General features: G+C 46.5%; 1 pseudogene; it reads right to left on the reverse strand.

The window, feature by feature from the left end:
* Nucleotides 1-24,550: 24,550 nt before the first annotated feature.
* LOC147104286 (uncharacterized) lies at nt 24,551-45,539 on the reverse strand (annotated as a pseudogene).
* Between the last annotated feature and the right edge of the window lie 26,550 nt (nt 45,540-72,089).

The raw sequence follows: 72,089 nt of genomic DNA on the forward strand, positions 1-72,089 counted from the left end.
TTTCTAAAGGCAGCTAGCTGCGTTCAGGGCAACCCAATTTTGACAGGCGGCCTCAAAAAGGCGTTGGGCCCTTTATTTGCATAGGCAAAGGGAGTGTTTCAGGCTTGGGTCTTGGACGCCTATTTGTTTGCCTATACAATATGGGGGGTGGTAATTCTGCTTCCTGCACACCATATTGGAGGCTTAGGCGCCCGTTTAGTGCCTGAAAGACGGGTGCAGCATCATCGAGTTTCTAGGCTTTAAAGTTTATAATACAGGATGACATTAGTGAAAAAATGATGCCCACTTCATGCAAGGGTCACCAGGTAGCAATCAGAAACAGGAACCCTGATCAATATTCCTCTGCCTAGTTCATGGGGCTGAGGCCAACTTTAGCACCTCGATTGCCAAGTCTGAGTGAGATCAGCTAACTCAACACTAACTGGGATCAAGCCTAAGTCCTACCCTCATCTATATGGCTCATTCACTCACTGGATAATCTCACTGAGCCACCAGGGGTCGCCAAGAAAGTAGACTTACAATACAGTGGGGGTTTATGACCTGACCAAACTGGTGACACAGCAGTGGAATTTCCTAATGTGGCAGCATCCCTGCGTAGCTTGACCCTAGTGGAATGATGACAATGTGCATTCTATCAGAGAATGAAGATGCCTTTGTGAGGTAATATAACATTACCAATACAAAGGTTCCTCAGCACAATTCTATCTCTTTCTCTTTTTACAATTTTACAATTATATTTGGAAAAAGAGGGTAGTCAAGAGCAATTTTGGACTCTTAAAAACTGAAAGCGGCAATATTGTCAATGATAATAAGGAAATGGTGGACATATTGAATAATTACTTTGCGCCACTATTTACAGAAGAGGAAAAGAATAGCATGCCAGAAATCCCAAGGAAACTAATATTAAATCAGGGACAGTGACTCAATAAAATTAACGTAAGTAAAATAACAGTAATGAAGAAAATAATGGCACTAAAGAGTGACAAATCCCCAGGACCAGATGGTTTCCATCCCAGGGTTTTAAAGGAACTAGGTGAGCACATTGCAGATGCCCTAACTATAATCTTCCAAAGTTCTCTCAATTCAGGAACTGCTCCTTTAGATTGGAAAATTGCGCATGTCACTCCACTATTTAAGAGTGGCGAGAGAGGGAAACCAGGGAACTATAGACCAGTTAGCCTAATATCTGTTGTCAAGAAATTGCTAGAGTCTATAATTAAAGATAGGGTGACTGAAATCCTCAAAAATTTTAAGTTAATCAGAGAGAGCCAGCATGGAATTGTAAAAGGTAGATCATGCTTGACAAACCTGATTGAATTTTTTGAGGAGGTGACTAAAGTAGTGGACAGGGGAATGCCTATGGATGTTATTTATATGGACTTCCAGAAGGCATTTGATAAAGTCCCACATAAGAAACTGTTAACTAAGGTAGAAGCCCACAGAATTGAGGGCAAATTATTGACCTGGTTAGGAAATTGGCTGAGCAGCAGGAGACAGGCAGTAGGGATAATAGGCAGGTACTCAAATTGGCAGGATGTGACTAGTGGTGTCCTGCAGGGATCTGTGTTGGAGCCTCAACTATTCACAGTATTTATTAACGACTTAGATGGAGGCACAGAAAGTCATATATCCTAATTTGCCAATGACACAGAGATAGGCAGCATTGTAGGCAGTGTAGATAGAAGCATAAAATTACAAAGGGATATCGACAGATTAAGTGAATGGGCAAAACTGTGACAAATGGATTTCAATGTAGGTAAATGTTAGGGCATCCACTTTGGACATAAAAAGGATAGAACAGGGTACTTTCTAAATGGTGAAAAGCTAAAAACAGTGGAGGTCCAAAGAGACTTTGGGGTCCAGGTACATAGATCATTAAAATGTAATGAACAGGTACAGAAAATAGTCAAAAAGGCTAATGGAATTCTGGCCTTTATATCTAGAGGACTAGAATACAAGGTAGGTAGAAGTTATGCTACAGCTATACAAAACCCTGGTTAGACCACACCTGGAGTACTGTGAGCAGTTCTGGGTACCAAACCTTAGGAAGGATATATTGGTCGTACACAAATTAGGGTTGTATTCCCTAGAACTTTGAAGGTTAAGGGGTGATCTGGTCGAATTTTTCAAGATATTAAGGGGAATAGATAGGGTAGAGGGAAACTATTTCCTCTGGTTGGGGATTTTAGGACTAGGGGACATAGTCTAAAAATTAGAGCCAGATCTTTCAGGAGTGAAATTAGGAAACACTTCTAAACACAAAGGGTGGTAGAAGTTTGAAACTCTCTTCTGCAAACGGCAATTGATGCGAGATCAATTTTTAATTTTAAATCGGAGATTGATAGCTTTTTGTTAACTAAAGGGATATGGTCCAGAGGCGGGTATACGGAGTTAGGTCGCAGATCAACCATGATCTCATTGAATGGCAGAACAGGCTCGAGGTGCTAAATGGCCGACTCCTTGTTCCTGCATATTAATGAGTAGGAGTGAATTAGAAAATAAATGGATTGTTTACATATGTAGATATTCAACATGTTGGGCCGTCATGTCGCAAAGGTAGTTCAGTGACACTCACATACTGCCGGGAACTCCATACCAGGCGCAGAAGTTCAACTTCCACATTAAAAACTCGTGTCCAGCAAACTCGACAGTTTTGTTTCTGGCCTGTGGATCACATTGTGTGAATTACATTGCTCTCCTTGTTATATTTGAGGTCTGAACACAACTTCCTCTGCCCAAAGAATTAAGGCTCTGAAATTATGCTGTAAGAACAATAGTGTATGAACATTTAACACCCTCAGGCACTAATATTCCCACGGCATAATTTCACCAAGTAACTTCACTATGTTTAAAATAATTAGATTAATGGCTCTATTAAAATAGAAGAGACAGGAATTTTATACAAATAGTCAAGCAGTTGTCGTCCAATATTCACGTAGTGTAATTTCAAGGTTTAAGGGTGCGGTGCAGAACAAGGCCTCATACACAATGCCTGGTTGACGACAGACATTGCTGATGTACACTTTGTGAAATTGCTCCAAAATTAGAGATTCCAGACACACAAATTTCAGCCTTCAAAAACAGTGAGCTCCTTTTTTCATAACCTGTTGTTGCTGTTCTTGGACTGTGTTCAGAACCTGTTCTTTAAAAAAAGAGATATAAACTGAGTTAAACTCCAAAACACAAAGTTATTTAGAGGAGCGATTTTCTTTAAACACAGCGGAAATAAATGTAAGTCCCATTATCTCCCGTTATCCCAGCATCATCCAAGGCGGCACGTTTATTATTTTGGGAGTAAGAAGCTTTGGATTGATTCCCAGCTGTACTTGTACAGGATTTCAAGGTTATGTTGCTGCAGATAATTCTGAGTCTCCAGAAGCATTCAGCATGCGTTATGAGGCTTGTATTGCTAAGAGCTCTTCTTCAGGGGACACGAGGGACTCTTTTAGCTCATCATAAATGTGCTTCCACTTATTTTCCACTTACAAGTGTTTGGTGCACAGCCAAGGCTCTGCTAATCCTTTCTTGCCTTTTTTGTGGAGCGGTGCCTGTTCGGTCAGGCTGCAGGTCCAGGGCTGCGGGCAGATGTTCAGAGCTGAGCTCACTGTGATGCACACCTATTGCAAGATGCTGATGCCACCAAGGGATGGCGCTGGTCAAAGTCCCGCCACAGCAAAGAGATAGCTTCAAGAGGGAGTAAAGCCCTTCAACACTGCACTTACAGTGTCAGCGCAAGAGGAGCAGGAGGAGAAGCAAAGAATTGTCACTCGGATCAGTGGGCTATAGGGAGCAGAATCCAGAGTCTCGAGCACAAAATCTTGGCTGATAATCCAGTACAGTACTGAGAGAGTGCTGCACTGTCGGAGGTTCAGGTGAGACACCTGCCCTCTCAGGTGGACATAAAATATCCCATGGCACTATTTTGAAGACGAGAAGGGGAGTTCTCCCCGGTGTCCTGGCCAATATTTATCCATCAACCAACATCACAAAAACAGATTATCTGGTCACTATCACATTGCTGTTGGTGGGATCTTGCCGTGCCCAAATTGGCTGCTGCATTTGTTATATTATAACAGTACTTCTTTGGTTGTAAAGCGCTTTTGGACATCCTGAGATCGTGAAAGGCTCTATATAAATGCAAATCTTTCTTTCTTAGTTTCCTTTCTTTGAAGCCTTTTCAACTAGTACAATCAATTTCTATTCCACTGTGTTGCAGTGTGCACCAATAACAACAACTTCCTTTATATAGCACCTTTAACGTAATAAAACATCCCAAGGCACTTCACAGGAGCGTTATCAAATAAAATTTGATACCGAGGAGATATCAGGGCAGATTGGTCAAAGTGATAGGTTTTAAGGAGCGTCTAAAGGAGGAAAGAGAGGTAGAATCGGATAAATAGAACATAGAGATTTACAGCAGGAGAAGACACCCATTCAGCCCACCGTGTCTGTGCTAGCTCTTCACTAGAGCAATCCGCAACTCATCCCTCTGCCTGTAACTCACAGAGCTCCTGGTTCTGAACAGCCATTTGACAAACAGTTTCTGTAGGGTTGAAAATGAAACACAGCCTGTAAAAGTATAGTTCCTACTACTCCTGTGTTATGGTTCTCTTGTGAACAGAATGAACAATTTTATAGACATAAGCTCTGAAATTCCTCTACTTTTTTGCCATGTAATTCCACAATCTGAGTGGGGGAAAGAATTTGAGGGGAACCCAGTTCCATGAGCTATCTAGCCCTTTCCAGCCTGATGCAGATTTCCGAGCGGGGGAGGGGGTGGGGGGGGGAGGGGGGAGCTCAGGAAGGGAGGGGACACAAGAGCTTAATCCACCTGCCAACCCCCATCCTGACATCACTTCAAGAGGTGGGTCTGGCAGAATGGCATTCTCTGCTAGAACTCCGACTTCCGCCTATCATATGGCCAATGTACAGCATGTCTGCATGATGCAGACATATTTGCCGAACAGGAGGCGTAAGTGCTGTTTCCCCACATCAATTGATCTGAGAGCAACCAGTTGCCATTAGGAAAGCAGTAGCTCAACAAAGGATCAGTTGAGGCAAAACTAATTTGTTCTTCGCCCAGATTGGCCAGAGTCGCCCGCACCGATGGAGCAACACGATGTCACCCGTTCTGAGCTCCCCATGGAGCTTTGAAACCAGGGAGCACCGTATGTGGTGCTGGTGCCCGCATGTTTTGTGCTAATAACCCCGGCCCCAGGATTTAGGACAGGGTCAATGCTGGGACAGACTGGCAGGTGGAAGTCCTGCCTCCGCCCACACTTCCGGTAGCGAAGTGGCTGGCCAGGAATTTTGGGCCGTAGTTTCTAAAAGCTGCATTAAAGTGTAAACCTGTGTAAGACAGTGAGAGAGAATTGCTTTTACCTTGTGATTTCAATATTGCCTCAGTGCTGCAACATTAATTGTTAAAAAAAATTAATTCATTGTAATAATGGGATTTGGGTACTGGATGCTTTTATGTAAATCACAAGTTATGAGGCCCTTCATCGTAATTGGTTTCATCCTTACACAATATCAACTCCATTATGGCTTTTTAATTTGCATCAGAGCAGATAACACAACCTCAGTTTAATGTCTGATACAAGAAAGGCACCTCCGACAATACAGTACTGACTCTCCCCCTCCAACTTTCTGTGTCCTTTCCTGTCTACCTCTTTCCATTGCGAGGTAAAGTACTGTAAGATGTCTTTCTGTACATGAATAGTGATACAGAAATTGTTGTTGTTTGGTACCTGGATTATGACCCAAAGGCAAGAGTGCTACCAACTGATCGAAAGTGACACTGCAATTTATTTCTGCCCATATCACAATTGGGATCTTGTTACTTTCAGGAAAAGGGATATTTTTATAAATATAAAGTGAATCCTGCCTCCTCCCCCATCCTGTTAATACATGAAATTTGCATTCACTGAGTGTCCAGGATTTACGATAGGCTATAGTTCGGCTAAGGATCAAAACAACAGAACTACACGGCTGAATGATTGCGGTTCATTCGCTGGAAGCATGAGGAGGAGGTTGACGAATAGGGAGCAGGGGAGCGACTTTCCTGAGGGTGATAGTATATTGCTCCGGAATGTCTCTGTTAATCCAATCGGGCACACAAGGCCTGATAATTATACACTACAGAAGCCATAAGCTAAACAATATGTTCAAGATTAACCTGTGCAGTGAACGTGGACACATTCATAAAGAAATGGACAGGTTTCTGATTCACTGTGGGGTAGAGGCACATGGGCTAGGTTCAGGGATAGCAGAGAAATGAAAAATAGTCTGCATAGCGTGAACGAGAACCTAATCAATGCAAAGTGGGCTACATGTCTTTTTCTCTTCTGATCTTCTATTTTTGCTATCCTGAAACTTGAGCAGGTATTTTGGTACGGAAGGAGCTGCCCTATTCTTTGATTACCCTCACCCTGACCTACCATGTGGGAAAAATTCTGTTGTACCGCTGCGTACAGTTTTGTCTCAATGAGGATATATTCATTATGACAAGAAATGTTACACCTGAGACTCGATTTTAACCAGGAGTGGGCATTTCTCAGGCTACTTTCCATCTCTTCCCCCATTGGCAGCTCCTTCTATTACCAGTTCTACTTACATACTTGCCCAATGGCACCTGTAGTCTATATGGAGCCCTTCTGGGAAGGTGGGGAAGAGGGGAGGTCAGCATTCGGAGGGCTTCTTTAGGCAGCTTTGATTGGGATGACCCTGTTATAAGGTTTCATCCAGACTTCCAGTCAGCATTGCTACATTTGCCCCCACAAAATAATCAGGCAGTGCCGTAACAACAAGTTCAAATCTGGCGCTGTGCAAGGAGAGATCAAATTGTCCCCAATTTGTGCATTTAGCTTGGGTAGGTGCTGTTCCTCGCTGTGTTATTCAGCACAATATCAACAGTTGAACCATTTCTTTTCTCCCCAGTAAATGTCGTATTATATTGGGCAGGTCATCAAAGGCTGTTTTCATTTTCTCTTAAATTTCTCAACTGCCTGTGTCTAATCTCGGCAGCTGACCCATAGAACTTCATTCATATCCTTAATCGATAGGGAGAGCAGTCCTCTGCTCCTGACACTCAGAAATCCATTCGCTGGGCTCCTTTAAAAAACGGGCCGACTCATTCTGTCTGACAGCCATTCCCCTTTCACCCTTGTGGAGCTGTGTTTGCTCAGCAGAGGTGGCCCTTTTGCTAGAACGCCTGGTAGCAGCGCCGCTGTTGTCATTAAAGCTGAAATTCAGACAGCTGAAATAACATCTGTCTCCGTAGGTCCTCGATGTGTACACAGTGTGTTTCAGAGACTGGCACCAGAGGGGCTGCTCGTCCCAGTTTGTCAGTCTTCACCAAGCACATCTCAGAATTGAAATCGCTACAACTTGTACCTTGGAATAACCGACCAGAGCTTCAGCTGCAATGCCCGTGATTGTCTGAAAGTTCGGCTTAAAAGAAACGCCTCCCTTACATTCCAATTTTAAATGGAGAGGAATCAGGAAAAATACTTGCCAGGATCACCCTATGTGCAGTTATGTTAGTGAATACAGGGACGAACTGCTGCGATCACTACGTGTAGCAAATTCATCAATATTTCTGGTCAGGTGCTGGGGGAGGGGTGGGGAGGGGGGTCCGCACAGGGACCAGCAGTGGGTCGGACTTTTTTTGTGAGGCCATTAGGAGCATTCTTGCTGGTTCAGCCGCTCACGCCAAGGAACAATAGGCTTTTTATATACTTGTTCTTGGGATGTGCATGACTTTGGTGCGTCCGCATATATTGCCCTCTCTAGTTGACCGGAGAAGGTGGTGGTGGACCATCTCCTTGAACTGCTGCCGTCCTTGTGGAGATGGTGCTTCCACAATGGTTTTAGGTAGGGAATTCCAGGATGATGACCCACAAGTATATGGTGCTACATGTCCAAGTCAGACTGGTATGTGAGTTGGAGATGAACTTGGGGGTGATGGGTTGCCATGACATTGTTGCTCCTGTCCTCTTTGGTGGTAGAGATTTTTTGATTTCTTATTTTGAAATGCTCAATATATTTTAGTCAACAAGAAGGACCTGGATACAGGAGTGATGGAAATGAATGGTTTATTTTATAAGATAAAATATTTCATCCAAAAAAATTACACCTTCGCTAGTGCAATACGGCACTAAAGTATCAGCCTAGATTATGTGCTCAAGTCTCGAGTAGGGCTTGAATCCAAATCCTCAGAGTTACAAACAAGAGTGCTGCCACTGAGCCAAGGAAACTACAGAGCAAGGAAGTTCCAATCCCACTTTCAGATAACATTCACAGTCATGCTTCCCCAGGGAGCCAATTTTTGGGTTACGAAGGGTAAGGAAGGGGAGAGCAGATAAATCAAGTTGGGGAGGCAGAAATAATTCCCTTTGGTCAATATGCCAGGGCAGGAGGCCCGAAGAACAATTACAGAGTCGACAGAGGTACCTGAATGGGAGGCTACCCCAACCTTCCAACCATACAGGGTTGCTTAGATACCTGGTTGGATTGAGAAAGAATAAAACAGAAAGAAAATGCTAAATTAAAGTAAAAATAACTAATGGTTAAGGCCCACCACCTCGTGTGTCAGTGTCTCCTGGTCCATGCTACTCCTTGCCCTGTACTGACAGGGGTTACTTCTTCTGAGCTACATTATATAACAGAAAACATTTTGATCGCAGGAAACACAGGGCGAAACGGGCTTAAAACGCTGGCTTCTCTCCGTCTGCTACTGAAATGAAAATGTAAATGAGCAGGTAACGTTGGCCTCTGCAGTATACTCTGAATGTCAAATGTCAGTTTGACATTTTTTTGATGCCAAAGTGCCCTCTGTCTCTGTGCCTGGTACCCTGGTGCACCCTCGGAATATTTAAATGAAGAATAGATGAGAATGGGGGACTATGAGGGCAAGGGCCCAACGGGAAGGAAAACAACATAAACAAATCCACATTGAATCTGAGCGTGGATGGATATACAGTAGTCTGATGCTGAGTGAAATGTTACTTGATGTGTAATTAAGGGTATGTTTACACTGCAGCTTTTGCATTGCTATAACACAGTTAGCATCAGTTTTCAGTGTAACTCCAGAGTCAAGGAGAGAAGTAGTGTATGGACTCCCTGTCGTGGCATGGAATGTCACTCCAGTGAGGTGTCAAACTTAGTTTTAAAAGTACCCAGGGGCTCCTCGGCGTTCTTGGGAACTTTTAAAACACAACTGGAGTAAAGGTAAAATTTCCTAAAATGCAGATGTTCCTGTCGCACTCTCCCAACATTTAATGGTTGAAGCTCTGTGCATGTGTGTAATCTTGCATTCTCCTGGACAGGAGAACTGGAGTTCCAGCAGAAGTGTAAGCAGGGTACTACCTGGCTGGAACTGATACTACAGCTACCAGGCTAGGCCCGGTAGCTGCAAAATAAACGCAGCATAACATTCACAATATTGCAATAGGCATTCCTTCCATTTGTCGTTTTCATCCATTGCCTTCCCTCTTAAGGTTCATTCTGCCTCACTGAACATCTTCCTCCCAGCCAGCTGCAGTTGACTCAATTCTAGTCACGTGTTAGTTCCTCTAATGCCTGCCAAGAGGGTTACACGAGTAGAGTTGCTTTGACACTAGAGTTGCAGTGTGGGAGGAACAGCAAGCGGGGACCACTAGCTTGTTGCTCTGAAGCACATATGTGCCACCAAGCCATCTCATGAAAACTTTTAGCTACAATATTCAAACAACAGAGGCACAGGGATTAATTCCTATGGTGCTCCACTAGTCAAACTCTCTGGTCAGAACCATTAACCATTGATCACTTGCCTGTTGTTGCGTATTATTTAAGCAGCTTATTATCCGATTTTGCAGCACTCTTCATTTTCTGATGAATTTTCACGTTAGTCACAAGTCTTGGAGAGGAACCTTATCAAATACTTTCTGGAAGTAAAGATAGCCACAATTTCCTGTATTGTCAGCGCCCATCAATTCTGTTACACCCTCAAAGGATTGACTAAATGTGATCGGTGTATAAGATCACAATGTTAACTTGGGGTGTGTGAGAACACAGGTTCAGATTTGGGCATTGTATGAGGTGACAAAGAGCAATCTAATCTGCTGTAACTGTGGTGCTAATGATTTAATGGCGAGTTGCCTCAATCTTTGAAATGGTCTGATTGTGAAATGTACCATAGATTTAATTTTCTCAGCCGAATTGATTTGCCCCTGAACCAAGGTGGCTCCGTGTTTACATCTGTAGAATGAATTGCTGCTGACAGTACCCCTTTAATGATATCCCGACTCAGTTTTTGGGTGTAATATTTAAAAAAAAATTCCTTTGCATCTCTTTCAATATGATCTTCGAGATTAGCTTCAGATCTTGAATGTCACCTCTTTGACTCTGCCTGAATGAATCAGTTCAAAACAACAGCTCCTGCAGCTCGATCACAGGCTCTCTGCAGAGAATTCTACCAGTCCAATCAATACATTCATGTATGCACAACCCTTTCCTGTCTTTCTGACTGATTTTTTCTTTTTCTTGCTTTTTATTAGGTTTCATTATTTTCCCCTCAGTGCCTGGAAAAGATCTGCAGGTGTTGAAGTCTCAGAATGCCAGATTTTGAGATGATGATCTGGAATTTGCTGAAAACGTACGCCGAAACAACAGCGCAGGCGCAGCATATTGCTGATTTTCGGCATAATAGATAGAGGAAATTCAGACATAGCGTAAAAAGGCAAGATGAGGAGAATTTTTTTTTTACGCCATGAGTTGTTATGATCTGGAATGCATTGCCTAAAAGGCTGGTGGAAGCAGATTCAATAGTAACTTTTAAAAGGGAGTTGGAGAAATACTTGAGGGGGAGAAAATTGCAGGGCTATGGGGAAAGAACAGGGGAGTGGGACTAATTGGATCGCTCCTTCAAAGAGCCGGCACAGGCACGATGGGCCGAATGGACTCCTTCTGTGCTGTAAGATTATGTGATTCTATGATTCAATAATTTACCAAACTTTAACTTTCATGTGTAAAGAGGTGCTTTCCTCGGGCTCTGATTGTTTACACTGATATTGTTTTTACGTTCTGACTAATCATAGAATCACAGAATCATAGAATGATTACAGAATGGAAGGAGGCCATTCGGCCCGTCGAGCCTGTGCCGGCTCTCTGCAAGAGCACGTCAGCTAGTCCCACTCCCCCGCCCTTTCCCCGTAGCCCTGCTAATTTTTTTCCTTCAGGTACTTATCCAACTCCCTTTTGAAAGCTGTGATTGAGTCTGCCTCCACCACCCTTTCAGGCAGTGCATTCCAGATCCTAACCACTCGCTGAGTAAAAAGGTTTTTCCTCATGTCGCCTTTGGTTCTTCTGTCAATCACTTTAAATCTGTATCCTCTGCCAAAGGGAACAGTTTCTCTCTATCTACTCTGACCAGACCCCTCATGATTTTGAATACCTCTATAAAATCTCCTCTCAATCTTCTCTGCTCTAAGGAGAACAACTCCAGCTTCTCCAGTCTATCCACATAACTGAAGTCCCTCATCCTTGAAACCATTCTCGTAAATCTTTTCTGCATTTTCTCTAAGGCCTTCACATCCTTCCTAAAGTGTGGTGCCCAGAATTGGACACAATACTCCAGTTGAGGCCGAACCAGTGTTTTATACAGGTTCCTCATAATTTCCACGCTTTTGTACTCTATGGGCTGGATTTTGATACTGGAGGTGTGTAGGAGGCGGGTCTACAACTTTCGGGGTTGTAGTCCCGCCTCCATTGAGTTGTGGCCAACCCACTCGATTTTCACTTGATTTAACTTGTTGAGCCCGCCCAGCAGGCTCAGCAGGCCAATTAAGGGCCACCTGGCAACAGGTGACATCACAGATTGACATTTCATCTGTCAAGAGCTTTTGACAGATGAAATATCAGTGTTCGACAACTCTTTGAAGCTGTCAAACACTGACAATCTGTACTCCAAGTTAATTCCTTCCTCTCAGGCTGATTTAGAGATCACTCCAGAACAGAAAGCTGAATGCTGCAACTTTTGACAGCTCGCGGCCATTCTGCTTTCTGTGCTGGTGAGATGAGGGACTCCCGAGGCCTGAAGGAAGGAAGGCTGTAAAGGTAAGTAAAGGTAATTAAACTTCTTTAAACACTTTACACACACCAAGCACACTTACCTCTGCACTCATGCACCCATCACTCACCTGAACACTGGACATCTCGAACTCTCCAAGCCCTTCAGCCCAACGGTCCGCCTCACTAACTTGGCGTGGTTTGGAGCCGTCGGGAATCCCACACTTCAGCAATAAAAATAGGGATTAGGCTAAAAACTGCCTGTTAACTACCTATTAACAGGCAGTTAATTGGCACTAATCCCCTTCCTGCCTCGGGGAGGCAGCTCCCAGCACAGGTCGGGTATCCGCCTCCTTTGAAACTGGCATGGAGGCGGGTTGGGGGCGGGATGGGTTCGTGCCCTCTGATTTCGAGATTTTAACCCCCCACACACCTCCAATCCCACCTCCACGGCCCAATGAAAATCCTGCCCTATGCCTCTATTCATGAAGCCCAGGATCCCATAAGCTTTTTTAACTGCTTTCTCAACCTGCCCTGCCACCTTCAACGATTTGTGCACATATACCCCCAGGTCTCTCTGTTCATGCACCCTCTTTAGGATTGTACCCTTTAGTTTATATCCTCTCCTCATTCTTTCTACCAAAATGTATCACTTCACACTTTTCTGCGTTAAATTTCATCTGCCACACGTCTGCCCATTCCACCAGTCTGTCTATGTCCTCTTGAAGTTTATCACTATCCTCTTCACTGTTCACTATACTTCCATGTTTTGTGTCATCTGCAAATTTTGAAATTGTGTCCTGTACACCCACTTCCAAGTCAATAATATATATCAAGAAAAGCAGTGGTCCTATCAATTCAATTCAATTCAATTTTATTTGTCATATATGCAGCAGACATGTGTACTGCACAATGAAATGTTGATTTTTACGAGTCCTCCCAACATTGGAATAAATATGGCATAACAATGATAAAACACTAATAGAAATACAGTAATAATAAATAAAACAACAGTAATAAATAATAATAAATTATACGTTCATGAGTCTTATGGTCTGGGGGTAGAAGCTGTTTTGAAACCTGCTGGTACGAGACTGTATGCTTTGGTATCTCTTACCGGACGGGAGCAGGGCGAAGAGGTTGTGGCTGGGGTGGCTCGCGTCTTTAATGATTCTCAGGGCCTTCCCCCAGCACCTCTCGGGGTAGATATCCTGGACAGCAGGTAGTTTAATTCCTATAGTATGTTGTGCAGCTTTCACCACCATCTGTAGAGCCTTGCGGTCTGTGGCGGTGCAGTTGCCATACCAGGTAGTGATGCAGCTGGACAGGATACTCTCGATGGTGCACCGGTAGAAGTTGGTGAGAATCTGGGGGGCCATTGCAAATTTCTTCAGTCTCCTGAGGAAGAACAGGCGTTGGCATGCCTTCTTCGTTACGACGTCGATGTGATGTGACCACATTAAGTCCTCCGTAATGAATACACCCAGGAATTTGAAGCTGCTGACCCTCTCCACCTCAGCCCCTTCGATGTAGATTGGGGTGTGTCCCTTCCCCTGCCACTTCCTGTAGTCCACGATCATCTCCTTTGTTTTGCTGATGTTGAGGGAGAGGTTGTTGTACTTGCACCATTCTGCTAGAGCTCTTACCTCCTCCCTGTAGCCTGTCTCGTCGCCATCTGTGATCAGGCCTACAACGGTAGTGTCATCAGCAAACTTGATGATGGAGTTGGAGTTGTGCATGGCCACGCAATCGTGAGTAAACTGGGAGTACAGAAGGGGGCTGAGCACACAACCCTGGGGAGCTCCCGTGTTCAGGATCAGTGTTGAGGAGGTGTTACTGCCTATTTTCACCACCTGGGGCCTGCCCGACAGGAAGTCCAGGATCCAGTTGCATAGGGAGGTGTTAAGTCCTAGCTCACTGAGCTTGTTGACAAGCTTGGAGGGGATAATGGTATTGAATGCTGAACTATAATCAATGAACAACATTCTCACATAGGTGTTCCTCTTATCCAGGTGTGATAAGGCAGTGTGCAGTACAGTGGCGATGGCATTATCCCTAGATCTTTTTGGGCGGTAAGCAAATTGGAGTGGGTCCAATGTGTCAGTTAGTAAGGAGTTGATGTGGGTTTTGACCAGCCTCTCAAAGCACTTCATGATGACAGAAGTGAGTGCTATGGGGCGGTAGTCGTTTAAACAGGTTACTTTTGTTTTTTTGGGGACTGGAATAACCGATGTCATCTTGAAGCAGGTGGGGACTACAGACTGGTACAGTGAACGGTTGAATATATCTGTAAACACGGCTGCCAGCTGGTCAGCGCATGCTCTAAGGACACGCCCAGGGATTCCATCTGGACCGGGTGCTTTGTGGGTGTTCACTCTCTTAAAAGTCTTACTCATGTCAGCCACGGAGATTGAGAAGACCCGGTCGTCCTGAGCCGCGGGCGCCCTTGTAACAGGCCAGTTGTTGTTGACCTTAAACCGGGCGTAAAAAGTGTTAAGCTCGTCCGGGAGAGAGGCATTGCTGGGCATGACACAACTGGGTTTCCCTTTGTAGTCCGTAATAGATTGTAGTCCACTCCACATCCTTCGCGAATCTGAGCTATGATAGTGTGACTCCACTTTATCCGTGTATTGTTTTTTTGCATTTTTGATGGTTTTTCTTAGCTCGTACTTTGATTTCTTGTACTCATCTATGTCCCCAGAGTTGAATGCGATGGACCGTGCTTTTAGCATAGCACGGATATCGCCATTTACCCATGGTTTCTGGTTGGGAAATGTTCGTAGAACAATCCTTGGAACAACGTCATCTATGCACTTGTTTATGAAACTAATGACTGAACCTGTATATGTGTTGATGTCATTGTCCGAGGCATTCTAGAACCGACCCCTGGGGAACACCACTGTATACCTTCCTTCAGTCCGAAAAACAACCGTTCACCACTACTCTCTGTTTCCTGTCACTTAGCCAATTTCGTATCTATGCTGCCACTGTCCCTTTTATTCCAAGGGCTTCAACATTGCGGACAAGCCTATTATGTGGCACTTTGTCGAACGCCTTTTGGAAATCCATGTACACCACATCAACCACATTACCCCATCAAAAAACTCGATCAAGTTGATTAAACACGATTTGCCTTTAACAAATCTGTGCTGGCTTTCCTTAATTAATCCACACTTGTCCAAGTGACTGTTAATTTTTTCCCTGATTATTGATTCTAAAAGCTTCCCCACTACCGAGGTTAAACTGACTGGTCTGTATTTGCTGGGTTTATCTTTACACCCTTTTTTTGAACAAGGGTGTAACATTTGCAATTCTCCAGTCCTCTGGCACCACCCCCGTATCTAAGGTGGACTGGAAGATTATGGCCAGTACCTCCGTGATTTCTTTCTTCACTTCCCTCAGCGTCCTTGGATGCACCCCATCTGGTCCTGGTGGCTTATCTACTTTAAGTACAGCCAGCCTTTCTAATACCTCGTCTTTATCAATTTTTATCCCATCCAGTATATCCTCTACCTCCTCCTTCACTATGTCTGTGGCAGCATCTTCTTCATTGTTGAAGACAGATATAAGAGATGATTTAGCACATCAGCCATACCCTCTGCCTCCATGCATAGGTCTCCTTTTTGGTCCCTAATTGGCCCCACCCCTTCTCTTACTACCTGTTTACTATTTATATGCCTATAGAAGACTTTTGGATTCCCTTTTATGTTGGCTGCCATTCTATTCTCATACCCTATCTTTGCCCCTCTTATTTTCTTTTTCACTTCTCCTCTGAACTTTCTGTATTTAGCCTGATTCTCATATGTATTCTCGACCCGACATCTGTCATACGCGCTCTTTTTCTGTTTCATCTTACTCTCTATCTCTTGCTAATGCTAATGAGATTCTCAGGAAATTCTTAGCGCAATTCACCGATGGGAAGATCGGCATAAATGTTGTCGTTACTTGCCGGTTCCGCCACTTCAGGAAATTCTAGGCTGACATCTCCATCCTGAGGTAACAGGAGGACACCGTGAGCAAGTGAGATCACATCCAGCCAATGGGCTCTATTTGTCCAATTCAGTGGATCCACATTCCAAGCAACATCAGGATAACATGATTACCACTCAAGCTTAGTATGCCTTGTCTGAGGTGAGTCCGCTGATGCCGCAATAGCATCAGGATGGGTTACCAATGTTAACCATCCACTGCCAACCTTCTGATCAGCAAAAGAGGCAGTATTACTGGGGACACAAAACAGCCCCTAGCACCACCTGACAACATCATTTCATTTATTATTTTTCCAATTACCGCTTCCTCGTAACTGATAACTGGTCTCCAACACGTCAGATAATAGGACTCAGATTGGGCTATTTCCACCTCCTTGTTTTTGGGACAACTCACAGTCCATGGCTTTGTCTCTGAGATAGATGCCATACCACAAATGGGTGGCTTTGTGCACTTTTGTAGGAACCAAACACCTGGGCATTGAATTGCCTCTGTGTGATAGTTTTACCAAATTGGTAAGCACCTTCGTGTTAACCTGCTGTCTGTGCTACTTTAACACAATTCTTAAGCTGCTTATTTCAAAGGGGTTAATGCCTAAGTTAAAGGGAGAGGAAGTTAATATAAACTTGATGCCCAGTGCACCAAAAATAGCTCCCAAGAAGTTAATTCCTTCCTGGTTCACCAGTTTGTTCTCCTATTTTGATGCAGTTGATAATTTGTTCAAAATAAATGGGTTAATGAGTTTGTTAAAGGAATTTGACCTAAACACATTAGTCAGCGCACTACCAGAGGACATTAAACCCCTTGAATGTTGACAGTCATAAATTAAAATATTCAAACTTAGGCTATGTCATCCCAAGCGGAAAATAGCCAGGGCACAGAATCTTGCTTTTTATGTGGGGGTGGGGGGGTGAGGGGTAAGACATCATTCACAAACCTTCACCCACTGTATGTGGAGAAAAGAGGCACTGTCAAAAACCTTGAATCTTTTGATCATGATTCATTCAGCTTTTTGTGGAGGTCTCAATTTAAATCAGCTTGGTTAACAGCCAGGGTGCAACACACTGGGTCTGATTTTTGTCTGCTGCTGTAAGACCTGCCTAACTAGTTACAAACTTGTATTCACCCCACCTGAATGGTCATGTGCTGATAACACTCAAAATTCCTGGGTCAGGGTATTTGCATAATTGTCAGGGTATTTGCATAATTATTCGCAGATCCAGACTTGGGCAGGCGTAGGGAGCTAGTAGTGAAAAACTGTGTGTAAGTGAAATTAAAAGGATGGGGACAATTAAAAGGAAGTTTCAGAATGTGTGTGTGTGTGCCTGGAGGGGGCGGAGGGGTGGAGGGGCGGGGGGGGGGTGGCGGCAGTGTGGGGGTGTGGGGAACTAACATTCTGAAAGCCTTTAGAAAGGCCCAAAAGGCATCTCAACCCTTTTGGCAACCATTGCCAAGGCTGAAGGGACAGGGGATTAAGAAATGACGGCCAAAAATGAAGGAAAAGGAAACCCCATGTGCAAGCTTGAGGCTGCAGCTGACCATTGCTGTCACTAGCTGTGCCAACCCGATGGTGCATGTTATCAACAGGTGTCCTTACAAGAAATGCCATGGTTCTGTATCTAGCTCTCTTTGGCTCCAAACCCTGAGATACTTTCCCACAGGCGTTGCCACATAGGCATGACAATGCCTGCAAATATGATTGGGAGCCTCTTGGTGGGTGTAGACAGTCAGGCTTTTAAAAAAAATTTGTTTATGGGATGTGGGCGTCGCTGGCAAGGACAGCATTTATTGCCCATCCCTGATTACCCTTGAGAAGGTGATGGTGAGCTGCTTTCTTGAACCGCTGCAGTCCGTGTGGTGAAGGTACTCCCACCGTGCTGTTAGGGAGGGAGTTCCAGGATTTTGACCCAGCGACGATGAAGGATTGGCAATATATTTCTAAGTTAGGATGGTGTGTGATTTGGAGGGGAACTTGGAGGTGGTGGTGTTCCCATGTGCCTGCTGCCCTTGTCCTTCTAGGTGGAAGAGGTCGCGGGTTTGGGAGGTGCTGCCAAAGAAGCCTTGGCGAGTTGCTGCAGTGCATCTTGTAGATGGTACACACTGCAGCCACGGTACGCTGGTGGTGGAGGGAGGGAATGTTTAAGGTGGCAGATGGGGTGCCAATCAAATGGGCAGCTTTGCCCTGGATGGTGTCGAGCTTCTTGAGTGTTGTTGGAGCTGCACTCAACCAGGCAAGTGGAGAGTATTCCATCACACTCCTTACTTGTGCCTTATTGATGGTGGAAAGGCTTTGGGGAGTCAGGAGGTGAGACACTCGCCACAGGATACCTAGCCTCTGACCTGCTCTTGTTGCCACAGTATTTATGTGGCTGGTCCAATTAAGTTTCTAGACAATGGTGACCCCCAGGATGTTGATGGTAGGACATTTGGCAATGGTAATGCCATTAAATGTCAAGGGGCGGTGGTTAGACTCTCGCTTGTTGGAGATAGTCATTGCCTGGCACTTCTGTGGCGCGAATGTTACCTGCCACTTATCAGGCCAAGCCTGAACATCGTCCAGGTCTTGTTGCATGCGGGCATGGACTGCTTCATTATCTGAGGAGTTGTGAATGGCATTGAACACTGTGCAGTCATCAGCGAACCTTCTGACCTTATGTTGGAGGGAAGGTCATTGATGGAACAGCTAAAGATGGTTGGGCCTAGGACACTGCCCTGAGGAACTCCTGCAGCGATGTCCTGGGGCTGTGATGATTGACCTTCAATCACCACAACCATCTTCCTTTGTGCTAGGTATGACTCCAGCCAGTGGAGAGTTTTTCCCTGATTCCCATTGACTTCAATTTTACTAGGGCTACTTGATGCCAGACTCGGTCAAATGCTGCCTTGATGTCAAGGGCAGTTTACTGGCTGATGATTGCCCCGGAATGCCTTCTTTCTTATAGTACCATGTAAAGTATGATATGTTGCGATTTGGGTGCTTCTGAAGGACCATCTAGCATAACAGATACTCACATAGATGTGCCATTGGACCTACTGTCACAGCCATCTTTAGAGTTGGAGCCTCACCAATCTGTCAAAGTGAGGTTTGGTCACCCCTGTTCATAGATGCGGATGAGTGGGCACAGGGTGCCTCTTATGCAGCTTGGCCTGCCTGGTATCCTGTTCATCTTACAGTCACCTCGGATCAGGGGATTCTTATTGGGAAACCCTTTGATGCCAGTGATGGTGCTGGGGGCAAACAAAAAAGTTAATAAACAATTGGTACAAAGGCACCTAAGTGTGAGGAGAAAAAAAAGCACAAAATAAAATTAAAAGTAATGGGCCAGAAATGTCCTCAAAGCCACTGAACTACTCTTCCTTGTGGCCCTTTAAAGTTACCTTTGAAGTACTCCTGGGCGCCCATTTATATAGGTGTTTGGTAGAAGTGGTTTTCCCTGTGATCGCCATGGTGAAGCAATCTGCTCGCCAGTTGAATCCTCTGGGTAATTTTCAACGTCACCACCCGGACAGTGACGTGGTGGATCAGATCGCCCACCCATTATAGAACGTCCAACTTTCACCCCACTCCACCACATCACTGCCCAGGTGGTGAAGCTGCCCTTCCTGCTGGTTTAACCCACCTGCCAGTCACAGTCCAGGGTCGAAGTATTTGTTCAGGAGAAGTTTATTTTAGATACTTCGCTGTTTCTCAATGAAACCAGTGGAATTGTTTTCTCTTTAAAGGATTAACCTCTTGTGACCCCTGTCTGATTCTTTTACTGAGCCTATATATAAATACAATGGAATTAGGAGAGCAGAAAGCACTAAAAAGGACTGGGTGGCATTATTAAGACATGCGAATTGGGCATCATGCTTTGCCTTGGAAAACCTGGGTGCAAATTTAGTTCAGGAAAGAGCATTGAGCCCACCATTGATACTGGCACCACACAACATCAGTATCTAGAATTGAATGTTCTTAACTCCAAGGCGCCTAAGGTTCTAAGGATGGAGAATGAATCTGTGAGGCAGTTAGCCAACTTCCTTTCGATAAGCACTTCAACCTGAGAAGGTCATTAACTTCATCAAAAGAGGAAAGACTGGATGAAAGTCCCGTTTCTTTGGTGTTACTCGGACGGGTGGGGTTGGACAAGTTGGGGAGAACCCGTACCGCTGGATCCCTGCCCACTTACTGATCCACCGTTTCAGCTGGATGTCGGAAGCATCCATATTGTAAAATGGCCGTAATAACAGGGTGACGTCAGGCATCACATTTTCCATGATTAGCGCCTTAGCAAAACGGGGCGTCAGTCACGCCAACAATTTATTGCTGTTCGGTGTCGCTAGGGCTGGAAGAGGGGGGGCCTTGACATTTAAATGGGCCACCTCAGTGAGCGCAATCAATCACTGGGCGATAAAAGGACCCGTCCCCCAACATTGGATTTTGCCAGAAAATAAGGCGAGCCCACGATTCTGTCCACCTGACTTGTTTAAGGTGCTCCAGATGCCAAACTCGTGGAGCGGCAGTGATTTCCTGGCCCAGTGGCAGGCCCCCTGGCGACAGCCAAAATAATTTGCATACGGGTGACTCCGGGAAACTCACCAGGGCGGGGACAGTGCTGGATCGGACTGTGGGCAGAAGTCCTGCCCAGCTACACTGCTGGTGACAGAGCTTCTTGGCCAACATCGTGCACCCCACACTGTCAGACCCCTGGGCTCATGATCATTGCATGCTGTTACTTCCCTCTTTAAGCCTGAACAGCTGAGGCACAAGATTCAACTCAGACAAGACGAACAAACAGGCCGCTACAAAGGCAGCTCTTTTTTTTTTGGCAGGAGTGTTGTGTTTAAGTACCTGACCCATGAGGACCTCGGGGCTCGGCTGTCTTACACGCAATAATCTCCTCGCATGTGGTACTGATTTTACTCAAATCAACATGGAACATTCTCTCCCGTCTGAATTTGTGAGCCTTTAACCCATTCACTGCATGCTGACATGGCCACTGCATGCCAGACCCGATATCCACCTTGTAGTGTTACATTGTTTTAGTGGGAAAGAAAGAACTTGCATTATATAGCGCCTTTCATGAGCTCAGGACGTCTCAAACCGCTTTACAGCCAATTTTTGAAGTGTAGTTACTGTTGTCATGCAGCCAATTTGTGCACAGCAAGCTCCCACAAACAGCAATGAGATAATGACCAGATAATCTGTTTTTGTGGACCCCGAGCACTAGACACGTGGAAAATGGTCAAATTGCGTGGTCATTGGTGCAAAAGCAGGGTGTTGTATGTGGGCCATTTTAAGTTTATGATTGTCTTTGAAGGTTGTGGATTGGGGCTACTTCCTTTGAAGAATTTAATGGACCACAGCACAGTTTTAAAAAGTGGAGTTGGGGCACTGGGCAGTGCAAAGGATTAAACACTGACCTTTTACTTCTGAGACCTAGGTTTGAATGCAATCATATTAACGGGATATGTGCCTATGTTTATCCTGGTTGCACCACGCTGCTCATTGGCTGCACAAATCCTTTTCCTATTGTTGAGTACCTCAGAAGTGAAGATGACTGCTAGACCTGGAGGTGAGTAGTTGCCTGCCATGCATGCATGCATTGTATTTATCGGATACCCTCTCGAAAAGGAAGCCATCTTTGTGTCAGTTTAGCTCAGTTCTTAACATTTTTGCATTTATCGCAAAAGGTTGTGGATTTGAGCCCCACACTAGGATCTAAGCACATAACCTAGCTGACAACCTGATGCAGTATTGAGGAAGGGCTGCTTTGTCGGAGGCACTGTTGTCACCTCCCAAATCTGTGTCCACTTTCCCACAATTCCATATTTGAACATCTCCAATCAGGTTTCCCTCCCTGCCACAGCCCTGAACCCACACATGATATCCTCTGTGACCGTGACTGTGGTGCACTATTCCTCCTCATCCTTCCACACCTGTCTGTAGACTTTGACATGATCGACCACATCATCCTCCTCTAACGCTCCTCCTGCATTATCCAGCTGAGTGGGATTACTCTTGCCTGGTTCCACATTACTTATCCAGTCATAGCCAGAGAATCTCCTTCAATGCCTTCTCTCCTCACCTTTGCGTCATTACCTCTGGGCACTTCCTATTTATCATCTACATGCTGCCATTCAGCGACATCGTCCGAAGATATGACGTCAGGTTTCACATGTATGCTGATGATACCCAGCTCTACCTCGCCGCCACCTCTCTCGACCCCTTCCACTGCCTCTGTGTTGTCAGCCTGCTTGCTCGACATCCAGTCGTGGATAAACTGCAATTTACTCCAATTAAACATTGGGAAGAACGAAGCCATTGTTTTTGGCCCCCGCCACAAACATTGTTCCCTCACCACCTTTTCCATCCCCCTCCCTGGCCCCATTTTCAGGCTGAACCAGACTGTTCGCAACCTACAATTTGACCCTGAGCTGAGCTTCCAACCCCATATTCTCTCCATCACAAAGACTGCCTACTTCCACCTCTGTTAGATCGCCCGTCTCCACCGCTGCCTCAGCCCATCTGCTGCTGAAATCCTCCAGACTCAACTATTCCAATGCTCTCCCAGCCAACCTCCCATCCTCCACCTTTCATAAACTTAAGCTCATCCAAAAATATGCTGCCCATATCCTAACTTGCACCAAGTTCCAATCACGCATCACCCCTCCACCCAACACCCCCCTAATATATATCCTCCCTTGGCCCGGTGTTAAGCGCCTTGGAATTTTTACTGCGTTAAGGGCACTATTTAAATGCAAATTGTTCTTGCTGTTGTACTGCCCCTTCAGATGAGATGTTACACTGAGGTTCTGTCTGCCAGTTCAGGTGAAGGTTACAGATCCCACGACACCATTTGAAGACGAGCAGTGGGATCTTCTGGTGTCTCAAGCAAAATCCCTCCCTCACCAATACCCCCAAATGACAGATTAACTAGTCAATCATCTCACTGCTGTTTTCGGAATGCTGCTGACACAGATCGGCTGCTTCGTTTCCCTATATAACAGTCATTGTACTTCAAACTAATTCATTGTATATATGAAGTCCTTTGAGACATTTCAATAATGTGATATGGTTCTACATAAATGCCAGTATTATCTTATGATTTAAAAAGTAGTGTATCAGCGCAACGGCTGGAAATGTTCCTCTTTTTTTTTAACGCTTGGTGGTTTTAGCATGTATAAGCTGACATACTGAGTGTTCACCTTTGACCCTGTCTGTTGCTATAGCGACAGTTGCATGCAGACAATTTTTTTTCAGACAGAACAATGAGAAACAGAGAGAAGGGAGGCCACACTTCCTCCACTGCTATAAATAGCACTTGTTTTGCAGTTATCTGTCCATCACACAGACTAGGGAAGAAAAAAAAGTGTCTCAGGAATTTTTTTCTTTCAAAGACTCGTACAGTGTGTGTTGATCAAACAATGAGCCTGTAAAGCTGCTGGTTGGAAATCTGCGTGCAAATGTGATTTTTAAAAAAACGAACCCAGAAGTGTATGGAAACTGAGTAGAAATTTGCTGTGTACTGGGGGATATAGCCGATAAAGAAAGATCAGAGGAAGTAAATACCTTCATTTGTGTTGCGTGTGAGAGGGCTAAGAAATATATACGATTTCTGTGTACGTGAATCAGATTTTCTAATGCAGAGGGAGTGATCAGGACCTCTCCGCTTAATGCTAAACACAGAGTCAAAGATTGAACCTCAAAATCAGCTGCTCTTAAAACATTGGCTTAGTGGGGAGGTACGCTGGCAGTTTGAGAGATCCAATATGCTGTGCCATGGAGAGGAGAGATGAAGGTTGATGGCTGTGAGTCTCCACACAGTAAGTCTCCAATCTCAGAGGGTGGGGGGTGGTGGTAGAATTTGGAGGTAGATGAGATGCACTGCTCACAGCCCTCCATCGGTGCTACTCCACTGAACGTGTGCAGAGTGCTTGTAGGAACATAGGAACGGCAGGAGGACATTCTGCCCCTCGAGCCTGTTCCGCCATTCAATTAGATCACGGCTCTATATCTTAATTCTATTTACCTGCCTTGGTTCCGTAACCCTTAATAACCTTGCCTAACAAAAATCTATCAATGATGGAAACACTCAGCAGGTCAGGCAGCATCGAGGAGAGGAGAAACAGAGTTAATGTTTTGGGTCGAACCATTCGTCAGAACTGGAAAAGGTTAGGGAGGAGAGGTTTTTAGACAGGAAGGGAGGAAAGAACAAAGGGTAGGTCTGTGATAGGATGGAAGGCAGGAGAGATTGACGGACAAAAGGGATGATGGTGCAAGGCAAAAGGAGAGGTAATGGGACAAGTTAAGAAACAAAAGATGACGAGATGATGTGTGGATGATGATGGCAGCAACATTAACAGCTACCAGGGGAGGAAACGAGAGAAAAAAGGAAGAAATACAGGCGCCAAATCTTTCCTCCCTAACCTTTTCCAGTACTGACGAAGAGTTCGACCCAAAATGTTGACTCTGTTTCTCTCTCCTCGATGCTGCCTGACTTGCTGAGTGTTTCCAGCACTTTCTGTTGTTATTTCAGATTTCCAGCATCTGCAGTATTTTGCTATTGTGAAAACCTATCAATCTCAGTTTTGAAATTTTACTCAATTGACCTGGCTGCAATAGCTTTATCGGGGAGCGTGATCCAGATTGCCACTACCCTTTGTGTGAAGAAGTGCTTCCTGACATCATCCCTGAATGGTTTAGATCTCATTTTAAAGTTGTGCCCCCTTGTTCTGGGTTCCCCCACCAGAGGAAATAGTTTCTCTCTATCTATCCTATAAAATCCTTTCATCATCTTAAACACCTCAATTAGATCATCCCTTAATCCTCTACATGAAGGGAATACAAGCCCAGTCTGTGCAACCTGTCCTGATAATTGAACCCTTTTAGCCCCGGTATCGTTCTGGTAAATCTATGCTGCGCTGCTTCCAAGGCCAATATAGGTCTCCTGAGGTGCGGTGCCCAGAATTGAACGCAGTACTCCAGATGGAGTCTAAGCGGAGTTTTATATAACTGTAACATAACTTCTAACCCTAAACCGTCTGAAATAAAGGCCAACATTCCATTAGCCATTTTAATTATTTTTTGTGCCTGTGCTTCTCAGCTTTCCACTCTGCCTGGCTCTGCTCAGGTTCTGTTCAGGAGGGCATGTCTCACTGTATGTGGGGTTCTGGGCACACGCCCATATCTTGTTGTGTGGTATAATGCTATGAGCTCCAACACTGTACCACTGGACCATCACAATAGGGAACCTATTTTTAAAAACAGCTTTATTTAAAAACTTACAATGAATATATTGCTGTATGTTACTGGTGTATGAACATTAAGCATGTTGGTGTTAAACTGCTTTGTGCACTATTTTGTTCTGTTGGTGCACAATATATTTATTAAATGTTCACTGAGGTTTTGATACATTATTTTTAATCAATAACATTAGTTGGGGTTTAGTGACTGTGCACTTCTAAGAAGCCACTGTCTGAAAGATCATCAAGGGAAAGTACACCAAATCAGAATTCATTAGCATATTTTTAGTGTTGCTGCATCAGCACTGCTGTGCCGGCTGAAGCATTTAAAAAAATCTTTGAAAGGCACCAGTTTCAAATTTGCTATTTTCCCCGCTGGCAATTGATTGCCGTAGGGAAAGGAGTCTTTGACAGGACTGCGGGTGCCACTTCTGTCAGACAGAGCAGCTTAAGGCTGTACAGGAGGTCAGAATCTGAAAAATGGCGGCACATACTGGCACATAAGGATGGAGAATGTGAAGGGGTGAAGCCTATGGTAAGACTTTTGAATGAGGGTTTTCAATTCAATGCAGTGGGGATGGGAAGCCAATGGATGGGGACAAAGAAAGACACAGGTGAGAATGTTGTTTTGACACCTGGGGCTGAAATCTCTCTTTTCGTGAGGACTTCAGGAGATGCCTGAGTTTTCTCGCTGATCATGAACCATTAACAGAAACACAGGAACACGTGACTTTCTAACCTGCAATTCCAGCGAAAATGCATTCATCAGCCATATCGAGCATATCTCAGCCAATTTCAACACACCTGCACTAATGATCCTTTAACACTTCTCAAGCAGCTAATGAACCACTTAAACCAGTATAAATCTCCCAAATGTCATTGTGCAGCTCTGGAATGCTAGAGGGAATGATGTCTAAATTTGTAGACGATACTAAAAGAGAAGGAGTAAATAATTCTGAGGACCAAAGGAATCTGAGAGGGATATTGATAAGATAGTGGGTCAAAATGTGAGGTAGTACATTTTGCTCAAAAAAATATATACTTTGAATTGGAGAAACCTGGGTGATATGTAAGAGCAGAGAGATTTGGAGTTCAGGTTCAGAAGACATTAAAAGCAGCACCTCAAGTGTGTTAAGGCTATAAAAAAAAGCTAATGGAATACTGGGTTTTATGACAGGAGGTATAGAATATAAAAGTTGGGATGTAATAGTGAATTTATATAATACCTTAGTAAGAGCAGAGGTTGAGTACTGTGTGCAGTTTTGGGCAGTATGAGGAAATACCAGTGTGAAGAAAGACTTGAAAATGATGGCGGTTTTCATTAGAACAGAGAGTACAGGGTTATTTGATCGGGTATTTCAAATTATGAAGAGATGGGACAAAGAAGATAGAAACAGACTGTTTCCAGTGATTGAGGGATCTAGGTGACGTGGATGTAAGATTAAATGGAAGAGAGAACAGACAGCAGGAGAAACATTTTTACACAGAGGGTTGTGAAGCTGTGGAATGTGCTGGCAGAATTAGTGATCAAAGCAGAGGCGAACGAACATGAGTAGGCCATTCAGCCCCTCGAGCCTGTTCTGCTATTCTATTAGATCATGGCTGAACTGTACCTCAACTCCATTTGCCTGCCTTTGTTCAATACCCCTTGATACCCTTGCCTAACAAAGATCTATCAACCTCAGATTTGATCATTTTAATTGACTCGGCATTCACCGCCTTTCAGGGGAATGAGTTCCAGGTTTCCATTATCTTTTATGTGAATAAGTGCTTCCTGATTTCACTTCTGAATGGCCCAGCTCTAATTTTAAGGTTATGCCCTTTGTTCTTGATTCCCCCACCAGAGGAACTAGTTTCTCTATATCTAACCATGACAATATTTAATAATAGGTTAGATAGGTAGTTTGAAGTAAAAAGGAATAAAGGGATTACGATCACTGCTCATGTGGATGATAAACACCAACACGGGTCGAATAGCCTACATCCATGTTGTAATACAGTATGTAAAATAATTGTATGGAAATTACATCGAGAGTGGGGGAGCAATTGGGCTCGCTCTTTAGGCACTACACGGCCTCCTAACGCTCAAAAATGGCATCCGAGATGCATGCACATACTTACCATCTTGGTAAAGGGGTTTGCGCAGGCACACCTCACAACTGCAGGCGGCATGCACAGCAGGCAGATTATGATATCAATCAGTTTGCTAATTTGATGCTAGCACTGCCATTTTCAAACACCATGCTCCAGCCTATGCCCTGCCTTAACCTGGCACAGCTGAACATGACGTTAAATGGCATGAAAGATCCCCCACCAGCGCTATTTAAAGGGATCATCAACTACTTACAGGTTAGTTGCTGGATCAGTTCTTCTGGCTGTTGGTGCAATTGTATGCATTTTTGGAGCTTTCCTATACTTGCCTAAAGTTTCAATAGTTTACAGGGGGTGGTCTGGCTGCTGCTGAAGTATTTTCTTGCTATTTGAAAGATTGTGCTGAAAAAAGTTGTTTCCAGACATGGGTGGCTGGTAGGCCTTCCTCTGGGAATTGAGCATGACTGGGAGAATGAAGAGAGGCCACGCAGAGCAGGACAAGCTGCTAGAAGGGGGAGGAGGAGGATGGCAAGAAGGGCTCTCAGCAGGAGACCATATCTGCAGAGGGTCCTTAGTGAGCAATTCTCTTACCTCAACTTCAGCGAGGACCAATGCTTGAGACATCTTCGCTTCACTAAAGAGGTCGTGACTGAAATCTGCCACCTGCTGCAGCTACAACTGCAACCTCAAAGCAGGGCAAAGACCGCATTGCCCGTGGCTGTCAAGGTGGCCGTGGCTCTTAACTTTTATGCATCTGGTTCCTTCCAGGCTGCGGCCGGTGATATAAGCAACATCTCACAGTTTGCAGTGCACTGCTGCATAAGGGAGGTCACTCAGACTCTCTTTACAAAGAGAGACAACTTCATCTCATTCCTTCAAGCCAGCGACAACCAGGTGGAGTGAGCACGAGGGTTTGCATGTATTGCAGGCTTCTCCATGGTGCGGGGTGCCATTGATTGCACGCACATTGCCTTGTGTGCGTCTCAAGTCAACTCGGCCATTTTCATGAACCAAAAGGGATTTCACTCCCTCAGTGTGCAGCTGGTGTGTGACCACAGGCAATGCATCATGTAGGTGAATGCCCGTTATCCTGGCAGTAGTCACACTTCCTTCATTCTGCAGAAGTCCTCTGTGCCACCTATATTTGACCCACCCTGGCAAGTCAAAGGCTGGCTACTGGGCGACTAGGGTTATCTACTCATGACATGACTCATGATTCTGGTCCTGAACCCATGCACATGTTCATAGCATGGCTACAATGAGAGCAATGCTGCCACAAGGAACATTATAGAGCACACCATCGGCGTCTTGAGAAACGCTTCTGCTGCTTGGACTGCTCTGGAGGAGCCCTGTAGTACTCAGCTGAGTGGGTATCAAGATTCATGGTAGTATGCTGCATGCTTCACAACTGGCCATTATGAGGAAACAGCCCTTGCCACATAGGAGCATAGGAACAGGAGTAGGCCATTCAGCCCCTCGAGCCTGTTCCGCCATTCAGTGAAATCATGTCTGATCTGTGCCAAACTTCATATACCCTCCTTTGGCCCATATCCCTTAATACCATTGGTTAACAAAAATCTATCAATCTCAGATTTAAAATTAACAATTGGTCTAGCATCAATTGCCATTTGCGGGAGAGAGTTCCAAACTTCTATCACCCTTTGTGTGTAGAAGTGTTTCCTAATTTCACTCCTGAAAGATCTGGCTCTAATGTTTAGACTATGCCCCCTAGTCCTAGAATCCCCAACCGGTGGAAATTGTTTCTCTCTATCTACCCTATCTGTTCCCTTTAATATCTTGAAAACTTCGATCAAATCACCCCTTAACCTTCTAAATTCTAGGGAATACAACCCTAATTTATCTCTCCTCATAATTTAACCCTTGGAGTCCAGGTATCATTCTGGTAAACCTACGCTGCACTCCTTCCAAGGCCAATGTATCCTTCCTAAGGTGTGGTGCCCAGAACTGTTCACAGTCCTCCAGGTGTGGTCTAACCAGGGTTTTGTATAGCTGCAGCATAACTTCTACCCCCTTGTATTCTAGTCCTCTAGATATAAAGGCCAGCATTCCATTAACTTTTTTGATTATTTCTAGTACCTGTTCATAGCATTTTAATGATCTATGTACCTGGACCCCCAAGTCTCTTTGGCCTAGAAATTCACTGGCGCCCCGTTTGGGGTGCCAGTCTCGCCAGGGCGCCGGAAGTACCGCCCCGGAAGGAGTCGCGGCTGCCCGTCGCAAATTCAGTTTCAGCGCCCCAGACGGAAGCGCGGTGCTACTCGAGGCGCCCCGCATCCCTCTTGGGGTGCTGCAACTGAAGTTCGCAGCGCAACATGCCGCAGCGCCACACGCTGCGGCATGGCATGCTGTGGTACTGCAGGCCTTCCTCCCCTTCTTAAAGGGGAGGGGCCTGCTGCAGCGCGCTCGAAGAGCGCGAGTGCTGGCAAAAGAGCCCGGCACCGAGGAGAAGTGCCAGGCTCTTGGGACACAAGGAAAGCACTCCACGGGGGGCGGTGCTCAGGAGGCCGGGGGCGGCAGCGTAGGGAGGTGCTGGCAGGTGGCCAGCAAAAAAAATGGCCGCCCCGCACCTCAGCGCCTCTACCGCCGCAGGTAGGCCCCCCTGGACCGGTCGCAAATTGCAACCGGCGTTAAAGCAGGGGGCGCTACTAAATTTCGCGTTCGGGGCGGTAGCGGGGCGCTGCGCACACCGATGACATCATCGGTAGCGGCGCAGCGCTAACGGCTAGCGCCGCCATTAGCGTCCTGCTAAATTTAGCGGGAGGCGTGGCCAGTGGCGTAAAACCCACTAAGTGCCCTCTTAGGGCGCTAACGGGTGGCGCAGGCCACTGAATTTCTAGGCCTTTGGACCTCCGCTGTTTTTAGCTTTTCACCATTTAGAAAGTACTCTGTTCTATCCTTTATGGTCCAAAATGGATGACCTCACATTTGCCTACATTGAAATCCATTTGCCACAGTTTTGCCCAATCACTTCATCTATCAATATCCCTTTGTAATTTTATGCTTTCATCTACACTGCGTACAGTGTCGCCTATCTTTGTGTCATCTGCAAATTTGGATATGTGGTTTTCTATGCCATTATCTATGTTGTTAATAAATACTGTGAATAGTTGAGGCCCCAAAACAGATCCCTGCGGGACACCACTAGTCACATCCTGCCAATTAGAGTACTTGCCCATTATCCCTACTCTCTGTCTCTTGCCACTCAGCCAATTTCCTAACCAGATCAATAATTTGCCCTCAATTCCATGGGCTTCAACCTTAGTTAACAGTCTCTTATGCGGGACTTTATCAAATGCCTTCTGGAAGTTCATATAAATAACATCCATAGACATTCCCCTGACCACTACTCTAGTCACCTATTCAAAAAATTCAGTCAGGTTTGTCAGGCATGACCTAACTTTCACAAATCCATGCTAGCTCTCTTTGATCAACTGAAAATTTTCGAGGTGTTCAGTCACCCTGTCCTTAACTATAGACTCTAGCAATTTCCCGACAACAGATGTTAGCTAACTGGTCTATAATTCCCTTGTTTCCCTCTCTCGCCATTCTTAAATAATGGAGTGACAGGCGCAATTTTCCAATCTAAAGGGACAGTTCCTGAATCGCCACCACCTATCAGGCGAGAAGCTGAAGAGCAGGAGCAAGAGGAACAGGAGGAGAAGGAGGAGGAGGAGGAGGAAAAGGAGGAAGTGGAGGAGGAGGAAGTGCAACATGAAGTGGAGGAACAGGAAGAGGAAGGGAGGCTACAATGTAGACAGCCCCTTTCTGCCCGGGCTCTACGTGATGAAATAATTAATGAGAGATACCAATAACCTCACCCACACCTCCCCATTCACCAACGGTCCCACTATTTTCCTCTATCACTAACCATCACACCATCCTCTTTCCCACAATACAAAAATAAAAACCACCAGAAAATGCACATTGCAATCCAAATTTATAAATTCAATCATGACATAATGCAAACAAAAATAAACTAATTACCCTCGTGCCTGTTTTCTGTGTGCCTTTGCCTATCCTAGTGCTCCTACGAGGTGCTTCCCCAGTGGCAGCAGCATGGGTGGTGGAAGGCTTCTGACCTTCAATTGAGGAGATTGTAAATGGCTTTGGAAGATGACTCAAGCAGCTAGGAGGCCTGACTTCAGACTGCATCATTTCAGCATGGGCTGCAGCAGTCTGGGCTGGCTGGCTGTCAGGCAACAGCAAGGGCACTGGCAGAGTGGCAGAGGTGGGAGCAGGAATGCTGTCATCCTGAGAGAGGACAACAGGTTTGTGCTCCATGGAGCCACTGCCATTCTCCTGGGGAGGTGCCTCAGCAATCCTACTGATCTGTCGGAGAACAGATTGATGGACTGCTATGATGCCCTGGAAGCCCCTTTGAACAGGCAGCAGTCTGAGCTTCCACTGCAGCACTCAGACCTTTGATGGAAGCTGTTTGTGCTGTAATGGAAGTTGTGACATTGGCCATCAGACGACGTGGTTGGTTCCATAGGTGTGCTGATTTTGCATGTTGGAAAGGATGGCCTCCAAGGTCTGTGCAAAGCTCTGTGCTAAGTGGGTGCTGGACTCTTCCAGGCTCCTTGATATTGAATGCAGGCATTACTTAGAAACATAGAAACATAGAAGATAGGAGCAGGAATAGGCCAGTCGGCCCATCGAGCCTGTTCTGCCATTTAATGAGATCATGGCTGATCATCCAAATTCAGTACCCTGCCCCTGCTTTCTCCCCATATCCCTTGATCCCTTTAGCCTTAAGAAATATATCTAACTCCTTCTTGAATATATTTAATGAATTGGCCTCAACTGCCTTCTGTGGTAGAGAATTCCACAGGTTCACCACTCTCTGGGTGAAGAAATTCCTCCTCATCTCAGTCCTAAATGGCTTACCCCTTATCCTTAGACTGTGACCCCTGGTTCTGGAATCCCCCGCCATCAGGAACATCCTTCCTGCATCTAGTCTGTTTAGTCCTGTTAGAATTTTATAAGTTTCAATGAGATCCCCTCTCATTCTTCTAAACTCCAGCGAATATAAGCCTAACCTACTCAATCTCTCTTCATATGTCATTCCTGCCATCCCAGGTATCAGTCTGGTGAATCTTCGCTGCACTCCCTCCATGGCAAGAACATCCTTCCTCAGATAAAGCGACCAAAACTGCACACAATACTTAAGGTGTGGTCTCACCAAGGCCCTGTACAACTGCAGCAAGACATCCTTGCTCCTGTACTCGAATCCTCTCGCTATGAAGGCCAACATACCATTTGCCTTCTTAACCGCCTGCTGCACCTGCATGCTTACCTTCAGCGACTGGTGAACAAGGACACCCAGGTCTCGTTGCACTTCCCCTTTTCCCAATCTATTGCCGTTCAGATAATAATCTGTCTTCCTGTTTTTGCCACCAAAGTGGATAACCTCACATTTATCCACATTATACTGCATCTGCTATGCATCTGCCCAATCACCCAACCTGTCCAAATCATACTGGAGTTTCTCTGCATCCTCCTCACAGCACACATGCCCACCCAGCTTTGTGTCATCTGCAAACTTGGAAATATTACATCCAATTCCCTCGTCTAGATCATTTATATTGTGAATAGCTGGGGTCCTAGCACCGATCCCTGCGGTACCCCACTAGTCACTACCTGCCACTTGGAAAAAGACCCGTTTATTCCAACTCTTTGTTTCCTGTCTGCCAACCAGTTCTCTATCCAAGACAGTACCTTGCCCCCAATCCCATGTGCTTTAACTTTGCATGCCAATCTCTTATGTGGGACCTTATCGAAAGCCTTCTGAAAGTCCAAATACACCACATACTTTCCAGTGCACCAAGCATTTGGTTATGTACACCCATCACCCTTCTTCTGTAACCTGGCTCATCAAAGTCCTCATCTGAGTCCTCTGCAGCAGAACTAGTGTGCGACCTCGCCCTCTGGTGAGCTGGCACCTGCACTATACTTTCCCCCCGCCCTGGCTCCTGCGCACTTGTGCCCGGTGTCTCACCACATGCCGATCCCTCCTCTATCCTAGCCTCTAAAATACATGCAGTGCCAGTGTCTGAGCTGTTGGCTGCGAGTGTAAGATCGAGTGATGGTGTTTCTTCATCTTCACTGTCTTCTTCCTCTTCCTCTACTGACTGGGAAGGCTCCAGTTCTTGGGTATTTGAAATGGAAAAGGGACAAGGCTTGGGTTGTAGTGAGGGGAGAGGAGAAAGTAAGAAATGTGTGCTTACACCATCTGCAGCTTCTGAATCAGAAGAGATTGAGGGATAAGGAAGAAGTGGGATGAGAGAAGGAGGATTAGGCATGCAGATGTCCTGATCATCGATCACTTCAGCCTCACCAGTAGCTATGGCCTCAGCAATGCCACTTCCCATGATGTCCAGCACTGTCCCTCCATGGGGGTTAAAACATACAGGCGTGCTTGTCCTCCTCCAGTTCTTCCCTGCTGCCTCCTGATATGTGCCACCTTCTCCTGCAAGAAAGAGGGAAGTGTGTCAGTGAGTGTCCTGCAATATGTTTGGGTGATGTGGCTGTCATGGTTGAATAGCTGCCAGTGTGTGTGAGCTGTGAGTGCAAGGCTTGCAACAGTTCTAAGTGTGTGAGGGTGAGGTAAAGTATATGAATTGAAGGGTTGAGTACTGATTGATAGAGATTGTTGGTAGGTGGGTGCTGGGGGTGCAGTGAATTGAGAAGTGGTTGAGGCTTGTGGTGCAGTTGGCAGGATGTGGCATTTGAAGATGAACTCACTAACCTTGACAACTCATGTGAGATCGTTAAACTTCTTCCTACACTGCATCCGTGTTCTTGGAGCAACACTCCTGGCATTGACCTCCGCCGTTACTTCTTCCCATTGCCTCCTGAGCATTTGTCTGGAGGGCCTCCTGCCTGCTGCCCCCCACCCCTGTGGATACAGGTCATCTCTTCTTTCCACCTCTTCCACCTAGACCTCCAGTGCAGCGCCTGAAAACCTTGGTGCCCGCTCTCTCACACATTCAGCCATTGCTCAAAGTATCAGATAACAGATTCAATTTTCAAATGACTCCCACCACTTCTTTCAGCCACAATGCACCTCCCCTTTAAGAGGTGCAGGCTGCCTTTAAATAACACTAGCCACTTGCGATATCGGGCCCCCTGCTGATGCGTGCAGCCAATGAACAGGGCGCACGGGCTGCATGCAGCAAACATGTAAAAGAGAAGGTAGCACGAATTTGCCGTGCTGCCTGCAACACAATGAACGGGCGCGGGTTCATCGCGTACTGCGATCCATACACCCGTTTTCGGGGGGGGGGGGGTTGGCCAATTTCTCCCCCAGTAGCTGTAGGAGAACAAATGCATTTCAACAGAGAATAGTACTGTAGTTTCAGCAACGAAACATGCGAAGCGGGCAAAGTGGGGCATTGGAAGATAAACACAATCTCTGGGATGAAAAAACCTAAAACAATTAAGGAAATAACTGCAAGACTTATTGAATAGCAGCAAGGTTAGACCTGAATATTACTGTAGCACAGAGATAATATGCATCTAATGGAAATTTGCACTTAGATATATATAGACACTCAAAAAAACTGCCGACACCCAAGAGCACAGTAAGGTCTAACATGTTATACTAGCAAAAATGCAAATCACATTATACATGGTATGATGGGATAAGAACGTATTGCAGGAATTAATTTCCTTGGGCCAAATCATCATGTCTCACTTCCACTACTCTTACATTTAAAGACAGAACTGCCATTCAGTGGGAACGAGCGAAGTGCAACAGGTGGTGGAGCCCCTCAGGAAATGCCTCAAATGCAATCTGAGGAGACTATAATTGGTCTGTTTGGTAGAATGTTTGGCAGGCATGGGGTCTTTGAAGGCTGAAGGAGAGCACAGAGCTCATGGTATGTGATGTGTCACAAACCTGAAACTTGCACTGGTTTCGGCTTAGCGTAGATATTCTTCCAAATAAGGTTTCAAATCAAAATTGACTGTTTCTTGTTTCTTCAAAAGAAGGTTCTGGACAATGTTTTTGGGTACCTGGTTTAATTAGTTTTCTTTTTATTTATTCGTTCATGGGATGTGGGAGTCGCTGGCAAGGCCGGCATTTATTGCCCATCCCTAATTGCCCTGGAGAAGGTGGTGGTGAGCCGCCTTCTTGAACCGCTGCAGTCCTTGTGGTGAAGGTACTCCCTCAGTGCTGACTTTGTCGTGGCGGGTTGGTACAACTGAGTGGCTTACTAGGCCATTTCAGAGGGTAGTTAAGAGTCAACCACATTGCTGTGGGTCTGGAGTCACATATAGGCCAGATTGGGTGAGGACGGCAGATTTCCTTCCCTAAAAGACATTAGTGAACCAGTTGGGTTTTTATGACAATCCGGAAGTTTCATGGTCACCATTACTGATACTAGCATTTATAATTCCAGATTTAGTTAATTCAGTTAGCATATTCTTGGGTACCTAAGGTAATTAGTTAATTCAGTTAATATAGAACAGGAGTAGGCCCCTCAAGCCTGTTCCGCCATTCAATGAGATCATGTCTGATCTGTGACCTAACTGCCTTTGCCCCAAGTCCCTTAATAACTTTGGTTAACAAAAATCTTTCAATCTCAGATTAAAAATTAAAAATTGACCTAGCATCAACTGCCATTCGCTAAGTTTATATGACCTTATATATAGCCAGGATCGGACTCTGTAAATTGGTCAAGTTTCATCACCATGTAACATCAGATTCAAATGTGGTTTGGCAGAGGAGCGTGTTGTAACTGGTTAACTGGTTTGTGTGGCTATGGTTGCTGTCTGTCCTAAAGTTACAATGTGTTACTTTATTGCACTTTTGTTTGGTAATATCTTTAAAAATAATCATATTTCCTTCAGAAAAATAAGCAGATATCTACACACTTGAATTCTTACTGATTTCTGAAGGGCATTCAGACAACAAAGTCTCACAAATTTCACATGAAAGTTATCAATCCTAGTTTTCTTGTACTCTATGATTAGTCCAATTCACTATATATCTTATAATCTGTATTTGTAAATAAATTGGATTTATTGTTAAATCTCACATTTTACGTGTAATATTTTCTAACGAATCTGGGTAGGGGTGGGAACCGGCATGAGACAATGGGCCTGAGTTTGCGAGTCGGAAGCTTCCCGCGGGCGAATGCCCCCGAACTGCAAGAAATGTATGAACATAGAAACATAGAAGATAGGAGCAGGAGTAGGCCATTCGGCCCCTCGAGCCTGCTCCACCATTCAACGAGATCATGGCTGATCATCCAAACCCTAGCACCCGGTCCCTACACCGACAGCCATCCCACCCAAGCCCTATCCCCGTAACCCCACGTATTTTATCCCCCCTAACACTAAGGGTCAATTTTTTATCATGGCCAATCAACCTAACCCGCACATCTTTGGACTGTGGGAGGAAACCGGAGCACCCGGAGAAAACCCACGCAAACACGGGGAGAATGTGCAAACTCCACACAGACATTCTCGGAAGTTCGTGGACTGGCGCTCCTGGGCCTCTACGCGTCCGCCTGTGTACAGGCCCACGTATCCTGGGGTGCAGGTGGTTCGCAAGCGCCCCTGGGATCACGTGGGCCAGGCCAACCAATCAAAAAGGTGGAATCCCCATTGTGCTTATGGGGATTCAATTTACGTACAGAATCCTCATAAGCATGAATAGGAATGACATAAAAAACACAATTGCACACCAGTTAAATAAAAAGAAATCATTACATGTTCAAAATTCATTAAAGAGCCTAAAAATAACTAATTTTAAAGTTTTTTATGTTTAAATAATTTAAAAATATTTTAGGCGTAAGAGTTTCATGGGCATTCACTGGGCAGCTCTCCGCCAGTGAATGTCCATTTTCCAGGGATGTGGTGGATCTGTCGAGCTGAAACTTGACAGATCGCAAGTTCCGGGGTTTCGCACACGCACAGCGCATGCAGAGACCCGGAACTTGCGGGGCACTTACGACATGCGTACGTGGTCACAGTCCCCCGGAAAATCCGGGCCTTTGCCTAATCCAGTAACAAAACGACATTTGGAATAGCTGTTAATCCCCGGGTTTGTGTGCTCTACAAAGCAGAAAGTGAGAAGATGTAGATTTCAGATCATAAGGGACACGGGTTGTTTATACAAGCTGTCATCAACCCATTGAACAAGAACAATGCGCAAAGGAACCTGAAAGTGGAACATAATATTCAGATGTTCTATAATTTGCACTATATGTTATGTGAACGGGTTAGTGATTGTTTCACTAGTTCTCACCAGAGGAAAACAAGCCGCAAAGCATCAAAAGGTGCAGCAAGCAACAAAACCTTTGACAGGTACAGAAAATAATTAAAAAGGCTAATGAACTGTTAGCCTTGATCTCAAGGGGGCTGGAATACAAAGGGGTGGAAGTCATGCGACAGTTCTACAAAGCTCTGGTTGGATCATATCAGGAGCACTGTGTACAGTTCTGGGCACCGCACCTCAGGAAGGACATATTGACCTTGGAGGAGGTGCCGCCAGATTCACCAGAATGGTACCGGGGCTAAAAGGGTTAAATTGTGAGGGCAAGACTAGACTAGACTTGTATTCCCTTGAGTATAGAAGATTGAGGGGCGATCTAATTATGCTGTTAAAGATGATTAAAGGATATGACAGGGGAGAGAGAGAGAAACTATTTCCTCTGGTGGGGAGTCCAGAACAAGGGGGTATAATCTTAAAATTGGAGCTAGGCTGGCCATGTGGTGATATCAGGAAACACTTCTTCACACAAAGGGTAGTGGAAATCGAGAACAACCTCCCCCGAAAAGCTGTTGAGGCTGGGGATCAATTGAAAATGTCAAAACTGAAATTGATAGGTTTTGTTAGGCAACAACAACTTGTATTTATATAGCGCATTTAATGTAATAAAACGTCACAAGGCGCTTCACAGGAGTATTATAAGACAAAAAAATTTGACATCGAACCACATAAAGAGAAATTAAGGCAGATGACCAAAAGATTGGTCAAAGAGGTAGGTTTTAAGGAGCATCATAAAGGAGAAAAGAAAGGTAGAGAGGTGGAGAGGTTTAGGCAGGGAATTCCGGGGCTTAGGGCCTAGGCAACAGAAGGCACTGTTAGATCCGTGGTTCAGCGGATAAAGAATTACACGGATGCTGTACATAAACAAACAACAGGTCTTTACTGGAGGAGGGTCATCTCTAGACTGGAGTACAGAGGCATGCGCACAGCTTATATACCGGTGTGGTTACTGCCGGTACTACAGTATACAGGAGCTGTAAAAAGTAGTTCTGACTTAAAGCACATACACTACAATTCCTCCCTTTTTAGATTAATACCCCCTTAATATTCAAATAACAATTACATTTTTACATGTACATTCAATAACAAAAAGTCCATTTATAGATTCAGTCTTTGGGACGGCTTCCTGACCCTTTCGGGATAGCGCCTTTCCGGAGGTTCTTGTTCTTGGTGCAGAGGCGATTCTGACCCCTTTTCATCGGGTGGTTCATCGGGTTCCACTGCTACTGGGTCTGAAGTAGATGCTACCGGTATGTCGGGTTCATCCCCAGGTACTCGAGACATGGGGTTGACGCCTTCCTGTGACGCTAAGATCTGATCGACGTGGCATCTCACAATGTTCTCCCCGACATCCACTGTGTACATTAATGGCCCCTGCCTTGTACATATCGTTCCGGGTTGCCACTTCTCTGTTCAATAGTCACGGGCCAAGACTGGTTGCCCTACATTGAAGCTCCTTGTCGGCTTCTCGTTGATGTGCTGGAATTGTTTGTCCTCAGCATTTCTTCGCACATTTGGTCTGAGCAAGTCCAGACGAGATCTCAACCTTCGGTTAAAGAACATCATGGCCGGGGTCTGGTTGGTAACTGCATGTGTCGCGTTTCGGTAGGCTAATAAGAAATTGTCCATCTTATGCTGTAGTGGAATTTCCTCCTCGCACATGGCCTTTATCGCCTTCTTAAAGGTTTGTACGAACCTCTCAGCCAATCCATTGGTGGCTGGATGATACGGGGCGGATGTGTAATGCCTTACCCCATTCCTTTTCATGAATTTTTGGAACTCGTCGGACACAAACTGTGGTCCATTATCAGAGCAGATCTGCTCTGGCAAACCGTTTCTGGCAAATATGGTCCGTAGGACTGCAATCGTTTTCTCTGTAGTGGTTGAAGACATCTTTATCACCTCAGGCCACTTTGAATGAGCATCCACTGCTATTAAGAACATTGAGTCCATGAATGGACCAGCGAAATCAATGTGCACCCGTTGCCATGGAGAGGAGGGCCACTCCCATGGGTGTAGAGGGGCATGTGGTGGTGCATTTTGGACCTTCTGGCATCCTAAGCAGCTCTTAGTTAGGTCTTCGATTTGTTGATCGATTCCCGGCCACCACACATAAGCCCTAGCAAGGCTTTTCATTTTCACTCCCCCCAGATGACCTTCATGTAGCTCCTTTAGCACTCTCTCCCTTAACTTGGGTGGAATCACCACTCTGGATCCACACATCACTGTCCCCTGGCATACTGACAGCTGTTCTCTTCTGGATGAGAATGCTGGCAACAGTGAGTCGCCATGTGTTGGCCATCCCCTCACCGTCAATTCATATACCCGTGACAGCGTCGGATCATTGCAGGTCTCCTTCTCTATATCCGCATTTGTTACTGGCAATCATTCAATTATCGACGAATAAAATATCTCGATAAGGTCCATTGCTGGTGCTTCCTCCACCGTAGGCAGTGGCAGGCGCGATAGCCCATCAGCGTTCCCATGCTGTTTCGTGCCTTTATATTCTATTTCATATTGATTCGCCCCTAGAAACAGGGACCATCTTTGTAACCGCTGTGCAGTCATTACTGGCACGCCCTTCTTAGGATTAAAGATGGAGACAAGTGGTTGGTGGTCAGTCAGCAAGGTGAACTTCTGCCCATGCAGATAATGGTTGAATTTTTTTACTCCCCATACTCGGCTGAGGGCCTCCCTGTCAATCTGGGCATAGTTGCGCTTGGCTGAGGTTAGTGACCGAGACGCAAAGGCCACTGGCCTCTCCAACCCGTCTGGGAATTTGTGCGACAGCACCGCTCCAATGCCGTAGGGTGATGCATCACATGCCAAACGAATTGGTAGTGCTGGGTTGAAATGGGCCAACACCTCTTTTGATGTGATCAATTCTTTACACTTCTGGAAAGCTCGTCTACGTTCGTCATCCCACTCCCATGGTACCCCTGTTTGCAGTAGGGTGTTCAGCGGGTGTAGTACCATTGACAAATTTGGTAAGAACTTGTGGTAATAGTTTACCAGCCCAAGGAACGACCTCAGTTGTGACACATTTTCCAGTGCTGGAGCCTTGACTACTGCCTCAATCTTGTCAGGGGACTTATGTAACCCCTCTTCATCGATGACGTGGCCGCAATACGAGATCTGTTTCTGGAAAAACTCGCACTTGTGGCGATTAGCTCGTAGCCCATATTCCTTTAATCTGGCGAGCACCTTCTCCAAGTTAGCGAGGTGATCACCGTCATTTTCGCCTGTGACCAAGATGTCATCCAAATAACACTGGGTCCCTGGAATCCCTTGCAGGACCTGATCCATCGCCATTTGCCAGATAGCCGGAGCCGAGACTACTCCAAACACCAGCCGATTGTATTGATAGAGACCTTTATGGGTGTTGATCGTAAGGTAATGTTTCGAAGCTTCTTCTACCTCCATTTGCAAGTACGCCTGGGCTAGATCAATTTTGGTGAAGCGTTTACCACCAGATAGCGAGGCGAAAATATCCTCAATTCGTGGAAGCGGATATTGCACCGTGTGAAGGACTGGGTTCACTGTCACCTTAAAATCCCCACAGATGCGGACCTTCTTTGGTTCCCCAGGCGTATTACTCAACGACCTCTTCATTACAGGGACGATGGGTGTAGCCCACTCGCTCCAGTCCACTTTGGACAGTACTCCTGAACGTTCCAACCCTTCCAGCTCTGCTTCAACCGCTGGTCTGATCGCATAAGGCACTGGTCTGGCCTTCAGAAACTTTGGGCTTGCATTATCCTCTATTTTAATTGTTGCTGTTATTCCTTTTAGTGTTCCTAGTCCCTCCTGGAACATTTCTTTTGCGTCAGTTAGCATTTTTGACAGTCGTCCAGGTGTGACGTCGTCATCCTTTTTGGCCTTCACCTTCAGTGCCTGTATGGAATGCCAATCTAAATGTATCTTCCGGATCCATTCACGTCCTAGCAGTGGTGGTCCTCCATTTGGCAATACATATATATCCATTTTAGGTATTTCCTGACCTTTATATGTCACTTTCACCCTTATTTTTCCTTTGGGGTAGACTTTTTGCCCCGTATACGTCTTCAAGACAATCTCTGTAGCTTTCAAGGGTATGTGTGAAAATAGCCGCTTGTAGTGTCTTTGATTCATGACTGTTAGAGCTGACCCTGTGTCCAATTCCATTTCCACTTGGACTCCGTCTATCTTGAGTGTAACCCAGATAGTCTGGTGATCCTCTATTTCGGTTATATTATGTAGTTTCAGACAACCCAGCTCCTTGCTTCCGGAGTCTGTGTCACTTTTCTGTTCGTCTGAACCACTGTCCATCACCTGGTGTACCTTTTTGTACTTCTCCTGTGGAGATTTCTTACTGTTGGTTTTCTTCCCAGACCTGCAGACTCTTGCTATGTGTCCTGCTTTCCCACACTGTCTGCACACTTGGTCCTTGAACCAACAATCTTTCTGGTCATGTGTTGTTCTGCCGCAGCGATAGCACTTCCCTGTTCTATAGGTCATTTTGTTGGTGCCGTATTCTTGCGGTCTCCGTTGTATCTCTGCAGCGCCCCTTGCGGCTGCTTCGTGTGATACTGCCATATTGAAAGCTTTGTCCAGCGTAAGGTCCTTTTCTGATAGAAGCCGTTTCTGGGTTCCTTCACTTTGTAGCCCACACACAAACTTGTCCCTTAACGTGTCTGCTAGTCCCGCTCCAAACTGGCAGTATTTCGATAGCATGCGCAGTTCCGTTAGGTACTCAGCATTGCTTTCGTCTTTGTGTTGGTTCCTTTTATGGAACTTAAATCGTTCTGCTATCAGCAGCGGTGTGGGGCTTAAGTGGTCCTGTAAGATTTCTACTATGCTTCCAAAATCCTTGCTTACCGGCTTCTCTGGGGTTATTAGATTTTGCAGTAACCCATAAGTTTTTGCACCCATGGAATTTAACAGAACCAGTGCTTTATTAGCATCTGGCACTTCATTCGCCCTGCAGTACACCTCAATACGTTCCACATATGTCGCCCAATCTTCGACTTCATTGTCGAACGTAGAGATACTGCCACTCTTCGGCATCCTTGGTTGTGCGTTAACTATCCCCAATGGCGCCTCCCGCGCTTCCCCTTCTTCTCCGCTGGCACAAAATGGCGTCTCCCGCGCTTTCCTTCCTTCCCGTGCTCGCCCGTCTTCTCCGCTGCAGCTTCGCAAAATGGCGTCTCCCGCGCTCTTCCTTCTTCTCCGCGGCTCAATGGCGCCTCCCGCGCTCTCCCTGCTTCTCCGCGGCTCAATGGCGCCTCCCGCGCTCTCCCTGCTTCTCCGCGGCTCAATGGCGTCTCCCCTTGCTTCGCCCCGCGGACCCTGATCAGCCCGTGATCCCTGGCTGTGCTCTGCGCGTTCTTAAATTGATATTTGTCGACGCCGCTCAGTCTAGAACCCGGCTGTTTCTTACCCGCTCTCGCTCCGGTTTGCAGTATTTTTCCTCGACACCGCTCGGTGATCAATCCCTGGCTGCGCCCTGCTCTCTTCACCCTCTTTCTTACCCCGTCGACGCTGCCCGGCTCTCTCTCTCTGCCATCGGTCGGCTCCAGCCGCCGCTGCTTGGGAAGGGTCTGCTCTGGACCTGTCGTCGGTCTCTTACTGCTCGTTGTGGCTGGGGAACCAAGCCCGGCTCTCCACAGCCTCCCCAGCGAAGTTGGATCTCTGCCTGACTGCTGGGCGGTTGCTCGCGGTCGACGCCCGTGTTCCTGGACTCGACTATTTTTTGTTTTTGTTTAATGTTGCAGGTAGATTCGCATCAACACTCGTCGCCACTGTTAGATCCGTGGTTCAGTGGATAAAGAATTACATGGATGCTGTACATAAACAAACAACAGGTCTTTACTGGAGGAGGGTCATCTCTAGACTGGAGTACAGAGGCATGCGCACAGCTTATATACCGGTGTGGTTACTGCTGGTACTACAGTATACAGGAGCTGTAAAAAGTAGTTCTGACTTAAAGCACATACACTACAGGCACGGCCACCAATGGTTGTGCGATTATAATCAGGGATGCTCAAGAGGGCAGAATTAAAGGAGCGCAGATATCTCGGGGTGGTGGGGGGGTGGGGGGTTGTGGGGCTGGAGGAGATTACAGAGATAGGGAGGGGCGAGGCCATGAAGAGATTTGAAAACAAGGATGAGACTTTTGAAATCGCGGCATTGCTTAACCGGGAGCCAAGGGTATTAAGGGGTACAGAACCAAGGTGGTTAGATGGTGTTAAGATACGTATCAGCTATGATCTAATTGAATGGTGGAGCAGACTCAAGGGGGCTGAATGGCCTACTCCTGTTCCTGTATTAATGCTATATTTATCTTGTGACATTTACCAATCATTTCACCTGATATTACTATTTGTTTGTAAATAATGTTATTATTAGTTTTAGCCTGTAGCCCTCTGGTATGTATGGTAACATCCACCACTTCAAAGAGTATTGGGCAGGGTAGCACAAGACAACATTAAATCCAGTAAGCAGATTATTGCAACTGCAGTAATTGCTAGCCCTTGGGTGCACACCTCTCCCAGGGCAGGGAATCAAACAGAGTACAGCTTCTTGATCACAGAGCACAAAATCCTCTTACAAAAATCGTGCTGTACTAAAACCCAACTCTTACAACACTCCACAGTATTAGGGCTGGCAATGCTCAGCTCCAACCTAATGGCCCAGAAATTCGGGTCTCCACGGGTGAGTACGCACAGGGTACTCACCCATAGGCCAAATGGAAGTGCCGGTATTCTGCATGCACTGTGCATGCGTGGGAAACCGGCACTTCCGATCCTCTGAACGAAGAGGTTCAGAGGTCGAACGCGCGCGCAGGAGAGGCTGCGCGTGCGCTTTGAACTTAGGGTTTTTTTGCAGGTTTTCCCGGGATCGTAAGCCTGCAGTATTTAGAAATGTAAAAAGCAGGCGTAAGGCCTGCTTTTTACAAGGTAAGTGGTCAATTAATTAAAATTAAAACATTTTTTCCACAGGTTTATTAGTTTTAAATACTTTAAAGCAAGGTAAGTTTATTTTTAGCCCCGTTAGAATATAAAATTATATTTTTCAAAAATTTAAATTATTGTTTAAAATAGTTATTTAATGTAATTTATAGTTTATTTAAAAAGTGTGATTTAAAAAAAAATTATTTGAAGGTTTACTGCTAATTTGGGGCCGTAGTATTTATAAGTTTTGACAGGTCTTCCTGTCAATCTTATGAATGGGCTTTTCCCTCCTTCGATTGGCTGCCCATGGCTCACGTGATCCCAGGGGACACATCGCACTAACTGCGCCCCTGGGACACGCAAGCACTGTGCGCCGGCAGCTGGGCCAGGCCCCGGAGCGGAATTCCATGGGGCCCTACAGCTCACCTGCCGGCGCGCAAGGTAAGTGCAGGTCAGGGGCTTACACCCGCGGGAAGCCCCCGACCCGAATTTATGGGCCAATGTCTCCATAAGCTGCAGAAGACATGCTGTGGAATTCAGTAAATTTGCCCATGAACATCATTCTGTGTCTGGTGTTTACAAGCTTCCCCAGTATGGCTTTATTTTGTTGACTGTTTTTCAATGCAGCACATTTTGAATAAAGTGATTGTTCGGAAGACCGACCTGAAAATTGAAGAGCCGTTGGGTGTGAGAAACTGTGCGGATTAGTCTGGGAACGGGCCATTGCAAACGTTTACCTGTGTGGCTTTGTTTGGCTTCACTAATGCGGAGGAGTTGCAATAATAATCATTATTTAGTTTTAGGCCAGTTCATATTCAGCCAACCACATGGCTGTGTGTGGGCTTCATAAGAATTAAAGGGGCGGTTTGAACTCCCTCCGCCCAGCAGAAACAGGGTGGTGGTGGAATTAAAATCGAGGTGGTCGACTTACCGCCCCACTTCTGCTCCACTGCCATTTTTCTAAGGGCCTTCGGCTGGGTGCCTGCCTGAATCAGGCAGGAGCCTCATTAATCTATGCAAATCGAGGTCCTATGATGCACAATCTCCCTGCTGATCTCGATTTACCCCATTAAAGTTGTGCATATGGAGCATTGTGTAGTGTTGGGTATCTTTGGATGACATCACGAGATATTATGCACCAGGGTTGCACTGGATCATATTGTGTCATGTTGACTGATTTGCCATGTTAATTCAGGCACTACATCTGGCTTGAACTTATATCAAGCTTGCACTTACCCAGATAACCTGTTTGAAATCCTTCCTTTTAAACTTTAGATTTCTCCAGTTTGTCATTATTTTGTCCTTTTCTGGGCCTTCCTTCAGAGCACCATTCCCCAAATGAGATAATGAAAGTACCCTGCTCACAGGTCTGTGCCGGCCCTGCTCTTGATCTGACTGGTAGGAAGTGTTTCAAACATCTATAGTTGGCTTGGCCTTAAGATTTCTCCCCTTGCCGTAGCTAACCTGAACCAAAATGTCCAGATTGATGGCCAGATGCTCACACACTTCCTGCCAGTTTAAGATGTAATGGGGTGTGGGTGAGAGCCACACATTGATGCATGGGTGTAATGTATCATCATATGGTTTATCACATGGTTTGTCACATGGTTTAGTATGAGCATGCTCAGTTCGCTCTGGCCTAGTAAACAAGCACCTTGACTAGCAGCTCATCGTGTCTCTGTCCTTCATTTATTCTACCCATATATATTACATTCTTTGGCGACAAGAACAGGATCCCAAAACCATTTTTAGGGATCATGCAAGGACACAGTGTTCAACCTCTTATGTTCATTAATAAATAGACATTCTTATTATGAACACAGCTAGCTTTTGCTAGACACTTTTATTGAGCACATGTGGACTAGGTACAGTATCTGTAGAGGCTTCCATCTTGACTGCAGCCTTGTGGGTAGCCTAGTGCCTCATGGGTAATGTAGTCTTAATATACATACAGCTGGGTAGTGTAGTCTTATACATACAGCTATATACAGCTCTACACAGCTCTACGGCTCCACCTAGTGTCCACTATAGAATGACATGTTATTGATCATTACACAACCTTCGAATGGAAATGTTTAAGGTGAATTTATGACACCTAAACTGAATTTTTTGCAATGTTTTACTGTTAATGCTGATGCAAAATTGTCTGTGCTTCGCCTTCGTGTGTATGTATACACAGCAACAGCAGCGTTGATTCTCAAGGTACACAGGTAGTGTGCTGAGTCACTGTTCAACGGGATCGGGACAATCATGACCACGCCTACAGGATTCATCGGAAGCTTCGGCATGTATGACCAAGCTCGCGAACCATTCAGTTCTTACACTGAACGGATGGAGATTTTTTTAAGGCCAATAAAATTATTGAGACCGAAGGTGCAGATGAGAATGTTCAAGCTCAAAATAAAGTAATTTGTGAACATTAGAAAACAATTTTTCTAAAGGAGGTCAGGCCAGATGTCTACAGAACATTGACAAACCTACTTACACCAGGAAAAGCGAAGGATGTGTCGTTTGAAGACATTGCCGAGAAACTTGAGGATCATTTGACCTAAATGCAGCGGGAAACGCGAGCGGCGAGACCTTTAAAAGGCCCCCAGAGACCAGGTAGGCCTCAAAGCGTCAGCGGCAGCGGCGGCGGCGGGAAACGCGAGCGGCGAGGCTTTAAAAGGCCCCCAGACACCAGGTAGGCCTCACGGCATCAGCGGCAGTGGCGGCAGCGGGAAACGCGAGCGGCGAGGCTTTAAAAGGCCCCCAGACACCAGGTAGGCCTCACAGCGTCAGCGGCGGCGGCGGGAAACGCGAGCGGCGAGGCTTTAAAAGGCCCCCAGAGACCAGGTAGGCCTCACAGCGACAGCGGTGGTGGCGGGAAACGCGAGCGGTAAGGCTTTAAAAGGCCCCCAGAGACCAGGTAGGCCTCACAGCGTCGGCGGCAGCGGCAACGGCAGGAAACGCGAGCGGCGAGGCTTTTAAAGGCCCCCAGAGACCAGGTAGGCCTCACAGCGTCGGTGGCAGCGGTGACGGCAGGAAACGCGAGCGGCGAGGCTTTAAAAGGCCCCCAGAGACCAGGTAGGCGTACTAATCTCCAGTCTCAGAGAGGGAGAGAAGTAAAAAGTAATCGAAGTGTGATGTCACCAGAAAGCAGGTAAGTGATTGGTTGGTGAGTATTTCTTTTTTAAACTCTAACTCTGTGGTTTATAGTTTCTAGGGTCTCTGTGGTGTAGCGGGGACTGTTGGTAAACCAGGGCCCTAAAATATATCATTTATCTGTAGTGTAATTGGTGGGATTGATTTGATTTAATTTAATTTCAATTAATTAAAGTGTAAGTCATGGCAGGACAGCCCAGTGCTGTGGTATGCTGCTCCTGCGCTATGTGGGAACTCAGGGACACTTCCTGTGTCCCTGACAGCTACGTGTGCAGGAAGTGTGTCCAGCTTCAGCTACTGGCAGACCGCATTGCGGTGCTGGAGCAGCGATTGAATACATACTGTACCATTCGCGATGCTGAGGACGTCGTGAATAGTACGTTTAATCAGTTGGTCACACCGCAGATAAAGGTGGCACAGGTAGAAAGGGAATGGGTGACCAACAGGCAGAGTACTAGGCACAGGCAGTTAGTGCAGGGGTCCCCTGTGGCCATCCCCCTCTCAAACAGATATACCGCTTTGGATACTGATGGGGGGGATGGCTTACCAGGGGAAGGCAGCAGCAGCCAACTTCCTGGCACCAGGGGTGGCTCTGCTGCACAGGACGGGAGGAAAAAGAGGGGGAGAGCTATAGTAATAGGGGATTCTATTGTAAGGGGAATAGACAGGCATTTCTGCGGCCGCAAACGAGACTCCAGGATGGTGTGTTGCCTCCCTGGTGCAAGGGTCAAGGATGTCTCAGAGCGGCTGCAGGGCATTCTGGAGGGAGAGGGTGAACAGCCAGTTGTCGTGGTGCATATAGGTACCAACGATACAGGTAAAAACCAGGATGAGGTCCTAAAAGCTGAATATAGGGAGTTAGGAGATAAATTAAAAAATAGGACCTCAAAGGTAGTAATCTCAGGATTGCTACCAGTGCCACATGCTAGTCAGAGCAGAAATAGAAGGATATTTCAGATGAATACGTGGCTAGAGGAATGGTGCAAGGGGGAGGGATTCAAATTCCTGGGACATTGGAACCGGTTCTAGGGGAGGTGGGACCAGTACAAAACGGACGGCTTGTACCTGGGCAGAGCCGGGACCGATGTCCTAGGGGGAGTGTTTGCTAGTGCACTGGGGGAGGGTTTAAACTAAAATGGCAGGGGGTTGGGACCTGAGCGGGGAAACAGAGGAAAGGGAAACAAGGATAGAAGCAAAAGACAGGAAGGAGAAAAAAAAAATGTGACAGGCAGAGAAATCAAGGGTTTAAATCAAACATGGCCACAGTAAATAATAATTCTAAAAGATCTAAGAGTGTTAACAAAACAAGCCTGAAGGCTTTGTGTCTTAATGCGAGGAGCATTCGTAATAAGGTGGATGAATTAGCTGTGCAAATAGAGGTAAACGAATATGATATGATTGGGATTACGGAAACATGGCTCCAGGGTGGCCAAGGCTGGGAACTCAACATCCAGGGGTATTCAATATTCAGGAAAGATAGGCAGAAAGGAAAAGGAGGTGGGGTTGCATTGCTGGTTAAAGAGGGGATTAACACAATTGAAAGGAAGGATATTAGCTCTGATGATGTGGAATCTGTACGGGTAGAACTGAGAAATACCAAGGGGCAGAAAATGTCAGTGGGTGTGGTATATAGACCTCCAAACAGTAATGCGGAGGTCGGGGATGGCATTAAATGGGAAATTAGAGAAGCGTGCAATAAGGGCACAGTAGTTATCATGGGTGACTTTAATCTACATATAGATTGGGCTAACCAAATCAGTAACAATACTGTGGAGGAGGAATTCCTGGAGTGTATACGGGATGGCTTCCTGGACCAATATGTCAAGGAACCAACCAGAGATCAGGCCATCTTAGACTGGGTATTATGTAATGAGAAAGGATTAATTAGCAATCTTATTGTGCGAGGCCCCTTGGGTTGGAGCGATCATAATATGATAGAATTCTTCATTAAGATGGAGAGTGAAATAGTTGACTGAGAGACTAGGGTCCTGAATTTAAATAAAGGAGACTACGATGGTATGAGGTGCGAGTTGGGTAGGATTGATTGGGGAATGTCACTCAAAGGGTTGACGGTGGATGGGCAATGGCAAACATTCAAAGATCACATGGATGAACTACAGAATTTGTTCATCCCAGTTTGGCCTAAAAATAAAACAAAAAAGATGACTCAACTGTGGCTAACAAGGGAAATTAGGGATAGCATAAGATCCAAGGAGAGGACATATAAATTGGCCAGAAAAAGCGGTAAACCTGAGGATTGGGAGCAGTTTAGGATCCAACAAAGGAGGACAAAGTGTTGTGTATGTACCTTTAAGAGAATAACTGGTCTCAGACTGCAGTACCGGCAGTGACCACCCCTGTATAAAAGGCGCTAGAGAACCTCTGTTTGTTAGTTTCACTACTGACTTCCACCAGTAAAGACTTGTTTGTTTTCACTCCTGCTGGTCCGTGTCTCAATCATTCACGGACTTAACACTGGCGACGAGTAAGAAACGAACTTACCTGCAACTCGGCAGCACCTCAGACGACGTTGTTGAAGGTCGGAGCCAGAAGAAAGAGAAAAAAAAAAGAGTCCAAAGAAACTCGGGAAACGGGCGTCGACCGCCAATCATCGGTTTGAAAACTTGCAGGAGAGACTGTTCAGAGCCAGGCTGGGTTCCTCGGTCTGTGGTTTCCCAGCTAATCGGGCTGGTGGCAGGTAGTGCTCTGATCCATCCTGGGCTGCGGCGGGCTGAAGCTCGATCGGGTGGCTTTTCAACGGGGCCGGGCAGCGAGTCGGGAAGCAAAGAGAGAGAGAGAGGGTGGAGCACACAGGGCGCAGCCAGTGCTTCGAAGCCAGGCAGTGTTCGGACCTAGAAGAGGGAGGGAAGTGTCCCAGAGGGTCCGCTCCACGACGGGCAAATAATAAAAGAAAAAGAATCAATATTTAACACGCAAGAAACCGTGGAAAGCAGCGCTAACAACAGCGGGGAAGAAGGCAAAGCGCGGGAGGCGCCATTTTGTTAAATCGGGGAAGAAGGCAAAGCGCGGGAGGCGCCATTTTAGATTTGCAAGATGCCGAAGACTGGCTGTATCACTGCTTTTGATAATACATTAGAGGACTGGACCACGAATGTGGAAAGAGTTGAGGTATATTTCGAGGCAAACGAAATAGCGGAGGGGAAAAAGGCATCGATATTGCTAAACTTAATGGGCGCTAGAACGTACGGCCTATTGCGGGACCTGATTACTCCAGCCAAACCGAAGGCGAAGAGTTTTAACGAAATTGTTGCTGTCCTACAGGAACACTTAAACCCTGCACCGCTGTTGATAGCAGAAAGATTTAAATTCCACAGGAGAACTCAGCACAAAGATGAGAGCAATGCTGAGTATCTTACGGAACTACGCAAGCTATCAAAGCACTGCCAGTTCGGAGCAGGACTGGCAGATACCCTTTGGGACAAATTTGTCTGTGGACTCCTGAGTGAAGGAACACAGAAGAAGTTACTCTCAGAAAAAGAGCTCACGCTAGATAAGGCTTTCAGCGTGGCAGTATCATATGAAGCAGCAGCCAGGGGAGCTGCAGAAATTCAACAAAAACCACAGGAATACGGCACCCACGAAATGACACGGGGATTTGTAAAATGTTATCGCTGCGGCAGAACTAACCATGACCAGAAGGACTGCTGGTCCAAAGACAAAATATGCAGACAATGCGGGAAGATTGGACACATTGCACGAGTTTGCAGGTCTGGGAAGAAGACCAGCGACAACAAAAAGGCTACTAAGGAACCGTACAAGAAAGTACAAAAGATGACGGACAGTAGTTCCGAAGACCAGATGAGCGATAGTGAATCCGGAAACAGGAGACTAAGCTGTCTCAAACTTCACAATGTAATCGCAAAAGAGGATCACCGAACCATTTGGGTCACCCTCACGATAGCAGGGTCCCAAGTTAAAATGGAATTGGATACAGGATCAGCGCTAACCGTCATGAATCGACGAGACTACGAGCGGCTATTTTCACACATACCCTTGAGAGAGACATCCATCGTCTTGACGACGTATACGGGGCAAAAAGTATACCCCAGAGGAAAAATAAGGGTGCCTGTCAAATACAATGGCAAGAAAATACGGAAATTGTATCTCTACATACTGCCAAATGGTGGACCACCGTTATTGGGACGGGAATGGATCAGGAAGATAAACTTAGATTGGCATTCAATTCATGCAATGACGGTGGACGGTAAAAAAGATGAAGACGTCACTCCTGGACGATTGTCAACAATCTTAGCTAACGCCAAAGAGGTATTTCAACAAGAACTGGGCACGCTTAAAGGCGTAACCGCCTCGATAAAAAAAGAGAATGCAGTTCCCAAGTGCTTCAAAGCAAGACCGGTACCATATGCAATTCGCCCAGCTGTCGAGGCAGAGCTGGAGAATCTGGAGAAGGCGGGCGTGTTGTCTAAGGTCAACTGGAGCGAGTGGGCGACACCCATCGTCCCTGTCATGAAGAAAACGTTAAGCAATAAGTCAGGAGAGCCAAGGAAGATTCGCATCTGTGGGGATTTCAAGGTGACGGTGAACCCTGTCCTTCACACAGTACAATATCCTCTTCCAAGGATAGAAGACATCTTCGCCTCACTGTCTGGAGGGAAGCGTTTTACAAAAATTGACCTAGCTCAAGCATATTTGCAGATGGAGGTTGAAGAGTCCTCTAGGAAGTATCTCACGATAAACACTCACAAAGGTCTTTACCAGTATCATCGATTGGTATTCGGAGTAGCATCGGCTCCGGCGATATGGCAAAGAGCGATGGAACAAGTCCTGCAAGGGATTCCGGGGACTCAGTGTTACTTGGACGACATCCTTGTGACAGGTGAAGATGACAGTGAACACCTTAACAACCTAGAACAGGTGCTCACTAGACTACGGGAACATGGGCTGCGAGCCAACCGCCCCAAGTGCGAATTTTTAAAGAAACAGATATCGTATTGTGGCCACGTGATTGATAAAGAGGGGTTACATAAGTCCCCTGACAAAATTGAAGCGGTTGTTAAGGCCCCAGCGCCTGAAAATGTGTCGCAACTGAGGTCATTCCTCGGATTGGTGAATTACTATCATAAGTTTTTGCGGAATTTGTCGACAATTCTGCACCCACTGAACGCCCTGCTACGAACGGGGGTAGCATGGAAATGGAACGATGATTGTAAGCATGCTTTTCAGAAGAGTAAGGACTTAATCACTTCAAGGGAAGTATTGGCTCACTACAACCTAGCACTGCCAATCAGGCTGGCGTGTGATGCGTCTCCCTACGGCTTTGGGGCGGTACTGTCACATAAATTCCTTGATGGTTTAGAGAGGCCGATAGCTTTTGCGTCACGCTCGTTAACTTCTGCCGAGCGTAACTACGCCCAGATTGACAGAGAGGCCCTCAGCCTAGTGTGGGGGGTGAAGAAGTTCAATCACTACCTGCACGGTCAAAAATTTACTCTACTAACCGATCATCAACCTCTTGTCTCCATTTTCAACCCTCAGAAGGGCGTACCGATAATGACGGCACAACGGCTGCAGAGATGGTCCCTTTTCCTAGGGGCACACCAATATGACATAGAGTACAAAGGAACTAAACAGCATGGAAATGCTGATGGATTGTCACGCCTACCGTTGCCGACGGTGGAAGAAGAAGACCTTGCAGTGGATCCAATGGAGTTATTCCACTCGACCATAGTCGAATGTCTCCCTGTGACGAATGCAAACATAGAAAAGGAAACACGGAATGACCCGACACTATCACGGGTCTATGATTTAACGGTGAAGGGATGGCCAGCACATGGCGAACCACTGCTGCCAGCATTCTCACCGAGAAGAGAACAGCTGTCAGTGTGCAGAGGAACCTTGATGTGTGGATCCAGAGTAGTAATTCCACCTAAGTTGACGGATAGAGTCCTCAATGAGCTTCATGAGGGTCATCTGGGTGGGGTAAAAATAAAGAACTTAGCCAGAGCCTTTGTGTGGTGGCCGGGAATCGATAGAGAAATCGAAGAGATGACCAAGAGCTGTGCAGGATGCCAGAAGGTCCAAAACGCCCCACCACAAGCTCCTCTGCATCCATGGGAGTGGCCCTCATCTCCATGGCAACGGGTGCACATTGATTTTGCTGGTCCCTTCATGGACTCGATGTTTTTAATTGCGGTGGATGCACATTCAAAGTGGCCAGAGGTAATAAAAATGTCCTCAACCACCACGGAAAAAACTATCACAGTTTTGCGAACCATATTCACCAGGAATGGGCTGCCTGAACAGATTTGCTCTGACAATGGACCACAGTTTGTGTCTGAAGAGTTCCGGAGGTTCTTAAAGAACAATGGCGTTAAGCATTACACATCTGCCCCATATCATCCAGCCACTAATGGATTGGCTGAGAGGTTTGTCCAAACATTCAAGAAGGCTATCAAGGCAATGTGTAATGAAGATATACCCCTACAACACAAGGTGGACAACTTCTTGTTTGCCTACCGGAATGCGACACATGCGGTTACCAACCAAACTCCAGCCATGATGTTCTTCAATCGAAGACTACGATCCCATTGGATTTGGTAAAGCCAAACGTCCGAAGAGATGTGGAGAACAGGCAGTTTCAGAATATGAATGAAAGGCCGACCAGGAGTTTTAAGATAGGTCAACCAGTTTTGGCCCGGGACTACCGCACTGAGAAATGGCAGCCAGGAACGATTTGTACACGACAAGGACCTCTCATGTATACCGTGGACGTTGGGGAGAGCATTGTAAGACGCCATGCTGACCAGATTCTAGAGTCACTGGAAAACGTCAACTCCACACCACGATCTGATACACCTGGCAATGAAATCGACGTACCAATTGCAGCTACCGCAGAATCGGTGATATTGGAAGCAGATGAACCAAACAATGACATTGATCTCGACTCAACATTGCCAGAAGAACCTGATACCCCAAAGAGGCGTTATCCAGACAGAATCAGGAAGCCTCCTCAAAGACTGAACTTATAATTGCTTAAACTTAACCAATGTATCTAGCAACCGTAATTGTGATTGTAATTAGTTATCATTTAGTTGTTAAATGAATGTTTTGTACTGTTTATCTAAAAGGGGAGGAATTGTTGTGTATGTACCTTTAAGAGAATAACTGGTCTCAGACTGCAGTACCGGCAGTGACCACCCCTGTATAAAAGGCGCTAGAGAGCCTCTGTTTGTTAGTTTCACTATTGACTTCCACCAGTAAAGACTTGTTTGTTTTCACTCCTGCTGGTCCGTGTCTCAATCATTCACGGACTTAACACAAAGGGATTAATTAAGAGGGGAAAAATAGAGTATGAGAGTAAGCTTGCAGGGAACATAAAAACTGACTGTAAAAGCTTTTATAGATATGTGAAGAGAAAAAGATTGGTGAAGTTAAGCATAGGTCCCTTGCAGTCCGAATCAGGGGAATTTATAATGGGGAACAAAGAAATGGCAGACCAATTAAATACCTACTTTGATTCTGTCTTCACAAAGGAGGACACAAATAACCTCCCAAAGATGTCAGGGAACATAGGGTCTAATGAAAGGGAGGAACTGATAGAAATCAGTATTTGTAGGGAAATGGTGTTAGGGAAATTGAGGGCTGATAAATCCCCAGGGCCTGATAATCTACATCCTAGGGTACTTAAGGAAGTGGCCCTAGAAATAATAGATGCATTGCTGGTCATCTTCCAAAATTCAATAGACTCTGGAACAGTACCCATGGATTAGCGGGTAGCTAATGTTACCCCACTGTTCAAAAAGGGTGGTAGAGAGAAAACGGGGAATTACAGACCAGTAAGCCTGACATCGGTAGTGGGGAAAATGCTAGAGTCCATTATAAAGGATGTAATAGCAGAGCACTTGGAAAAAATTGACCGGATCGGACAAAGTCAACATGGCTTTACAAAAGGTAAATCGTGCTTGACTAATCTACTGGAATTTTTTGAGGATGTAATTGGTAAAATAGATAAGGGAGAACCAGTGGATGTGGTGTATTTGGATTTTCAAAAGGCTTTAGATAAGGTCCCGCATAAGAGATTAGCATGTAAAATTAAGGCACATGGGATTGGGGGCAAGGTATTGACTTGGATAGAGAGCTGGTTGGCAGACAGAAAGCAAAGAGTTGGAATAAACGGCTCTTTTTCCGAGTGGCAGGCAGTGACTAGTGGCGTACCGTAGGGACCGGTCCTTGGACCCCAGCTATTCACAATATATATTAATGATCTGGACGAGGGAACTAGATGTAATATCTCCAAGTTTGCAGACGACACAAAGCTGGGTGGGCGTGTGCGCTGTGAGGAGGATGCCGAGAATCTCCAGTATGATTTGGACAGGTTGGGTGATTGGGCAGAAGCATGGCAGATGCAACATAACGTGGATAAATGCGAGGTTATCCACTTTGGTGTCAAAAACAGGAAGGCAGATTATCTAAATGGCAATAGATTGGGAGAAGGGGAAGTGCAACGAGACCTGGGCATCCTTGCGCACCAGTTGCTGAAAGTAAGCATGCAGGTGCAGCAGGCGGTTAAGAAGGCAAATGGTATGTTGGCCTTTGTAGCGAGAGGGTTTGAGTACAGGAACAAGGATGTCTTGCTGCAGCTGTACAGGGCCTTGGTGAGGCCACATCTTGTATATTGTGAGCAGTTTTGGTCGCCTTATCTGAGGAAGGATGTTCTTGCCATGGAAGGAGTGCAGCGAAGATTCACCAGGCTGATACCTGGGATGGCAGGAATGACGTATGAGGAGAGATTGGGTCGATTGGGCTTGTACTCGCTGGAGTTTAGAAGAATGAGAGGGGATCTCATCGAAACTTATAAAATTCTAACAGGACTAGACAGACTAGATGCTGGAAGGATGTTCCCGATGGCGGGGGGCTCCAGAACCAGGGGTCTCAGTCTAAGGATAAGGGGTAAGCCATTTAGGACAGAGATGAGGAGGAATTTCTTCACCCAGAGAGTGGTGAACCTGTGGAATTCTCTACCAAAGAAGGCAGTAGAGGCCAATTCATTAAATATATTCAAGAAGGAGTTGGATATATTTCTTAAGGCTAAAGGGATCAAGGGATATGGAGAGAAGGCAGGAACAGGGTACTGAATTTGGATGATCAGCCATGATCTCATTGAATGGCGGAGCAGGTTCGAGGGGTTGAATGGCCTACTCCTGCTCCTATCTTCTATGTTTCTATGTTTCTTTAAAGCCATTAGAAATAGCAGAGAGCTATAAATTTGGTACCAGAAACCAAAAACAAAGTGAAACCATCAGTGAGTACATTTTAGCTCTTAAGAACCTGTCTTTGCATTGTAACTTAGGTACATTTTTGGATCGTGCGTTGCGAGATAAGTTTGAGTGTGGACTGGTGGATGAGCGCACACAGTTCAAATTACTGGACACTCCGAACCTAACTTTTGACATAGCATGCAAAATTGCCCTATCTATGGAGATGGCATCTAAGAATGTTAGGGAGCTCTGTCCAACTCAAGTGACTAGTGCCATTGCCAAACCTAAATTTGTGAGACCAAGTCAAAAGCATGTCGGTGAGAGCAGTTCAGTGAATTGTTATCGCTGCAATGGAAATCACTCACCACAATCCTGCCAATAGAGAAATGCAAAGTGTTTTCACTGCCAGAAGCAAGGCCATATTTTAGCAGCTTACAGTTAGATCTAAAGCAGGATGTAAGAACCATTCTAGTGGCAATGCAAAGCAGTGACAACAAAAGGGAGGAGTTCACAATATTGAAGTGAACACACCTGATGATGAAGAACTAGGCATCTACAGTATCTAGCAGCATCACCAGCAGTCGTGAGAAAGACATTCGGACAAAACCTTTGATCAACGAGCAATATATTGATATGTGTATCGACACAGCGGCGGACTGCTCTATCATGAGTAAGGACACATATGAGAGTAATTTTAATCAAATACCACTTACAAAGAGTATCGTAGAGTTAAAACCCTACTCCGGAGAAATCCTAGAGACATGTGGACAAATTGAATGTACAGTTCAGCAGAATGGCCAGTCAGTAAAGCTGGCTATTGTTGTAGTGAGCTACAACAGGCCAACACTCATTGGCAAAGACTCGTTGAGAAAGTTGAAACTAGACTGGAAAAACATCTTCAGTGTAGATGCTTCAAAGAAGTGATTCGACAAGTATAAAAAGTATAAAAGCATGTTCTCAGACAGTTATGAGCGCATCACTGAGTATGACGTGCATATCCGCATCAAATCCAATGCGAAGCCTGTCTATTGTAAGGCAAGGCCGGTCCCCTATGTATTGAAAAGTCAGGTGGAGGAAAAGCTAGAGAAACTGAAAGAGAATAGAATGCTAGTAAAAATTGACAAAAGTGAATGGGCTACCCCGATTGTGGTAGTGCCCAAAGCAAACAAAATTGTCGCTTGTGCGGTGACTACAAAGTTACTACCAACCTAGCAATTGATGATGAGCAGTACCCGTTATCTACATCACAGGATTTGTATGCAGCACTCTCTGGGTCAAAGGTTTCCTCCAATCTTAACCTGTCGCATGCTTATGCTCAGCTGAATGTTGACAAAGAGAGTCAACAGCATCTCACCATCAACACACACAAAGGACTGCACTCATACACCAAGCTGCTGTATGGTGTAAAGTTCTCTTCCAAAATCTTCCAGGCTACAATGGATAAGATGTTGCAAGGAGTTCCAAATTGCTTGTGCAAACAAGATGGTGTGCTGATCGCAACAAGCAGAGAGGAAGAAAATCTAGAAGTGTTAGATTTAGTGCTTCAACGGTTGAATGCCCACAATGTCAAGCTGAAAAGGAGCAAATGTGCTTTTGTGCAGCCTAAGGTTGTGTACCTTGGTCTGAAAGTTGATGCAAATTAATTGCAACCAGTTAAGGAAAAGGTTGATGCTGTCATCAATGCTCCAAAGTCACAGAATGTGTCTGAATTAAGATCTTTCCTTGGAATGGTCCAGTATCATGTATCATGTTTCTTATCTGAGTTAGCAACCAAGTTGGCTCCATTGCATGAGCTCCTCAAGAAGGATGTCCAGTAGAAGTGAAAAAAAGCACAACAGGAAGCTTACAATGCTTGTAAGAGAAGTCTCTCTAGCGATGCTCTACTTGTGCACTACAACACGGAGCCTGAGCTTAAGTTAGCGTGTGATGCTTCTAGCTATGGTGTGGGAGCTGTCATAAGCTACGTAATGGATGATGGCCAAGAGAAACCAATCGCGATCGCATCACGAACTCTCACAAAGAGTGAAAGAAACTATGCGCAAATTGAAAAGGAAGCACTCGCCATAGTGTTTGGAATCAGGAAATTGCAACAGTTTGTGATCAGCAGAAAGTTTACCCTGCTAACCAATCACAAACCGCTCCTGGCAATATTGGGGCCCAAATCTGCCATCCCTGCAATGGCCGCATCAAGAATGCAACGTTGGGCAGTGTTGTTGTTACAATGTGACTACATGATTGAATATCGCACTTCAAAGCAAAACGCAATCACAGATGCCTTGTTCAGGTTGCCACTTGAAGACTCATGTGTTGGGAGTGATGGTGAGATTTTCACGCTAGGTGCAGTTGACAAACACTTTCCCGTGAATGCAAATGAGATTACAAATGAGACTCAAAAGGACTCAGTACTGAAAAGAGCATATGAAAACACCTTAAATGGATGGACTGATCAGTGTCTGGACACAGAGTTGAAACCATTCCATAACCATTGTACTGAATTGTCTTGTGAGCAAGGTTGTATCAAGTGGGGAAACAGAGTGGTGGTACCTACTTCTTTGAGAGATAGAATTCTGGTCGAACTTCATACTGAACATCCAGGGATCGTCAGTGTGAAATCAATTGCAAGGAGCTTTGTTTACTGGCCTGGATTGGACAGTGATCTTGAATCACTTGTCAGCAAATGCAGCGTTTGCAAAAATTGCAGAAACAAACCACCCAAAACTTCACTATAGCCCTGATCATGGCCAAGTCGACCTTTTCAGAGAGTACATGTAGACTTCTGTGAGAAAGCAAATGATTATTTCCTGGTACTTGTAGATAGTCACTCAAAGTGGATTGAAGTGAAACACATGGGTTCAAATATTACAACTGAACGTACCATAGCTGAGTTGAGGTCTATCTTCGCATGTCATAGCTTACCTGAAGAGCTTGTTTCTGACAATGGCCCTCAGTTCCATTTTGCTCCATTCCAGGAATTCATGAAAAGGAACGGTATCAAACACACTCTCGTTCCACCATATCATCCAGCTTCACACGGAGCAGCTGAAAGGTCAGTCAGAATAGTAAAAGAAGCTCTCAAAAAGCAAGTGTTGCAGGGTTGTTCGGGGCGCAGCATGAAGCAACATTTGGCAAATTTCTTGCTGAAGTACAGAACTACTCCGCACACTACAACTGGATATACCCCAGCAGAACACTTGATGAAGAGGAGATTGAGAACACGATTGAGTCTTGTTCAACCAAATTTGGCCTCAAGAGTTGAACAGAAACAGTTGAGTCAGAAACGTTACCATGACAGCAATCAGAAAGAACGTAGTTTCAGACAAAACGAGTGTGTTTGTGTTCTCTGTCCCCCTGGCAAGTCGAGTTCACACAAGTTGGTATAGGAACCATAGTAGAGGTTGGTGGAACCAGGAGATATTTGGTTGAAATTGGTGACAACATCCGAAGTGTTCATGGAGATCAAATGATCTCTGCTAGAGATGAACCAAGATGTGATCTTGAACCACTTGATCATGAACACATACATGAGTTTGACTCAGTTCAGACTTCAGTAACTGAAGTACCAGGTTCAAACAAGTCTGAGATAGAAACAGGGTCATCTTTGAGTTCAGAACCAGAACAAAACAGCCCAAAAATTGGTTCAACACCAAAACCTTTTGTAAGGAGATCAGGAAGGCTCTGCAAATCTGTTATTAAACTGGAATGGCAGTTCATTTGTAGCAATTGTAGTTGATTTAAAAGAAAAAAAAACAGGAGTTTTTGTTATGTGGTACATGTGATGCTGGGAAATGTGGGAGCATCGTTTTGTTGTATTTCAGAAGGGAATACGTACATTTTGTTTAAGGGGAAAGCAGTGTAATGTATTATCACATGGTTTGTCACATGGTTTAGTCTGAGCATGCTCAGTTTGCTCTGGCCTAGTAAACAAGCACCTTGACTAGCAGCTGATCATGTCTCTGTCTTTCATTTGTTCTACCCACATATATTACAATGGGGCAATCAAGTAAGGTACTGTACCTGTTCGGATTGCACCCAGAAACTGATGCAATATAATGGAAAATATCTAACAGATGGCAGCATTTGCCTGACTCCTGAGCAGAATATTTTATTCATTCCCTTGTTCAGCCAAAAGAATGCAAAACCCTTGTCTCAGATCAAACTGGTATTTCAGCTCAATTTTGGCAGCTTTGATGATATCCTTGAAATATGTTTTTTAACCTTGTGTGTCACCTGAAGATCACTGCACCTGATATTTAAGGAAAGAGCAAAAACCTGGGATAAAGTTTTCTGTGGATTCCAGGCATGAATCTGGCATGGTGGATCAGTCAACCATTACAGACACTACTAGATTTTCAATTCCATTGATTTCAATGCCCATGTGGCAAGTTGAAAATAGATCCTTGAGATTTATATCTGGTTCTATATTGGGCATTATTTTGATAAGTGTAAATGGGAATTCTGTAAACAACAGAGTAAATGTTAGAGGTTTGAAACCAAATATAATCTATTCCAGAGACCATACAAAACATGCAAGCATAGAATCCCAATTAAATAAATACTTTCCCATTCACACTCATTATATAGAATCCAGAATTCCAATGTACTATGCCCCTTCAATTTATTCCCATTGTACAGAATTCTAATAAGAGGATTATCCCCATTTTGCCCACACAAGTGCAGGCTTCCCAAAGGCTCCGAACCCCGCTAGGGTCACCGAGGCGAGTAATGGGTCTGCAGGGGTTGGAGGGGTGCAAAAGTGCGCTGTGAAGGTAAGTGATGGGTGCAAGTGCGGAGAGGTGAGTATGTGAGGTAAGTGGAAAGTGTTAGAAAAAGTTTACTTATCTTTGTTTCTTCCTGCAGGCTTCAAGAATTGGGTATGCGGAGAGTCTCACACCTCCGTGGCAGAGATGACAGATGGTTGTTGCATTCGCCAATGCAGCAACCATCTAATTTCTGCAAAAGAAAGAGGTTTAATGAGGTCTTGAATTCAAGAAATCATCAAACTACAGAGAATGTCAGTGTTTGACAGCTTCACAGAGCTGTCAAACGATGACAATTCATCTGTCAAAAAATTTTGACAGATGAAACGTCATACGTTGATGTTCTCTGTAATTGGCTTTCCCTTAATTGACCTGCTAAACCCGCTGGGTGGACTTAACAAGGTCAATCAAGGGAAAGTAGCATGGGTTGGCCAGAAGTTGATGGAGGCGGGACTGAAACCCAACAAGTGGGAGTCCCGCCTCCAAAAGCTCCCCATTGGCAAAATCCAGCCCTAAGTCATAGATGTGTCATTGGATATGATGTATTGGATAGGCTGAAGCCATTGTTTTTAATCCCTACTAAGAACTCCTGGTCATTGGCTCCATTCCCCATCTTAGCTGTTTGTTCATGCCGAACCAGACATATGCAACTTTGGCATTCTGTTCAATCCAGAGTTGCATTTCAGCCCCAACACCCTATTCATCACAAAACTACACTCTTCCGCCTTTGCAACATCACCCACCTCTGCCCCATACCTCACCCCAGTACTGCTGAAACACTTCTCCAACTCTAGACTCAATTTCTCAAATCTCTAACACACCAAGCTCATCATATTCACCGCCCATAAATTCCAACTTGTCTAAAACTTCACTGCCCCCCCACCATCCTGTCCTGCACTATCCTGCTCACTTTTCATCTCATCCTTTCTGATCTACACTGGCACCTCACTTTCATCTACAAACCCCTCCATGGCCTCTCCCATGGACTCTGTGACCATCTCCAGCCTCAGGTTCCCTCCTTCCTTCCTTTGGCTCTGGCTGCCTGTGCATTTTCCCCTCCCTCTGTTCTGCACAGCCTTCTGCCATCTTAGCCCGACTCTCTGGAGCTCCCTCGCTAAACCCCTCTGCTTCTCTATATCTCTCTTTGCCTTTAAAAGCCTCTCAAAACCCAACTCTTTGACCAAGTCTTCAGTCACCTCTTTTAATTCCCCACAAAGGCAAGGCCCATTCTTCTCTACCTCTGTGTAGCACGTTGGGACATTTTTCTACCTTGAAGGAGCTGTATAAATGTAAGTTGTTGTTACTGTTTAGAATCACAGTGGACCAAACTATAACACCTCAACTGTGTAGATATGCTACTTCAAACATTGGGCTGAATTTTGTCAATGGGAAGCTTTTGAAGGCGGGACTGCTGCTTGCCGGCTTTCAATTACGCCTCCATCAGCTTCTGGCCAACCAGCGGGATTTTCCCCTGATTGACCTTGTTAAGCCCGCCCAGCGGGCTCAGTAAGCCAATTAGGGGGAAGTCACTGGCAGAGCACGTCAACGTATGATATGCCATCTGTCAAGATTTTTGAAGGAAGAAATGTCAGCGTTTGACAGCTCTGTGAAGCTGTCAAACACTGACATTCTGTGTAGTTTGATGGGTCCTTGTACTTTCAACTTTGCAGAAATCACCTGGCTGTTGGTTCGAAGGATCCAACAGCCAGTCTGTGAAATCTACAATGGAGATGTCGGGACTCTGGATCCACAACGGCTGAAGGCTATAGGCAGAACCAAAGGTGAGTAAACATTTTCTAACACTTTACACTCACCTTACATACTTACCACTCCACACTTGCACCCATCACTCACCACTACATTACACTTTCAGATCCCTCCGACCCCCGCAGACCTCCTACTCGTCTCCTACACCTTGGCGAGGTTCCCCGAGGTCGGGAAACCTGCACTTCGGATGGAAAAATGGGGCTAATTCTATTTTCTGCCTGTTAACTACCTATTAACAGGCAGTTAATAGGATTTAATCCCTTTCCCGCCTCGAGATAACGGGACCCAGGGCAGGACAGCTTCCCGCCTCCTGGCAAGAGGGATCGGAGGTGGGATGGGGGTGGGTTTGCCCCCAAATTCTGCAACTTTACTGGCAGTCCCGCCTCCATACCCGCCTCCTCGGAGCTGAGAAAATCCAGTACAAAGTTGTAATGTTAAATGCATCTAATCCATTGCCAGATTTCACTCAGAGGCCCTCCCCAGTACTGTAGATTCCTAGGCAGTATTTCTGCTGCTTTTGTTTTAGTTGAATTATAAAATCGACAGATTTGCCTGTTTTTAACCAGGGTCCAGAGAAACAAGCAGAGCATGAATTAGAGTTTGGTTGTAAGGAGATTGCCCCAGGTGCTTTAAGGGAATGCTGTTCTCTCTGCGTACGTTTCAAATACACAATAAAAATAGAAAATTCTAGAAATACTCAGCTGGCCAGGCAGCATCTGTGGAGAGAGAAACAGAGTTAACGTTTCAGGTCAGTAATCTTCCATCAGAACTGGAAAATGTTAGAGATGTAACAGGTTTTAAACAAGTACAGAGGCACGGAAAGGGAGGGAGGGGAGGAAAGAACAAAAGGGAAGGTCTGTGACAGGCTGAAAGGCAGGAGAGATTAAATGATAAAAGGGATGATGGTGCAAGGTGAAAGGGGACGGTAATGGGACAAGTAAAGAAACAAAAGATGGGTCTAGAGGAGGTGTAAATGGCAATCGCAGAATCATTACCAATAACTGCTGTCTGAAAAAATGGGAGCAGTGGTTATGGTTTGAAATTTTTCAACTCAGCATTGAGTCTAGAAGGCTGTAAAGTGCCTAATTGAAAGATGAGGTGCTGTTCCTTGAGCTCCTGTTGAGCTTCACTGGAACAGTCTAGGAGGCCGAGGATAGAGAGGCCAAAGTGGGAGTGGGACGGAGAATTAAAATGGCAAGAGATCAGAAGCTCAGAGTCACGCTTGTAGACTGAATGGAGGTATTCAGCAAAGTAATCACCCAATCTGCGTTTGGTCTCCCCAATGTAGAGGAGACCGCATCGTGAGCAGTGAATACAGTATACTAAATTGAAAGAAGTACAAGTAAATTGCTGTTTCACCTGGATAGAGTATTTGAGGCCCTGGATGGTGGGAAGGGAGGAGGTGAAAGGACAGGTTTTGCTTCTCCTGCGCTTGCATGGGAAGGTACCGTGGGAAGGGGAGGGGATGTTGGGGATGGTGGAAGAGTGGACCAGGGCGTCGCAGAGGGAATGGTCCCTTCAGAATGCTGAAAAGGGAGGGGAGGGGAAGATGTGTATGGTGGTGGCATCGCGCTGGAAGTGGTGGAAATGACGGAGGATGATCCATTGAATGTGGAGGCTGGTGGGGTGGAAGGTGAGGACAAGGGGAACCCTATCGTGGCTCTGGGTGGGAGGGGAAGAGGTGACAGCAGAAGTGCGGGAAATGGGATGGACACGGTGGAGGGCCCTGTTAACCATGGTGGAGGGGAATCCTTGGTTGAGGAAAAAGGAAGACATATCGAAGCACTGGTGTGGAAAGTGGCATCGTCAGAACAGATGCGAAGGAGACAGAGAAAATGGGAGAATGGAAAAGAGTTCTTACAGGAAGTGGGGTGGGAAGAAATGTAATTAAGGTAGCTGTGCAATTCAGTGGCATTGTATTGTAGACATTGGTAGGCAGCCTATCCCCCAAAATGGAGATAGAGAAGTCGAGAAATGGAAGAGCGAGAGGTGGACCATGTAAAGGTGAGGGACGTGTAGAAATTTGAAGCAAAGTTGATGAAACTTTCCAGTTCTTGGTGAGAGCTGGAAGCAGCACCGATACAGTCATCAATGTACCGGAAAAGCAGTGAGGGAGTGGACCTGAATAGGACTGGAACAAAGAATGTTCCACGTGTCCCACGAAAAGGCAGGCATAGCCAGGACCTATACAGGTTCCCATAGCAACACCTTTTATTTGGAGGTAGCGAGAGAAGTCAAAGGAGAAGTTGTTCAATGTAAGAACAAGTTCAGCCAGGCGGAGGAGGGTGGTGGTGGATGGGGACTGGTTGGTCTTCCATTCAAGGAAGAAGCGGAGGGCCCGTAGACCATCCTTGTGGAGGATGGCGGTGTAGAGGGACTGGATGTCCAAATACTCAGGTGTTCCAGTCCCTAGATTGTTCCTAAAACTGCAAAAGTGATTTTGAAGAAAATGTGCTTCTCTGCTCACAGCAGTGACCAAAAGTGGGCATGATATGGGTAAGTTCAACATTATAGGTGGGAATCGGTGAGAGGCAGATCCACAGAGTCAGAGCTTCTACAAGTATGTAGAAAGGAAGAGAGTAGCAAAAGTAAATATTGGTCTCTTAGAGGCTGAGACAGGAGAAATTATTATGGGGAATAAGGAAATGCCAAAGGCTTTAAACAAATATTTTGTATCTGTCTTCACAGTAGAAGACACAAAAAGCAGACCAAAAGTAATGGGGAACCAAGGGGCTAATGAGAGGGAGGAACTTAAAGTAATTAAGATCAATAGAGAAAAAGTACTTGAGAAACTAATGGGACTAAAAGCTGACAAATCCCCTGGAGCTGATGGCCTACATCCTAGGGTTCTAAAAGAGGTGGCTGCAGAGATAGTGGATGCTTTGGTTGTGATCTTACAAAATTCCCTAGATTCTAGAACGGTCCTAGCAGATTGGAAGGTAGCAAATGTAACCCCGCTATTCAAGAAAGGAGGGAGAGAGAAAACAGGGAACTACAGGCCAGTTAGTCTGACATCAGTCATTGGGAAAATGCTGGAATCCATTATTAAGGAAATGGTAACAGGGCACTTAGAAAATCATAATATTGTTGAGATACCACGGCAAACGTGGGAGTCGAGACCAGAGCTAGTAAAACAAAACTGCTTTTATTCTACCTCATGGCAAAGAGAGACTGGAAAAGCCCGCGCATCCACTTAAATACTCCCCAGACAGGAAGTTCTCCCGGCAGCCTGTCCCTGCGGGAAACAAGTTGCTGGAGGAAAGGGCCCCCGGCTGGGGGCGTCTGCTTAAACTGTCCGTGCCGCCGTGAGCAGATTATGTCCAGTGGTGGCGTGTCGCCACAGAGCTCCCCCCAGAATCCGCTTAGGAGGAGTGGACGAGTCGTGACGGTGGTCTGATGGTTCTGCCGCAGCGGCTCTGAGTGGTCGCCGGTCTAGTTGGTGGGGCCGGGCGGTTCGCCGCCGGCTGTGCTGGCTTGCTGGCGGGACGGCCTCTAGTTGGAGGCCGGGCCACGGGGACCTGTTCCCCTGGTTCTGTGTGTGCTGGTTTGAGCCGGTCGATGGAGACTGTGTCAACCCTGTCGCCGAGTCGCAGCTTGAAGACCTTGTCCCCGGTTTGTAGTACCTCGTACGGTCCGTCGTATGGGGGTCGCAGGGGCCCGCGGTGCGCGTCGTGTCGCACGAAGACGAAGCGCGCCTGCTGTAAATTTGGCGGGACGTGAGGTGTGAGTTCGCCGTGTCGGTTGACCAGAAGTGGGGCGAACTGCTGAGCGGAAGAGAAAGAGTTGAGCCGCTGCTGTTCGGCCGACCAAGGCGTGGTAGCCTCCGGAAGGAATTCGCCTGGGACGCGCAGCGGTTGTCCATAGACTAACTCCGCTGCCGAGGACTGGAGGTCTTCCTTGACCGCGGTGCGTAGGCCTAGTAGCACCCACGGTAGGCGGTCGGTCCAGGTGCTGTCCTGCAGGCCGGCGCGGAGTGAGGCCTTGAGTGACCTGTGGAAGCGTTCACAAAGCCCGTTGGCCTGCGGGTGGTACGCCGTGGTTCGGTGGAGCGTCACCCCGAGGTTGCGTGCTGTGGCCGTCCAGAGTTCGGAGGTGAACTGGGCGCCTCTGTCGGAGGTTATGTCGGCCGGTACGCCGAACCTCGCAACCCAGGTGTTAACGAACGCCCTGGCGATGTCGGCTGTGGTGGTGGAGGTCAGCGGCACTGCCTCAGGCCAGCGTGTGTAGCGGTCAACCATCGTGAGGAGATAAGTTTGGCCTTGCGATGGCGGCAGAGGACCGACGATGTCGACGTGTACGTGGTCGAAGTGGCGGCTGGGTACCTCGAAGTCTCCCAGGGGTGCTTTTGTGTGCAGCTGTACCTTAGCCCATTGGCAGGCGAGGCAGGAGGTGGCCCAAGTCTGAACATCTTTGCTGAGGCCGCGCCAGACGAAGCGCTGGGAGAGGAGTTTGACGGATGCGCGGGAACCCGGGTGGGAGAGCCCGTGGAGCGCGTCGAAGATGCGGCGGCGCCAGGTTGCAGGGACGACCGGCCTGGGTTGGCCGAGTGAGACGTCACAAGTGACTGCCGTGGCTTCGGGCCCGTGCGCGACCTTGGTTAGGCGTAGCCCTGGCAGGCTGGTAGCCGCCGAGAGGAGGTCTGGGTCCATGAGCTGGGCCGCTGCTAGTTGCGCGTAGTCGACCGCGAGGTGATTCGCGCAGATGGCAGGACGGGAAAGGCAGTCGGCGACAACGTTGTCTCTACCGGAGACGTGCTGGATGTCCGTAGTAAACTCGGACACGGCCGCGAGCTGGCGTTGCTGCCTAGCGGACCAGGGTTCGGTGTGCTTGGCCATCGCATATGTGAGCGGCTTGTGGTCCACGTACGCGGTGAAGGGGCGGCCTTCCAGGAGGAACCTGAAATGGCGGACCGACAGGTGGAGCGCGAGAAGCTCACGGTCGAAAGTGGAGTGTTTGACCTCCGGGGGGCGCAGTTGGCGGCTGTAGAAGGCAAGTGGCTGCCACGCGCCATTGACCCACTGCTTGAACACGGCGCCGACCGCGTGGTCGGAGGTGTCGGTGGTGAGCGCGACCCGGGCATCGGCCCTCGGGTGCGCGAGCAGGGTGGCATCGGCGAGCGCGTTTTTGGTGGCGTCGAAGGCGGCTGACGTGTCAGTGGTCCAGGCTACGTCCATCTTGCCGGATTTACCTCGGAGGGAGTCGTATAGGGGCTTCATGAGGGCTGCAGCTCTGGGGATGAACCTGTTGTAGAAGTTCACCATCCCGAGGAACTCCTGGAGGCCCTTGATGGTTGTGGGGCGGGGGAATTGCTGGACGGCCTGCACCTTGTTGGGCAGGGGGACGGCCCCAGCAGGGGTGATGTGGTGACCGAGAAAATCGATCCCGGTTAGGCCGAATTGGCACTTCGCCGGGCTGAGGATGAGCCCGTGTTGGGCTAGGCGCCCGAACAGGATGCGAAGGTGTTCGAGGTGTTCCTGTTTGGAGGAGCTGGCCACGAGAATGTCGTCTAGATAGACGAATAGGAAGTTCAGGTCCCGGAGGACTGAGTCCATAAGGCGCTGGAAAGCCTGGGCTGCATTCTTGAGGCCGAAGGGCATCCTCAGGAACTCGAACAGGCCGAATGGGGTGATGACGGCCGTTTTGGGGATGTCCGCGGGGTGTACGGGGACTTGGTGGTAACCGCGCACCAGGTCGACCTTGGAAAAGACGGTTCGTCCGGCCAGTCGGGCCGAGAAGTCCTGGATGTGTGGCACCAGGTATCGGGCGGCGGTAGTCCCCGCAAGGGCGCCAGCCTCCGCCGGGCTTGGGGGCGATGTGGAGGGGTGAGGCCCAAGGGCTGCTGGAGCGGCGGATGATGCCGAGTTGTTCCATGGTGGTGAACTCGGCCCGCGCGATTTCCAGCTTGGCCAGGTTGAGTCTGCGGGCGTGGGCAGAAACTGGAGGGCCGGTGGTGGGGATATAGTGCTCCACACCGTGTTTGGCGGCTTTGGCCGAAAAGGTCGGGTTAGTGAGGGCGGGAAACTTGGCTAGGAGTGCCAAGTAGTCGTCCGTGGCTCTGGCGAGGCAGTAGGTCGTCAGGCCGGCCGAACGGGCCGGGGTGAATGCACCGGGGATGGGGGCCATAGTGTTGATGTCGACGAGGCGGTGCCTCGGAATGTCGACAAGGAGGCCGTGGGCGCGTAGGAAGTCGGCGCCGATGAGTGGGCAGAGGACCTTGGCTGTGAGGAACTCCCAGCGGTAGCGGCGGCCCGCGAGGTCGAGCGTGACCATGCGGGTGCCATATGTACGGATGTCAGAGCCATTGGCTGCGGCCAGCGTGATACCCCGTGTGCCGCGTTGGATTTCGAGGGCGGAGGCGGGGGTGATGCTGTGCTGGGCCCCTGTGTCGCACAGAAATCGGCGGTTGGTTCTGTCGTCGGTGACGTACAGTAGAGGCCCCTTTTGCCCCGCGGCCATCGCGGGGGCCGGTGCGGGGGTGGGTTTGAAAGTACACGGTGGCGTGCAGCGTTGGGCCCTAGTGCCAAAACGGGCGTGGTAGTAGCAGTGACCCGGAGTGGTAGGGCGGTTGGGCCTAGTGGGCCGGGAAGACCGCGTGGTCGTTGCCGTGAGGTCGGGCGCGATGTCGCGAGCGGACTGCGCAGAGAGCAGCCGGTCGGCCTTTTCGGCTATGTCATTCAGGTCCGTAGAGCCAGACTCCACAATGAGCGGGCGGATGCTGGCGGGGAGCTGCCGAATGAAAAGCGTGCGAAAGAGGGCGCCGGTGTTTTTGTCATCCGAGAGGGACAGCATGTGGGAAAGCAGATCCGAGGGTGAAGCGTCACCGAGGCCGGGGAGGTCAAGGAGTTGGCAGTTGCGCTGGTAAGAGGACGTTTGACATTTTTTAAGGAGCGCAGCCTTCAGATGTTCGTACTTGCCTTCCAGTGGTGGATCCTGCAGCGCTGCCCAAACCTTGGGGACTGTGGCGTAGGTGAGAGAGGAGACAAGGTAGTCGTACTTTGTGGCATCGACTGTAATGTGTTTCAGCCAGAATCTGGACTCAGCTTGAACAAACCAGGCTTCGGCCAGGTTCTCCCAAAAGTCCGGTAGTTTAACCGTGGCTGCGTTTGTATCCACCATGCTAGCTTAGGATTCGTCCTGAGCGTCGGGGTCACCAGTGTTGAGATACCGCGGCAAACGTGGGAGTCGAGACCAGAGCTAGTAAAACACAACTGCTTTTATTCTACCTCATGGCAAAGAGAGACTGGAAAAGCCCGCGCATCCACTTAAATACTCCCCAGACAGGAAGTGCTCCCGGCAGCCTGTCCCTGCGGGAAACAAGTTGCTGGAGGAAAGGGCCCCCGGCTGGGGATGTCTGCTTAAACTGTCCGTGCCGCCGTGAGCGGATTATGTCCAGTGGTGGCGTGTCGCCACAATATGATTAGGCAGAGTTAACATGGTTTTATGAAAGGAAAATTGTGTTTAACAAATTTATTGGCGTTTTTTGAGGATGTAACTAGCAGGGTAGATAAAAGGGAACCAGTGGATGTAGTATATTTGGATTTCCAAAAGGCATTCGATAAGGTGCCACATAAAAGGTTATTACACAAGATAGGGGCTCATGGAGTTGGGGGTAATATATTAGCATGGATAAAGGATTGCTTAATGGACAGAAAACAGAGATTAGGGATAAACAGGTCATTTTCAGGCTGGCAGGCTGTAACTAGTGGGGTTCTGCACGGATCAGTGCTTGGGCTTCAGCTATTTACAATCTATATTAATGACTTAGATGAAGGGACCTAGTGTAATGTATCCAAGTTTGCTGATAATACAAAGCTAGTTGGGAACGTAAGCTGGAAGGAGGACACAAAGAGCTTGGAAAGGGTATATAGATAGGTTAAGTGAGTGGGCAATAAGGTGGCAGATAGAATATAATGTGGGGAATTGTAAGATTATTCACTTTGGTAGGAAGAATAGAAAAACAGAATACTTTTTAAATGGTGAGAAACTATTAAATGTTGGTGTTCAGAGAGATTTAGGTGCCCTCGTCCAGGAAACACAGGGAGTTAGCATCCAGGTACAGCAAGCAATTAGGAAGGCAAATAGCATGTTGCCTTTATTACAAGGGGGTTGGTGTACAAGAGTAAGGAAGTCTTACTACAATTGTACAGGGCTTTGGTGAGACCACACCTGGAGTACTGTGCATAGTTTTGGCCTCCTTATCTGAGGAAGGATATACTTGCCTTAGAGGCAGTGCAATGAAGGTTCACTAGATTGATTCCTGGGATGAAAGGGTTGTCCTATGAGGAGAGATTGAGTAGATTACACTAGGTCCCTTCATCTAAGTCATTAATATAGATTGTAAATAGCTGAGGCCCAAGCACTGATCCTTGCAGAACTATACTCTCTGGAGTTTAGACGAATGAGAGGTGATCTCATTGAAACATGTAAGATTCTGAGGGGGATTGACAGGGTAGATGCTGAGAGGTTGTTTCCCCTGGCTGGAGAGTCTAGAACTAGGGGGCGGCCATTTAACACTGAGATGAGGAGGAATTTCTTCACTCAGAGGGTTGTAAATCTTTGGAATTCTCTACTCCAAAGGGCTGTGGATGCTGAATCATCA

The sequence above is a fragment of the Somniosus microcephalus genome, chromosome 19 (assembly GCF_052327205.1).
Source record: "Somniosus microcephalus isolate GS21.2 chromosome 19, FLI_Smic_1.0, whole genome shotgun sequence".
Classification (NCBI taxonomy): domain Eukaryota; kingdom Metazoa; phylum Chordata; class Chondrichthyes; order Squaliformes; family Somniosidae; genus Somniosus; species Somniosus microcephalus.